This window comes from Sciurus carolinensis, chromosome 14 (assembly GCF_902686445.1).
Source record: "Sciurus carolinensis chromosome 14, mSciCar1.2, whole genome shotgun sequence".
Lineage (NCBI taxonomy): Eukaryota > Metazoa > Chordata > Mammalia > Rodentia > Sciuridae > Sciurus > Sciurus carolinensis.
In genome coordinates this window covers 2,411,021-2,479,004 of record NC_062226.1, presented here as the reverse complement: position 1 = coordinate 2,479,004, position 67,984 = coordinate 2,411,021, and the positions used below count along the sequence as shown (strand labels likewise).

General features: G+C 58.0%; 3 protein-coding genes across 7 annotated transcripts in view; 1 reads left to right on the top strand and 2 right to left on the bottom strand.

Annotated features, from left to right (window-relative positions):
• Positions 1–7,492, bottom strand: part of Wdr5 (WD repeat domain 5) — a 16,442-nt gene extending 8,950 nt beyond the window's left edge. Inside the window, exons 1-8 of one of the 3 annotated variants that reach the window (XM_047524927.1) lie at positions 7,409–7,492; positions 6,708–6,748; positions 5,007–5,173; positions 4,309–4,417; positions 3,899–3,972; positions 3,519–3,608; positions 3,293–3,382; positions 3,061–3,144 (exon numbers count right to left, since the gene is read on the bottom strand). In XM_047524927.1, coding sequence (XP_047380883.1) covers positions 3,061–3,144; positions 3,293–3,382; positions 3,519–3,608; positions 3,899–3,972; positions 4,309–4,417; positions 5,007–5,087 — 528 coding nt within the window. In that variant the 5' untranslated portion in view covers positions 5,088–5,173; positions 6,708–6,748; positions 7,409–7,492. Of the gene's footprint in view, positions 1–3,060; positions 3,145–3,292; positions 3,383–3,518; positions 3,609–3,898; positions 3,973–4,308; positions 4,418–5,006; positions 5,174–5,607; positions 5,781–6,707; positions 6,749–7,408 lie in introns of those variants that run through there. The other 2 variants (XM_047524928.1, XM_047524929.1) reach the window with 2 other exon arrangements.
• A 27,910-nt stretch (positions 7,493–35,402) lies between these two features.
• Positions 35,403–61,968, top strand: Brd3 (bromodomain containing 3). 3 transcript variants are annotated; one of them, XM_047524226.1, is made up of 12 exons: positions 35,403–35,553; positions 46,193–46,524; positions 47,432–47,569; positions 48,437–48,584; positions 49,170–49,384; positions 51,156–51,527; positions 53,279–53,407; positions 55,509–55,700; positions 56,810–57,045; positions 59,377–59,669; positions 60,038–60,163; positions 61,019–61,968. In XM_047524226.1, the coding sequence occupies exons 2-12, from the start codon at positions 46,312–46,314 to the stop codon at positions 61,132–61,134; spliced, it is 2,178 nt and encodes a 725-aa protein (XP_047380182.1). In that variant the 5' UTR covers positions 35,403–35,553; positions 46,193–46,311; the 3' UTR covers positions 61,135–61,968. The 3 variants fall into 3 exon arrangements, with proteins under 3 accessions (XP_047380182.1, XP_047380183.1, XP_047380184.1); XM_047524227.1 differs by lacking the exon at positions 35,403–35,553 and adding an exon at positions 36,127–36,267; XM_047524228.1 differs by lacking the exon at positions 35,403–35,553 and adding an exon at positions 46,056–46,073.
• Positions 61,965–67,167, bottom strand: Brd3os (BRD3 opposite strand). The gene has a single exon (XM_047524229.1). The coding sequence runs from the start codon at positions 66,402–66,404 to the stop codon at positions 66,150–66,152; it is 255 nt and encodes an 84-aa protein (XP_047380185.1). The 5' UTR covers positions 66,405–67,167; the 3' UTR covers positions 61,965–66,149.
• Positions 67,168–67,984: the final 817 nt, after the last annotated feature.

Below are 67,984 nucleotides of genomic sequence, written 5' to 3'. Positions count from 1 at the left end.
GTCACAGACACCTGACTAACTGCTGATTGCAGGCCCTGAAATGGAGGGCTCACCCAAGCTCTCAGCTGGACAGAGGGATCCAGACTGCTCCACACCTGTCTCAGGACAGGTGAGCTCCCCACATGCCACTGGTTCAATCCGACCTCCACTGACCCAACCACTCACTCCATCTAAAGGTCTGGCCTTGCTCACCAGAAAGGGAAGTGGGCTAATTTTTCTTTTTTTCTGGAGGGGTGCAGGGACTGAACCTCTGACCTTGAACTTGCTTTATAGGTGGTTCCACCATGGAGCAACACCCCAGCCAAGGCACTTTCTGATAGAAAGGACACTGTACCCAACAACAGTCCTCACTCATCAATGACTTATTTCAATTCTTTTTAAATTCTTTTTTCCAAGTGAATCTCAGCAGAAATACATGGAATCACAATGCCAGAAGTTAAGAATCCCACAAGTTTCTGTCACTGACCTGGTAGATATGACCCAGAACAAGTCTTTTTACAAGCATAACTGCCTTGCTCCCTGCTTCTTTTTCCTATGTAAGTCAAGCCACAGGGAGCCCCCCTGGTGCCACCACACAGGACGGGGCTCCAGCTCTGTGTGCTCCACCACCCGGGCACCGCAGAGTTCAGCAGACTCTGCCCTGGATAGCCGCAGCCTGGTCCCACACCTACCAGGGACCCGCAGCACCTGACTGTGACAACCAAGTCTCCAGACATGGTGAAGGCCACATCCAGAGGGGCTCCTGGAGAGCTGCTCCCGCACAGAGCAGCACCTCAACCTACTGCTGGGGCCATGGCAGGCCCAGGAACATGCTTGTCAAACAAGCTCAGGAGGGCTGCTGCTGGCCCAGGTGGCTCACCCAGGGACATCAGCTGGACTTCATGGGGCAGTGCAAGACTGTGGCAAGGTCCCTCACAGCTACAGTCCACAGCAAGAGGAACAGGCAAAACGGGCAGGCTTACTCAGCCTTAGATACTGTTCAGCAAGGACTACCGGAGACATGAGAGATATCTGACACTTCTCAGCTGTGCTGCCCCTGCTCGGGCCACATGAGACCCCTTGGTGCAGCTCCGAGCTTCCTGATGGTCATCACTGCTTCTACTGTCCACACAGGGGGCTGCTCCTGCAGCACCAGGTCCTTAGCCCACCACCTCAGGGCTGTCCCTAAAGGTCTCTCCAACTAACAGCCCCCCGCTGCCCACACTCAGCCTTTCCCGTTGAGGCTGCTCTGCGTCACAGCAATGAGCCAACAGGCCCCCAAGCTCACAAGCCTAGTTCCATGCTCCACTCAACTACCTGCCAGCAAAAGTGGTCCATTCGATGTGGCTTTTCCATCCAACTGACATTCAGATTCGAGGCAACACAGTCCACACCGGAGTAGGGGAAAGTCCAGCAGCAAGGCAGAGACCACAGGGGATGAACTGCCAGCAAGAGCTCTCTGAGGGCTGCCGGCAACACCCAGTGGAGTGGACACAAAAACACACAGGACGGAGAGCGAGTGGGCGTGTGGGTGGGGCTTGGCAGAGCAGTGGGGCTGACAACCCGTGTGGGGCCAGAGGAGTCGGCCAAGCACACGCAGCCCAGTCTCCTGCTCCAAGACACGCCTGCTCACTGTCCCCAAGTGCCAACACTGTGCAAGCCGAGTCATTGCACAAGTGAGGTGACCAAATGTATCCATCAAGGTAACGAGCGCACAGTGGGTCCCAAAGCCATTGACACACAACCAGAACGCCCAAGGGACCTTCTGAAGTGGCAGACAGCAGCAGACAGGACCACTACCCTCTAGAAACAGAATGGCAGCAAAGAAGGCCAAAGACATGCAGAGAACAGAAGCCCACGGTCGACAGTGCCAGCTCTCAGAACCTGCCTGGGGCAGAGCTCAGGAGACTCCTCCCCTCGCCTGCCTGCCTTTCCACTGAGTGCACACAGGTGAGCTTTGCAGGAAACCACGGGAAGACAGTCCTGCAGCCCTCACCACTGTGATGCTCCCAAGTTCTGGCATCCTGCTCAGGGACACCACTTTCCTGGCTCACTCATAATCCCATGTGAAAGTCAGCTCTACCCTGGGGCCTCACGTTCTGGAGGGCAGGGTCTGGCAATGGGTCAGGCCAAGCCAGCGCAAACTGCTGCCTGGGTGCCTCTCACAGCAGAACATCCCCTGCATTAGCAGCAGCTCTGGACCAGCAAGGACCAGACTGCACATCTGCTTGAAGTGTGGTCTCAACTGGGCAAAAGCTTTCCAAAGCCAAAAATGCTTAAAATCCTGCACCACCAGGACTTCAAAGAGAGCAGTTCACCAGGCACAGAGGCGACACCGATAGTCTCAGTTGCTCAGAAGGCTGCAGCAAGAGAGTCTCAAGTTTGAGGCCAGCCTGGGCAATGTAGTAAGACCCCATTCCAATCGTGAAAACTAAAGGACTGGGGCTGCAGCTAGTTAGCACTAGTGGTCCTGCACCAAGAAAATGACCAGCGAGCCACCTGTGCTGGCCAGCAACAACCACACACGGCCCTTGCAGGACCCTTCCACTCTCCAGCACAGCCGCGAGACTGCCTGGGGCTCTCACTAACACAGAGACCTTCAAGCCCCTGCCTGTGGGATGCTGGGATGGAACCCAGAGTCTCGTGAGTGCCCAGGAAGCACTCGGTCTGAGCTTCACCAAGTCTTGGGCCACTCTTTTAAATGGCAGCCTGTACTTTCCATGGAGTCTGACTCCTGTCAGTCTGTTCTGCACACTGAGACAGTGTGCGTGCAATGGAGGGACACAAACCCCTGCCCACAAGGGCTCCCAGGGTTCTCGCCATGACTGGGCCAGCCCTGCCACCCCATCTGTCAAAGCTCTCGCACACAGAACTCACCTAACTGTGGTCGCCCTGCCTGCCACGCAGCTCCCTCTTCTCCAAACACCCTTCCGGGAGTAGCCACCCCCATCCTGTGGGCATGTCCCCAGGCACCCCCCCCCCCTTCTCCACAGCACACAGGCCTGAGGTCTCTTGGCCCCAGAGGCAGCACACCATCACAAGTGTGCCGGGGAGGCCATGTGCGCCCATCAGGGGACTTACAGCTGAGACTGGATCCGAGTGAGCTGGCAGCGTCTTGAGACACTTCCCCGTTTTCACGTCCCATATCCTCACACTTTCATCAAACTGAAGACAAGAGGGGCGACTGAAGTGACTACAGGAAGGAGGTGCCATGCCAGAGGCCCCAGAGCCCAGAACTGCCCGTCCCGTGCTGGGCATGGCACAGGAACCACACACCCACCGCGCCTCCCAGAGGAGAGAGCAGCGCACTTACAGACCCTGAGACGATGAGGTTGGACTGCGGGTTGAAGTTGCAGCAGAAGACGTAGTTACTGTGCCCCTTCAATGTCTTCAGACACTTGCCCTGAAACATTGCGGCATGGGACCATGTGGCTCCAAACACCAGTACTGACCGCGAGTGGCCAGTCATTCCCATTCCACCTATCCTGGCCCCCTGCCCTCCTCCATACCTCTCCCCACAGAGGACCAGTATCACTCACCGAGCTCACATCCCAGATCTTCAAGGTTTTATCATCGGAGGCAGAAACAAGGAGATTGGAATCTGATGACCAGGCTACGTCCGATATTCCCTTGAGGAAGAAAACATGGTAACTGTTCTCCAGGACAAAACACGCTAGCCAGTAAGAGGCCAAAATCCCAAACACACATCACCCCCCTGGGGAACTCCTTTAGCTGGTGTGAGCCATGGGGATATACACACAGGACCCAGGAAGGTGGCCCTGCAGCCTCACAGACAGGCAGGCGCACACCTGTGGAAGTGAAGAGCTAGAGAACAGCAGCAGGCCAGTCACACCCTGAGAGCACTCAGCCGCACCTCCCAGCCCCATGAGCACCCCAGCCACCTGCTCCTGACACCTACCAGCTTGTGACCAGAGATGGTCTTCTCAAACTTCCCATCATATGCTCCCCAAATTTTAATGAGTTTATCAGCAGCTGAAAGAAATGAAAAGGAGCTGATGCTCAGAGCAGGAGTATCATTGTGCGGTTACCCAGAGGCAGGAGCCTGGGTTGTTCCCATACCCTGAGCCCCTGCTAATCAGCCCAGATCTCTCAGGGACTGGCAGGCACAGTCACAAGTAGGAGGGGCCAGTCCCCACTCTGCTGCTTCACTGCAGGGTGTAATGGGCACAATTTCAACAGGCTGTGATTCTTCAGTTTCAGAGAAAGGACGTGCCACTTACCACTAGCCCCTGGAAAGCAAGCCCACCCCACTCTGATCTGTAACTCAGACCACCCGTCCCAGTAGCTGAGGTGCTCCATGATACGCACATGAACTTGCCAACCACTCTCCATTGGGGCTGAACTTCACAGAGGACACAGCTTTCGTGTGGCCAGCCAGAGTGAATTTCAGAGCATAGTTTGGTTTAACAGGTGTGGGCTGTTGGAGAGAGTGCAGCTGAAGTGAGCCAAAGGAACCACCACTGCCACATCGACTGACTGGACCCCCAGTCAACTCCACATGCAGGTCTACCCTTTGAGCTCCAACCCATGAGACACCAAGTGCCTACAGACCGCATGACATCATTCTTCACATTGACCACATCTAAGTCTCAGTCCATGACCTCCCCCTCAAAGTCCTGTTTCTCTTGCAGTCCCCCCTCGGCACAGCAACTCCACCATTCCAGGTACATGTCTGAGGTTCCTTGGGGCCCTGCCCTGTCCCCGACACCTGCCCCAGTCACCAACTCCACAAAGCTCCAGCATGCCCAGGCCTCCCAGAGGGCATCTGAAGGCCTTGCTTCCTGTGCCTGGGGAGGGGGGTCTGCAGAACATATGGAATGATGGAGGTGATTGCTCAGAGATGTTTTCTGGGTACCACAGACCTACAATCAGAACCAACCTCCCCACCACTATTTCCTCTCAGGTGACAGATGTGGGAATCCTGCATGACAGTAGGCACTCATAATATTATGTGGCCAATGAATAAAACTGGCTTATGAGCTCCTGGCTTATGGCAAGGAGCATACCTTGCTCTGTGTGGCAGATGAGGAGGGGGTGGGCTGGGCTCTTGCAGCCTCCGTCTCAGGCTTCTTCTCCTCCGTGGCCATTGCTCTGAAACCCACTGGGCAGAGAACCTCAGATGAAGATTCACAATGGAAGAGCCTGTCTGCTAATCAAACCCTTTAATGGAGGCCTAAAAACAAATCATTTTTAAGAAAATTAATTTTCAGAACTGGGGGTGTAGCTCACTAGCATGCACAAGGCCCTGGGTTCTATCTACATTACCCCACCCCTGGATTCATTTCCAGGAGAAAGAATAAGAAAGAATCACTCAACCATATTGAGTCCTTCTGCAAAGAAACTGTTCCAACTGGAGAACATAACTATTACCCTAACTCCAGACCACACTTCTCAGACACCACCAAGATACTCCTGCTCTCACCCCTTCTGTGATCCTAAGAGACATCCCACCCACAGCAGGGCTTCCTATAGTGTTGTCCAAGCATCTGCAGAAATGCAGCACAGAGAATGCCAACAAAACTCAAGGGATTCCAGGAGCCTTTGACATATTTAAAAAAAAAAAAAGAAAGAAAGAAAGAAAAGAAAGGCTTCTTGACAGAAACCAACCTGTCAGATGTCAGGACACTAAGCTTCAGGGCGCACAGTTTGGGAGCACATCCAAACCATAAAATAAGTCCAGGGAATGCAGCCATGTTAACACCCTACATGAACACAGGAGCACGCAGCCAGCAGCCAGCACCTACAGGTGGGCTTCACTGTTGCCTGCACAGATTGCAAATGCAGTCTGCCTTCCAGAACACTAACATTCACAGGACTCCCAAGCCCATGCAGTACTACCAAAGAGCCGCAAGAGTACACCAGAATGGGCTCTGCCTCTTAGAGTTTCCACATCCTCCCCTCTGGAGAAGCAGCCCAGGGTTCTTAATGCAGGCATCCTGCATTAAGACTCACGCTGCAGAGGGAAAAAACTGCAGCTTAATCCAGCTTTGGCATAACAATGTCAGTCCAAAACCTGTTGTCAGCGACCATTTCCTCTAACAACAGATCCTGGTACGAGGAACACATCATAAAAACGGAAACCAAAGACATGCTTGCAAATACCACTGGTCTTCCCCGATACCCAAAGCTAGCTCTACCATTTGCCTAATGAGTCTGCATGCTGTAAATTCTAGCTTAGAGCTTTAGACTGAGGTCTTGCACAGGTCCCATGCAACACTTGGGCAAAACAGGCCATCAAAAGGAGCATGTCTCAAAGTCTTCAAAGGGAGAGAAAATACACCATTGCACACGACAAAGATGCAGCCACACTGTCACCTGCAATAGATTCCACCCAGAGATGGACAGTGCTGTGTGCCTAAAGCCCAGTTATCATGGGCATGGGGGTCCTGCAGACCTCTCAGGGGACAAAGCGCCGGTGCACAGTAAATGCCAGCTGCTTGCTACTTATCCTTAATGCAACCTGGCCACTCCAATGTAACCCCAAGGCCACCATCTCCTTTATAGACTGGACAAGTAGCAGGGAGACAGGAGTCAGGGAGACCGAAAGGAAGCAAAGAGCTGAGAAGTCCATTTCAAGAACCTGAGCCCTGCCCCTACCCAGGTGAAACACACCAGCACAACACAAGGGGCTGTGGGGCTGGACTTCTGAGGCCACTGGAAGGTGGGGGCTGTGGAAACAGCTCCTTCTAGCCTAAAGCAGGATTCACCTGGAGGTGGGCGGTGACTCCTGCAGACAACTGGATGTCCCCTGGTGAGAAACAACACAAGGATGGTCTTAGTGAGAAATCTCTGGACTCGTGGGACATTTAACATGTAAGAGAATCAAGCTCCTACTGCCCCAGTGGGGTCCAAGGCTGGGCATCTTTCCCGAACGCCCGGGGTTCTAGGAAACGCTGAGGCAGGCGGCCAGCGGGTCAGGGGCTGGGCCTTGGGGAAGGAGGGCGCAGGAAAGGCGATCTGGGGTGGCCTCGCCGCCGCGCCGGCAGCCCCAGCCCCAGCCCCGCCCGGTGGGCCTGACCGCAAACGGCCCGACGCCTCAGCGGGGCAGCCTCAGCCACTCCCGGGCCTCTTCCACATGCAGACCGAGGGCTCGGATCGGACCGGGCGCGCAGGTGAGCGAACGCAGGCGGCGGCGCGTCGAACCCTGCGTGCTGGTGGCCGCGACCGGCGCCTCTCGCTGCCGGGACCGCGGACGCCCGGGAGCGGGGCGCGCTCCGCCTCAGGCCGCGGCCGGGGTCCCTCCCCGCGACGCGGGCGGGCGCGGCGGGCGCACGCGGGGCACTGCGGATGGGCGGGCTCCCGGGGGCGGCGGCGAGAGCCACGCGGCGACGGTGGCGGGCCGAGGCCCCGGACACGTGCGGCGGCCCTGCGGCAGCCCGCCCGCCCCGCGGCTCGCGCCGCCTCTTACCTGCCGGCCGCGGCGGCGGGGTGGGCGGGCGGGCGTCGCGGCGGCCGCCGCCTGGCGCGAGCGCGGACGAACTGGACGCGGCGGAGCGCGGGCGGCGGGCGGCGGCGCGCGTGCGCGAGGGGCGGGTCGGCGGGGCGGAGCGACGGGCGGCGGCGAGGGCCACAAAGCCTCGGCGGGCGCACTGCCTTAAAGGGGCCGCGTACGACCCGCTTTCCTACCGGAAGCGTTTGCTCAGGCTTGGCGGATGTGGGCAGTTCTCCTGTACCTTCTGGGGTACGCAGGAACGTGCTGTTGTGCCCCTTCAGCCGTCACAGACCGGGCGGGCGCCCCAGGACGGGCACTTGCACTTGGACTCCGAGGGCCGAAGCCTGACCTCGCGGGCCAGCGCTCTCGCAGCGGCCCCAGCGCTAGTCCAGCTGACCGCAGGAGCCGCAGGAAGGCCTCCTCGTCCGCCCGCTCAAACTCAGACTTTAATTGGGATCTGGGAAATTGCAGTCGGGAGAGAGGATCCGTTCAGAGAGCTGTGCATCTGTGTTCCTGGGCAGGCGGAAAAGTGGCACCGGTTGAGGATAGGAGACAAAGACGAGAATGTGTAAACACAATGCAATGCCCGGAACCGGCACCCTCGCACCCTCGCACCCTCGATTACTCAGATGGGCCCGATGAGCGAGGTCGAAGTATGAAGGTGACCAGGGTTCCTGCTTCATGCGTGAACATAGCAGCGTTTCGCTAGTTTTCACTGCACTAATAGACGCGCGCCTGCAGGCTGCTCTGTTGGTGGACCATGCCACAGTCTTTTCTCCTGGGGTCCTCCCCTGCCTTCCTTCACAAATGAGGAAGGGGACACCCAGAGAGCCTGGAGCTGGTCTTCTGAAGCCCTGTGCATCTTAGAATCTTAGAGGTGGCATGACCCCACAGCCCCGAAGGCTCAAAACAGGCCTGGGTAAGGGTACTCAAGAGCCATCTTCTGTCTTCCAGTTAAAAGTGAGAATGTGCAGCGCACCTGTAATTCCAGCTGCTCAGGAGACTGAGGCTGGGGAATCCCAAGTTTAAAGCCAACCTCAGTAACTTAGCAAATCCCTGTCTCAAAATAAAACCTAAAATGGGGGGAGGGGGGATGCGGCTCAGTGGTTAAGTGCCCATGGGCTCAATTCCTAGTACCAAAAAAAAAAGTGAGACTGCCAAATATGACACAGGAACTGTTACCAAAAGCTCCGTCCTTGTCGCCAATACCAATCCAATAAGGAGGGCACAGTTTTGAGAAAAATAAGTTTTATTGGTTTGCTAGCAAAGCAGAAACAGAGAACTTCTGTCCCAGAGGCTGTGGTTCTGCTCCTCAAGGGGAGCAGGGGGTTTTAAGAAGGTGATTCAAAGGCTACATTCCACATGTTCTCTGTTGGGAGTTGTGATTCACTTGTTAACTTGAGAGATAGTAATTTCTGAGATCTGGTGCCATCCCCAAAGTCTGAATTTGTTCCTGTGGCGGGTGTGTGCCCAAGGACAGATAACTCAGCCTAGGATGGATTACTAATCCTGCTTCCCTCTGAGATTATGGAGGGGAGAGAAAGAGAAAGAAACATGTTCATTTTAAAGTAAGTTGCCGTGGCAGAGTAGCTAGGGCTATATTCAAAGCATAAAGTGGACCACTGAACAAAGGAACCCAGAGGGTGGGCAGTTGCCATAGCTACAGGAACCCAGAGAAGCAGTTAGTCTGAAATTCCTTCCCATGAAGGAGAGACAGCTCCCTGTGGATCTGTGTGCCCAAGAAGCCTAATCCCTGGGGCCAGGTGCCCTGGAGCACAAGGAAGTGACTATGGCCGGGTGAGGAAGCCAGTGCCCATAAAGAATGACTTCTCTGTCTCTCCACCCACCTGCCTGAACCAGAGCTCATCAGGGACTGGACAACCCTCCACCCCTCTCAGAAAGCTTTCAGATCCATCCACATGTGGCCCCACCCTAGCCCTCCTCGGGCCTGGTCTTTTCCAGACCACTCCAGAGGAACTTCTAAAACCCCAGCTCTGACTTGTCACACCCCAGATGAAGATTCAGAACGAGCGTCCCATTGTTCTCCAGTCCATATCCAAATTCAGACTCAACATCCACCTCCAGTCCGGCCTCACCTCTCCACAACGCACACCTCAGGTTCCACCCCAATCAAACTCAAAATACTTCCCGCCACACGCGCCTGTAATTCTAGCAACTCAGGAGGATCCCAAGTTCAAGGCCAGCCTCAGCAATTCAGCAAGGCCTTAAGCAACCTAGCAAGACCCTGTCTCAAAATAGAGATTAAAAAGGGCTGGGGACATGGCTCAGTGGTTAAGTGCCCCTGGGTTCCATCCCCAGTGCCAAAATACAAAAAGTTAGTGGCCCTTATGGAATGGATGGATGGGTGGGGTGGATGGGTTTGAGATAGGAATTTGGGGACACAAAAAAGGGAGAGAAACAGATCTCAAGGGAAACACCCATGAACCACTGAAATGCAGAAAGCACCCTTGACAGTTGCAATTCCTGAGCCACTCAGCCCGTGCCCTCATCTGCAAATAAGATACTTGAGGGCAATGGGCAAACCCAGGAAAAGGGCATGAGAGTGTATAGCTCTGCCCTGGCTCCAGCTGCAGTCCAGGTCCTAGCAACCACCCTTCTGTGAACATTAACACCCTGCACCAGTGGGCTGACTCTTCCTGTGGAGATGGCCCACATTGCCATTGAGTGTGTTTTCCCTGCTTACCCCAGAACTCACTCTGGAGACTGCCCACGTTCTCCTGGAATGTGCCTCCAATTTCCTAGATAAGCCTGTCCATGCCTTGGGCACATGCTGAAAGTCTTTGCCTCAAGTGTGCCATGCCAAGAATTCCACTAGTCCTGAGTCGAGTTCTCCCTTCTCTCCAGGAACTCCCAGACCCACCTTAGGAGACAACTCTTCTCTGATGACATGGGTGGGCCTTGGGATGAGATGGATGGATGAATGGGTGGCCGTTTGAATGGTGGATGGATGTGTTACTCAGCTTTTTCTTACTGTGACAAATACCTGAGAAAAACAACTTAGAGGAGGAAAGATTTAGTTTGGATTATGGTTTCAGACCATGGTGGGCTGGCTCCATTGCTTTGGGCCTGAGTCTGGGCAGAACATCCTGGTGGAAGGGTGTAGCAGAAGGCTTTCCAGTTCATGGCAGCTAGGAAGCAGAGACAGAGAGGAAAGGGACAGACAACAAGATACACATTCCCAGGGCACACCCAGTGACGTACTTCCTCCAACCATGCCCGGCTGTCTGCGGTTCCAGCCACCTTCCAGCTGTCCATTCAGTTATCAATGGATTAACCCACCATGAGGTACAGCCCTCATGATCCATCACTGCCCCAAAAGTGCCACCTCTGAATATTGCTGTTTTGGGGCTCAAACCCTAAATACGTGACCCTCAGGGGTATATTTCAGATTCAGGCCATCACTACGGATGATGGATGGCTGGTGGAAGGATCAACAGACGATGGACAGGTAGGTAGTATGCAGAGGGACGGCGAATGGGTGTGTGAAGGGATAAGTGCTAAGGTCTCAAAGAAGAGAGCACCCCATGAACAGGAGCCAGGCTGCGGGGGTCTCACAATAGGAAAGCTGAAATTTAAAACATTACCTTCTTTGGAACTTAAAGCTTTTGGAAAACCACATTTTGCCACCTGGTAATGAGCATCTCCTGGGCAGCAGTAGACTCCCCAACTCACATGTGTGGGCAGTGGAGGGTCAACCCCAGGTGGGAAGGCCATGGTACCCTGCAGCAGGGCAGGCACTGGCCCTTTAATGGCCAGCCCAGCCAGAGCCGGGGGTGGGAGGGTGGATTCTGATGGCAGTTGACCAGGGAGGGTCTGGAAGCCAAGGGACCTGGGGGGATGCCCAGGGTTCCAGGAACTGCTCACCAGGTTTCCAGCCTAGACAGCCTGCCTCCACTGGGCCACTGTTCCAGGCCCAGGATCTGCTGATGCTGCCAGAGACCCTGGGGCTCCCCTCCGCCCAGGTAGGTGGGGTTGGTGTGAATTCTTTCCCCTGGTAACTCCGCCAGGGCAGCCATTTGGGGGATTCATGCTATGTCTTCCGGCGCGTGGGCCCTCTCTCCTGTCCCCAGGACCTTCCTGGTGGTCATCAGGACAGGCGCTTTGCCCCACCCCGGATCCCAAGATGGGCCCCTCCGTGGTCTCCCTCTGCTGGCCTGTTTCCCAAGTGCAGAAGAGCAAGTTGGACAGGAGCACCTGTCCTGCTCCCCGCCTGATGGGTTGGCTGGCTTCTGCCTCTGCCGCCGGCCAGGTGGACTCCCCTGCCTTTCCGCGTCCCTCCGGCTCCCTCCCACCTCGCAGCCTGCTGCCGGAATCGGTCCCCGCTCGGGGCCTCTCTCTCAGGTGGCCCCTCCAGGTTGGCCCCGACAGTGACTACGATCCCGTGTGCCTGACGCCCTCCGGTCCCGTGCTGCCCCGGTGGCGTGACAACGCAGACAGTCGGTCACATAGACTGCCTCCCCTCGGGGCACCGCTGTCCTTGCTGGCATTCGGGGTCGCTCGCCGGTCCCCGGCCCTCGCTACCGACAGCAGGGGCAGCGCGACAGGGCGCCTGCGGAGGCGTGCGCAGTAGCCCACGGGACTGGCGGCCGGCGGGACGCTCGCGCTCGCCGGGGTCGGACTCACACCTGCGCCAACCCGCGGCGCTGCCCGGGGCTGCGTCCCTGCGCCCCGCCTTGGGCGGGCGCGGGCCGAGCGGCTCCGCGTGGTCCGGCTGCGCCTGCAGGTGGCGCTAGGGCTCAGCCACTGGCCCGGAAGCGGCCGGGCCCTCGCGGTCCCGGCGCGGCGGGCCGTCCCCAGCAGGAATGCCTGGAATGCAGCCCTCCAGCGCGGGGCCGCACCTGGCGCGGCCGGCCGCCCGCCCGCTCGGGTCTGGGCCCTGACCCCAGCGTGCAGAGGCGCCAACGTCCAGGCCGTTTTTCAAAAGCTTTCCATTTAGGCGGCATAATGGATTATGGGGCCATTTTTAAAGAAATACAAATTTGGCTACTAATATTTCACCTCTGCTTTCCCATCATGCCAAACGATTTCCATTTATCTGTGTTATTAAAATCCACCGCAGCTGTTCTTCTGAGTAAGTGCCTACCGAATGCCTTTCACTCGCCTGAGATGTTAAACAGCCTCCTCTTTCCCAAACATGGGCATTCTTCTGAATTTTATAAATGGTGAAGATGGGGTCAGAGAGCCTCCGTGACTTGCCCAACGTCACACAGCACGAAAGAACAGGCTGAGGCTGGACTGCTCTTCGGGCTGTCCTAGTGCCCACACACGTTCTGGAGCCACGCTGGCCCTTTCCTCCTGGGCATGATGGTGCCCACTGCGTTTGGCCATCTGCCCTTCAGACTGCTGTTTCCTCCTGAGCGTCCATAGCTGCCCGCCCCCTGCCTCGCTGCCTCTTGGCCCTGGGCTGCAGGATTATGTTCTTTCTGGAGTTTCTCAGTGATGCTTGTTTGTTTGGGATAAAATCCAGGACCGCCCTGACTGGGGCTGGAGGCAGGACCGTTCTCAAAGGGGTGGCCTGTGTTTGGGCGAGCGAGCGTGCCAGCTCCGTGTGCGCCTCACAGGAGGGGAAGCCCAAAGGGCTGAAGAAAGGAGTGCAGGCCCCCCGTCGGCCAGCGGGCCTGCCTCTGGGCTGCGTTCCCCACAGGCTCGCAGAGAATTCCCCCAGGGAGGAGCAATGGCTTAAAATAGAAAAGCTGACACAGGAAGGCCTGGGGGCAAAGCCAGAGGCCTTTCCTGGACTCGCCCCTGCAGCTGCAAGCCAGCTCCCTCCAACCCGGCTCCCCAGAGGCAGCCCCTCCATCTGCCCATCCTTCCCTCCAACTCCCCCACCACCAGAAAAAAGCCAGCTCTGGGTGGAAGAGGGCCGCAGTGTGGGGGCCTCTCTGAGCCCTGGGGTCTGGGGTCTGCAACTTCTTTGCAGCTGTCTCCCTGGGGCCAGCCCATCTTGGGCCAGCAGTGGAGCTGGGCGCTCGGCCTCTCTGACCAGCCCAGCAGCTAGTGCCTCCCCTGCAGATGGGGCAGGGCTCCCCACCGTAAGCCTGCTGTTGGAAGGGAAGGCTGACTTGAAATTGGGGCAGTGCAGGTGTGGTTCAGAGGGTGCGGAAAGTTCTGGGTGGTTCTGACCCCAGACATCAATTTCCTCATCAATCTTGGGGGCCTGAGGCCTGGGGACTATGAGGACGGCGAAGGTGGTTTAACTGACAGAAACCGTGGTCCCTGAAAGGGAAGTAAAAATGAATGCCAACCATTGGAACCCAGGAACCTGTCCCTCAGGAAGCCCTGTGAGAGGGCTCAGGCCACCCAGGATGCTCAGGGCAGCACTGTGGATAATGAGGACGTCACCCAGGTAGACAGGCCCTGGTACACCCACAGCCACCAAAGATGAAGGTAGCTGCAAAGTCTGCTGCAGGCAGAGTGGCCTGTGGGTCATTGATTGAACAGCACTGAAGCGTCCACACCTCAGGGCGCAGGGGCACACCGTTCACTCGAGACCGAGGCAGGAGGACCACAGGTTCCAGGCCACCTCAGCAATCTAGTGAGATCTTGTCTCAAGAATAAAAAGTCTGATTGGCACCAAAATAGACAGGCAGACCAGTCGTACAGGATAGAAGACACGGAGACATACCCACATAAGTACAGTAACCTCATACTAGACCAAGGTGCCAAAAACTTACAATGGAGAAAAATAGCCTCTTCAACAAAGGGTGCTGGGAAAACTGGAAATCCATATGCAGTAAAATGAAATTAAACCCCTATCTCTCACCCTGCACAAAACTCAGCTCAAAATGGATCAAGGATCTAGGAATTAGACCTGAGACCCTTCACCAAATAGAAGATAAAGTTGGCCCGAATCTCCATCACGTTGGCTTAGGACCAGACTTCCTTAACAAGAATAAGAAGGCTGAGGGGGTAGCTCAGTGGTAGAGCACATGTGGGTTCAATCCCCAGTACCAAAAAATTAAAATTAAAAAAAAGAAGCAGCATCTGTACCGAAGGATCCCCTCGCTGTCGACAGAGCCGCCCTGGGGCGGAGGGGCGAGGCGCGGTCTTGGGTGGGTGCAGTGGGGAGATCTGGCGGCATTGCTCCTGCTCTGTGAGTAAAGACGCAGGGCGCCCCCTTCACGTCCACAGCTGGGTGATCGGGAGGTCGCCAGCCGGCCCTCGTCACCAGCATCCCCGGAACTGTCTGGGTACCAGGTGCTGCCCCGGGGCCCCTCTCTGCCCTCAGGAAGCCCCTGAAGGGAGCAGACCCAGCCAATGGCCACACTGGTGCCAGGGTCTAGAACAGGCTTCTCCGCATGCCCGGGGACCCTGGAGGCTGGTGCGGGGAGAGTCCAGGGTGTCCAGAGGCTCCAGAGAAATAGGCATGAGCAGGGCACACAGCCACCTAGCGAGTACAGAGGGGTCTGAGGAGGCTGGTGGGGGAGGAGGCCCGGCCAGCCATGCCAGTGAGAGTGGCTCAGAACCCCTGCAGCCTGCAGCCACCCAGCCCTGGGCCTCCTGGTGGCCTCTGCACTGTGCCCCATCTGGGAAGGGCAGGAAGGCCCACAGAGGAGAGAAGTCGATACTTTGGGGCAGTAGGGGAGAAGGGGTTCAGAAAGGGACCCAAGACGGGTGTCTCAGGGTGATCTGGACACAACCTCTACAGGATCTGCTGCCTTTGAGGGCAGGTGGTGTGGGAAGGGCGCCTGCCTTTAGAGGAGCTCAGGCACCTGAGTCTGAACTCAGCCAGCTCTGGGTGGTGCGGTGAGCCCAGCCCCCTTGGGCCATGGACTGTGACCCTGGTTAGGAAATCCCGGGAGGAGGAGCAGGGATTGTCCCTGAGGTTGGGCAGCATGCAACAGGTTCCAGGCAAGGAGGCCAAGCTGGGCAATTTTCAGTCTTAAAGGCGTCAATATGGCTGTGTCCCTTAGAGTGCAAAGCGTCTGCCCTCCCCCAGGCATCCATCCCAGCAGGAAGTGTCAGCAGCTGTGTCCGCAATGAGCAGATGAGCAGGTTCCAGGCTCCTCACCGGCCGCCTGGGCTGCCTGGGCCAAGTGCCGCTCAGATGTGGGGATGCAGCAGAATCACACAGAAGACCAGGGTCAGGTTCCCAGGACCCCGTGGGTCAGGTGGAACCCAGGAATCTATGATCCAGCCACCTGCAGGGCCCTGGCCACACTCGGGGATCCCTGTCCCCATGACTTGGCCACAGTTCCTCTGCTCACGGGCCCCCTAATCCCCCACAGGCATGCACTTGACTCTCCCAGGTCGAGATCCACGGTTCCTAGATCTGCTCCGTCTCGCTCCCTCCCAGTCTCATCTATCCAGAGCTCTGGATCTCCTCCCAGTGGAGAGTCTTGTCATACTGGACCCTACCTGGGCATCTCAAGCCTGGGGAGGCCATCTTGGGCAGTGTCCTCCTCATCAGCCATGTCAATGGTGGCCAGGGGAGTTCAGGAGCAACTGTGAGTGGCCCAGCGACCAGAAAGGTATCCATCCAGCGACTGGGTGGGCCCTCCTCCTGTCCCTAAGACCCTGCATCCCTCCCTGTCGCCACCCGCGGCAACAATCCCGCGGATATTTGTTACCGCCTGCAGCAACAATCTCGCGGTAATTTATCGGAGGTGGACTGGAACTGAACTACTTCTATTACTGAGCTGCTTCCTTGCTTGTTTGCTTGTTCATTAGTTTACAGAGGAAGAAAGGCTTACTTGCTTTTAGAGGAAGTCTTAAGAGGAAGACAGGCTTTGCTTAGAGCTTAGAGGAAGAGACTTTGCTTATCAGGAAAGGAGACTTGCTACACTCTCAGAGAGGCTACTATTATCAGAGGAGCTATTTCTTAAAGGTCTGCTGTTTCTTCTTAGAGGTGCGTCCTGCATCCTGCGATCTTCATTCTGCGAGCTGCAACCTGCATTCTGCCATCATCAACCCGCAACCTAGAGGTGTCGGCTTAGTCCTCCGCCTAGCGATCTATCAGAGGTGCTGCTTATCCTTGGTGCTTCCTATAGGTGTGTGTCTTATATACCTAAGACAGCCAATCAGCTTAGGATTAGCATAATTGAAGCATGCCCCTCGGTACCAATCAAGAAAGAATGAGGAATATCTGTTGACCATTAGCGCAGAGGAGACATTAACTAATCAGGCAAAAGTAGATCACGCCGTGTTAACACTAACTATGCGCCACCTCTTGGCTCAACGCCAGCCACCATCTTAGGGTTACCCAAACATGTCTCTGCACCTCCCATTAGATGGTCCACTGCTGTAGGAGTTGGGATTTGCCCCTGCCGTGGGCAGCCTTGCTGCCTGCACTCAGCACTCAGCAGGGAAGCAGCCGGGCGTGGGCTTTACCCCACAAGGCTGGGAATTAGGCAGGGCTCAAAGGCACATAGAGTGTCACACACACTCTACGCTTCGGCTCCCTCATCTGTAAAATTAAGGATTTTTATGTAATCATGTGTCTAGAACACTGCGGCCACTCAAAGGCAAAGTTCACCACAAAACAATTTATTTTTCTTTTTTCTTCTTAAATTGATAAGTCATCGCTGGGCTCGGCGGCGCTCACCTGTAATCCCCGTGGCTCTGGAGGCTGAGACAGGAGGATCACAAGTTCAAAGCCAACCTCAGCAATGGCAAGGCACTAAGCAACTCAGTGAGACCCTGTCTCTAAATAAAATACAGAAGTAGAACTGGGGATGTGGCTCATGGTTGAGTGCCCCTGAGTCCAATCTCCTGTGCACCCCCCAAGTTGATAAGTCAAAAATTTGCATAGGAGGGCAATACAGCTCTGCATCTTTCACGGGTATAGCTCTTCATGCCATCAACTCCAGGAGCAGGACTGGAGATCAGTCCAGCCCCTGCTCCCCTCTGCACTTCTGATGTCAGACCCTCCTGCTTCCCACCCAGGGCAGGTAGGGATCTGCTCTGCATCTCTGCCAAGCTGTCTTTTTTGGGTTGATGTGTGAGTGGAGTTAGCATTCAAGCCCTTGAGATTCCCCAGTGCTGTGAGTCTCAGACAGCTTCTTCACAGCTAGGTAGTGTTCCACTGTATGGATGTCACACAGAGCTTAACCCTTTTACTCTTTCTGGGTGATCATGAATAGACATGCAGCAAACATTTCCAAAGAAATGTTTGTTTGCTTTGTTTTTTGCCCCTCTCCCCCAGCCTTTGGTCCTGGGGACCATTTACCACTGAACCACATCCCCAGCCCTTCTTATTCTACATTTGGAGAGAGTCTCACTAAGTTGCTGAGGTTGGTCTCTAACTTGTGATCCTCCTGCCTCTGCTTCCCGAGTCTCTGGGATTGCAGGTGTGCCAATTTTCACTTCTCTTGAGTCAATCCGTAGGATGGGGTGCTAGGTCTTTGGGGAAGTGTCTTTCTAACGTTGTAAGAAGCTTGCAGTTTGCATTCTGCATTCCTACCAGCAGCATATGCGCATTCTGTGTTCTGGGTCCATTCCAGCACTGGATATGGTCAGGTCTTTGGGCGGGGTTTTTTTTTTCCCTCCTTCTGTGCTGAGGATTGAACCCAGGGCCTTGGGCATGTAAGGCCAGTGCTCTGCCACTGAGCCACCTCCCCAGCCCTCTTTCCTTCCCATTGTAATAGGTACATAGCAGATTCATCACCAACTTTTTTCTTTTTGGTGCTAGGGATGAAACATGGGGCCTTGCACATGCTTGGCCAGGGCTCTTCTGAGCTGCATTTTTATTTTTGAGACAGGGTCTTGCAAAGTTGCCCAGGCTAGTTTCCAACTTGCAATCCTCCTGCTTCTGCCTCCCAAGTAACTGGGATTGTGCTCAATGACGTGCCCAATGATTTTTTATTGTGGTAAAATACATAAAGTTTACCTTGATTTCAACCACATTTGAGTGTATAATTTTGTGACATTAAACAGCCTTTGCCACCACCCACCTCCAGAACTTTCCATCATCTCAAACAAACTGTCCCCATTAAGCAGTAGCCTCTGTTGTCCCCATCTGGGCCCTGAGTCTCTGTTACACGTTCTGTCTATTTATTCGCCTGTTCTTGGCATTTTATACGAGTGGACTCACACGACACACGTCCTTTCTGTGCCTGCCTCATGTCACATGGCGTCACATCGTGAAGGTCTGACCATCTGTCAGGGTGGCCCGGATCAGATTTTCATTGCTTTTTATGGTTGGATAATACCACATAGTGTGCATGTGACACTTCACCTTTTGGTCCAATCCTCTATGGATGGACAGGCAGCCGTTTCTGCCTTGGTTCCTGGGGTGCAAGCGCAGGTCAGCAGCACCTGCTGGAGGTCCTGTTCCCGACTCCTTGGGGCCTCTTGCCATGACTTGGATTTGCATTTCCCTAGAGGCTGATGACGTTGTCCTTGTTTCCAGTTCTGTTTCCTCTTTGGTGACGTGTCTGCTTAATTTTTTTGCTTATTTTTTAATTTTAGTTTAATTTTTTTCAGTGCTGGGATGGAACCCAGGGCCTCGGGCACCCAAGGTAAGCTCTGCCACTCAGCCGCCTCCCTGGACCTCAATGTTTTCAACGGATACATTGAAAACATAAATATTGTGCATGGCACTTTGGATACCACGCGATGTTTCGATACATGCACGTGTTGTGTAATGTTTAAGTCAGGTTAACCTGTCCATCTCCTCAAACTTGCACCGTTTCTTTATGGTGAAAACATTCACATTTCTTTCTTCCAGTTTTTAAGGGCACAGGGCACCATGCTGACCCACAGGGGCCTCCGGTGCCAACAGCTCACAGGGCTTCTTACCGCTGCCTCTGCCTCTCTGCAGCTTGGCCCTCGTGGCTTCTGTACCCGCCTTCTGCCCTCAGCTCTGTGGAATCACACCCCCTTGAGATCCCAAGTGCTTGTCCTTGGGCGCCTGCCTGCTTCGTTTTGCTTTTGTGGCTCTGGGGATGGAGTGGGGCTGTGTCCCTGGGCTGCACCTGGCCCGAGTTCTCTGTCCTCACCAGGGTGTCTGCGTCTGTTGCTCCTCCTCACCTTGGTCTTTCCCTGCATTCCCTTTCCTAGCTCCTTAAGGAGGAACCTGGGCGACGGACCTGAGACCATGCTTCAGCTCAGGAAGCTCTGGGTGCTGCGTGGTCTCCCGGGAGCCGCCCGTCAGCTGCAGCACACAAAGCCTGATGTGCTAAGTCCCCATGTTAAATTGCTTTGGTTTTTCATTTTTGTTACATCTAGATATGTCCTGAGTTCCTCTGGGACTTCCCCTTTGACTCGTAGTTCCAGGGTGTCCTAGACTTGGGGGTCCCGTGGTTTAGATGAGGGGCCCCCAGGACCTGTGCAGTACAGGCTTGTTCCCCAGGGGGCGCTGTAGGGATGTGCTGGAAGCTTCCAAGGGCGGGGCCTGGCCAATGCCCTCAGGTCATTGGGGGTGTGCCCTGGAAGGAGTGGGAGACCCCAGCCCTGTCCTCTCTGTTCCTGGTTTGAAATGTGAGCAGGCTGTTCTGTTATGCGCTTCTGCCACCATCACCAGGGTCCAAAGTGAAGGGGCCACCTGGTCGTGGATGGGAGCACCATGAGCTGAGAGGACCTCTCTTTGCTCCTACGCTGCCCATGTCAAGCGTTGGTTATACCAGCACCAAACTGACCAGTGCAGGGCTTGGCCTTTCTGCTGTCATTTTTTTTCTTTATTTTCAGTGCTAGAGATGTCAACGACTTCTAATTCAATGTTGCTGTGATCAGAGAACACGCATTGAGTGATTTCAGGTTTTAATCATGTTTCAAGGTCTGGTTGTTGCAGGGTATAATCCACACTAGGGTGTGTGCTGTGAGCACTTAAAAGAATGTGCCTCCAGCTCTCAGGTGGAATGCCAACCAGGTCAGGTTGAATGAAGGTACTTTGAGTTGGCCTCTTTCTTTTTCTTTGTCCACCTGCCGTGGCAGTGGGGCTGTTGAAGAAGCCAGCTGTGATCGTGGTTTTCGTGTTTTCCTCTCGTGCACCATGTTTTGCTCCACGTGTTTTAAGGCTCAGTCATGAAGGGCCGGGACGTTCAAGATGGTCGTGTCCTCTCGATGAATTCACACTGCGATTGCTCCACAGTGTCTCTCTGCCCCTGGCACTTTTCTGAAGTCTGCTCAGTCTGATATTAACTTAGCAGCTCGAGTCCTCTTGATAAGTGCCATGCTTGAGATCTGAAATGTTCCTCGAAGGCCACATGTTGAAGGCTTGGATCCCTCCCCTGGTGCTACTGGGAGGCGGATGAGCCTCCAGGAGGTGGGGCCGGGTGAGAGGAAGTAAGGACACTGGGGTAAGCCCTTGAGGAGAGTCTGGGAACCCTGCCTCTCCCCTTTCTGGCTTGCTTCCCAGCCTCCTCTGCAACATGATGGACTGTGCCACACCATAGGCCCAGAGCAACAAGGCCAAGTGGCCATGGACTGCAGCCTCTGAAGCCATGAGCCAGAACTGATCTTTCCTCTTTTTGAGTTGATTATCTCAGGTGTTTTGTCACAGTAAGGGAAGCTAGCTAGCACATATAGTATATCATTTTCTATCCTTTTCCTTTTCCTCCTCCTCATCCTTTTTTTTTTGGTACTGGGACTTGGGGATTGAACCCAAGGGTGCTTAACCTCTGAGCTACATCCCCATATCTTCTTTTTTTAATATATTTTATTAGAGACAGGGTCTCGCTGGCTTGCTAAGTGCCTCACTAAGTTGCTGAGACGGCTTTGAACTCGAAATCATCCTACTTTAGCCTCCCAAGTGTCTGAGATTACAGGTGCACATTACCACACCCCCCACCCCATCCTTTTAACCTACCTTGCTATCCACTGGGTTATAGGCTTTAGTTCATTTTGACAATATATCTTTTTTTAATTTTTAATTTGTGTGTGTGTGTGTGGCAATGGGGATTAAACTGGGGACATTTGGCACTCAGCTGCATCCCCAACCTTTTTATTTTTAATATGGAGATGGGGTCTCACTAAGTTGCTCAGGCTGGCCTTGAACTTGCACCCTACTGCCTCAGCCTCCCAATGTAGCTGCAATGACACTATGTATGTTTTTACTGATGTATTTAGGCACACTTTTCAAAGGTTCCACAGCTTTCATATAGTGCCTCTCTTCCAGGGAACAAGCCCTTACCACATGGCCTTTGGTGGACACTTACCCAAAGCACAGCAATCCCCAAATGCTCAGAATACAAGCACCTTGTGTGCATCATCCCCCTGGAGGAGGAAGCTGAGGGGCAGAGAGACCAGAGCCCCCAGTGTGGACCAAAGGTGGCTGCACCGCTCTACCACTGAGCCTCATGGTAGTGGGGTGGCAGCTGGGAGCGGGTGGCCAAAGGCAGAGCCTCCTGGGCACCTGTCCAGCGAGCGCATGCTGGAATCAGCACACCGACCAGCGCTACTGGAGAACTAGCTTTGTGCGGAGGCTCATGCCATATGTCAGGGGTCAGTCTTGAGCAGACAGATGCCAGGGGGCGTGAATCACCCCTCCCTACCCTGACCTCAGGGAGGGGGCGCAGAGCCAGGCTTCTGTTGTTCACCGGATGTTCCACCCTACAGCCCACCCTGCACTCCACCTGGGTCCTCGAGATTCTGTAAGTAGTGACAGATAGCAGCAGTGGGCCACTGGCCACAGGAGGGGAAGAAAGCAGGGAGACGCCCAGGGTCTGCGAGGGGTGCCAGCTCTGGTCAGAGTCTCAGGTCGGGAGGGAGGAAGGGCTCGCCCACCTGTGCATTTGCAGGGTACAACCACTGTCTGCAGACTCAGCTGCCACCCAAGCGTCCAGGCGTCCAGTGGTCCTCAGGCCACCTGCAGCCCCTCTGCCCCATTTCCCCACTCAGCCAGAAGCGGGTGCCCGCCTTCCCACTCCCGCTTCCTGGGCTCCCCGCATGGTGAAGACAAGGCACACTGCTGTGGCCTGAGGCCCTGGACTCTTCCATTTGGAATGGGGACAAGGGGCGAACACATCTTACCCCGTGTGACCCAGACTCCCCACGTGTGCACACCAGGAGTCAGGGCTTGGTACCTGCCTGGCACAGACCACTCCCTCATGCCTGGTCTGCTGACCAGTCCCTGCTGTCACTCAGGCTCTGGAGGTTGGGCCACTTGCGGCCCAAGGCTGGCATGGAGGCTGGTTGCCATGGTTATGCCCATCTGGCCACTCAGTCTCCCATGCCTGGGAAGTTCACTGCAGCAGATGCGCACAGGGTCCTCTGCCTCAGTGTGCATGCAGCCTCACAGAGAGCACCCACTGAGCGCCTGCCGTGTACCAGAGGCCGGGCACCCCATGCCAGGCCCACCATCTCACTGGTCTCCAAGTCAGCCTGCCAGGCCGACCGTACTGGTTCAGGGAGGCTGCCCGACTCATGTCAACGGCAGAGGTGAGTCTGGGGTCAGGGTGATGCCTGCTCTGACCCCCATGGTCATCACCATTCCCTGCACCAGAGCTGCTGTCCCCACTGCCTTTCTTTCTGGAAACCTGGACGCAGGCCAGCTTAGAAGAAGGCCACAGGCTCTGGGCTCCTGACACAGCCTCTGTGATGGGAGAGATGCCAGGCTCCCACCCTGGCCACCACAGAAGGAGAGAACTTTCTGGGTAGGGGTATGCACACCATCGTGTGCCTTGCAGTCACCCAGAGGACCCGACACAGTTCCCTCCACAGGTTCAGGTAGAGCTGAAGCTTCCCGGCTCTGTGGACCTCAAAGGCTCAGAGCACCCCGCCCTCCTCCCTGGTGGCATTGTCACGATCCGACAGCCCAGCTCCTCTAGTCCAGGTCCCCTTGCCCCTTGAGCATGCCTCAGGTGAGGGCCAGCACATGACCACCACAGTCTCCAGAATCCCAAGCCTGGTACAACTCTGGGGACAGAGCCAGCACTTAGTGAACTGTTGGGGTTTCTTGCTTTTGTTTTTGCTTTTTGAAGAGATGGAATCTCACTATGCTGCCCAGGATGGGCGGTTCCCGGGCTCAGCCTCCTGCCTCAGCCTCCTGAGGGGCTGGGACTACAGGTGTACATCCCCCACTGCCTCGATGGACTGGACTGGGTGGAGAGCGGGTGACCACATGCCAGAGGACAGCTGGTGGTGAGCCCCATGGCATTACAGGAGCACTGCTGTGGTCGGCTGTGGTCCGTCCCCTCTGCAACTCTGTTGAAATTTGGTCCCTGATGGTCCCCAGAGGCAGTGGGAGCTTGAAGGGAGCAGGTATTAAGGCGTGAACTCGGCTCCCGTGCTGCTGGAGCAGCGGCTGTCTGTCAGCGCAGGTCGCTGGGGGGCAGGACCGACCCTGGCGTTGGCCCACGTGCCCCTGCTTGCCCTTCCTCTTTGCACTGCGAGTTGAATCGGCAGGAGGCCCTAGCCAGAGGCCACCACCTGAACCTGGACTTCCAGCCTCCAGAACCATGAGCCAGATGAACTTCAGACCTCTAGCCCTCTGTAGCACTCTCTCTGTCTCAATCCCTCTCTCTCTCTCTCTCTCTCTATATATATATATATATATATATATATATATATATTTTTTTTTTTTTTGTAGTGGGGGTTGAACCCAGGGGCACACTATCTCTGAGCTACACCCTCAGCCCTTAATATTTTTTATTTTGAGGCAGGGTCTCAGTTGCCGAAACTGACCTGGAATATGTGACCTTCCTGCCTCAGCCTCCTGGGTTGCTGGGGTCAGAGGTGTGTGCCCTGGTGCCTGGTTCCACATAGTCTTTTATAGATACAGCAAACCAACTGAGACTGCCCTGCAGCGATGCCCTGCAGAGATTACCACAGAGCCACACAGATGACCGGGGAGTTGGTGTGATGTGTTTGGTGGCAGCCTGGAGCATCGTGTAGTGCCGTGGAGCAAGGAATTGCCCGGAACCCCAGGAGGAGGGCAAGTCACAGGGACCCAGCAGCCAAAGCTGGACTATCTGAGGAAAGATGACATAAATAACACAATTGGCTAACAAATAAATTAGTCCATACTGGAGGAAAAATAAATGCTGAACATGTAAGTGGGGGAGAAAGGACAAATCTCCCTCACAGAGGGTCACAGGGAGCGTGTGTGGTCACTGTCCCCCCCCAGGTGACCCAAGCTCTCTTCCCTGGGAGTGGGAAGAGTTCAGCCAACCCCACTCTTCAGAACACCTCGCCAGCACCTCTTAAAGCTGTCAGTCCTGGATGACAAGACTGGTGAGCAGGGGGGCACTGGGTTCTGACCAGGGGAAGGACGCAGGGACAGCGGCAGAGACCTGATGCACTCCAAGTTTAGTTAATGGTCAGTCTCTTTTTAAAAACTATTGGATACACGCTGTTTAATATATACCTAGATTCATACTATTTAAGGTGTATGACTCGATTTTCAGAAATATTTTTAAGTTTCTTAATTGAAGCACAGTAACCGACATGTCTATGAGACATTCCAGTGCGTGTGTACAGTGGCCAGAGCAGGGGGCTGGCCTTCCACCCCCTCAAGTATTCATTATCTCTAAGTCTTGGGCACCTTCAAGTCCCCTCCCCTGCCTACTTTGAATGCACAGTAAACTGCTGCGGAGCGACCATGGCTCCCGCGTGCTACAAACCCGGCAAGCCGCCTCCTGCAGGAGGTGCACACCTGCACTGCCAGCGGCTCCAGAGGCTGAAGGTGGGGCCTGGGCTCCGTGGCGCAGCGCCCGGGTGCGATCCTGGTACCAAAGAAAAAGGAGTAAGGAGTGGCCTCTCCCCGCGCCACGCTGGGTGCACGCGTGGCAGCACCAGCCGTCGCACCAGGGCCCCCTTTCCCGGGCCGCGCCCTGGGTAGCTGCGGTCCTCGTGCCGCTCCGAGCCCTAGCCTCGCGCGCCACTCACCCACGGCTCCGCCCCTCGGCCCGCATCCCTCTGGTCCTGCCCCTGGCAACCGCGTCCTGCCCCTGGGTGGGTCCCGTGTATTTGATTTTTTTAAAGATCCCGCACACGAGCGAGGTCGCACAGCACCTGCCTTTCTGTGCCCGCGTCTTGCACCCGGCGACACTCCCCGGACTCTTCCAGGCTGTCATGAAAGGCCGGGCGGAGCGATAGATGCTCCAGGGCTATCACACCCTCGGGCTCCGCCGGGGTGCACACCTGGGCGGATTCCCCAGCGGGAGGGCAGGTGTCGCCCAGGGCTGGGTTCATTCCACCTGGATTTTTACCAGGAGGAGAGATGGCTGGATGGCAGAGCAGGTTTTATTTTGTTTTGTTGGTATTGGGGACTGAAACAGGGTGCTCCGCCAAAGAGCCACACCCCAGCTCTTTTTATTTTATTTTGGGACAGGGCCTCCTCAGTAACCTGGGCTGGCCTCGGACTTGCTATCCTACTACCTCAGCCTCCCGAGTCTCTAGGGTCACAGGCATGGCACCGACGCCCGGCTCCCTCGTCCTGTACAGGGCCGCGATCTCACTGGCGAGGATGGTTCTTCACTCTCAATCACCCTGGCAACCCCGCTTCTAACTCCGTCACCTCCGTCACCTCCGTCACCTCCGTCACCTCCGGGCGGGGTTTCAGCCTGTGCATCCCGGGAGCTCCAACATTCATTCGCAGCTGCTTTTCCTCCAGGTAAGTGAGAGGGGTGCCTCTCCGCCCACCTGTGGGCCATTCTTACATCTTCTCTGGAGAAATGCCATTCAGGTCCTCTGTACACTTTCTAACCCGATTTTTTTTTTTTTTTTTTTTGTAAATTTGCATTTATTTTGATTTTTGTGGTGCTGGGGAAGATTATTTTTGGTTTTGTTTGATACTGAGTTGTGTGAGTTCCTTCTGCACTTTGGGTATCACTCTTACCAAATAGTGGTTTGCAAATGCTTCCTCCTGGTCTGCAGGCTGGCTCTCTGCCTTGTTGATGGTTTCCTTCACTGTGGGGAAGCCTTTTAGTTGGACGCCTCTTCGCTAATTTCTACCTCTGTGGCCTGAGCATTTTCTCTCTGCTGGGACTGAACCAGGACCTCAGCTGGGCCGTGGCCCTGCCACCACCACCACCCTGGCCCTTGTGGCCTGAGCTTTCGGAGCAACATCCGGAAAGGCCAAGGTCAGGAGCCTTTCTTTCCCTTTTCTTCTAGGATTTTAATAGTCCCAGGTCTTAGGTCGGTCTTTAATCACTCAAGTGGAGTCATGTGTGTCAGGTGATGGTCCAGTCTCACCATTTGGATGTGGAACCCCCCTGCCGAAAACCAGTGGGCTTACATGCTCGACCTTGTTTCTGGTGTGGGGTTCTGCTCCCTTGCTCTGTGCATCTCATACTTTTTTGGGGGGTGGGGTACTGAGATTGAACTGAAAAGCGCTCCACCACTGAGCCACATCCCCAGCCCTATTTTATATTTTATTTAGAGACAGGGCCTCACTTTTGCTGAGACTGGCTTTGAACTTGAGATCCTTCTGCCTCAGCCTCCCAGGGTGCTGGGATTATAGGCATGGACCACTGCCCCGGCCTGTGTGCCACATTGTTCTGATGACTATAGTTTTATAATATAATTTGAAATCAGGTTGCACATCATGATCAAGGGAGATTTATCCCTAAAATGCAACGTTGGTCCAAATATCTGCAAATCAATCAATGTGACATACCACCCTAACATGAAAGATAAAACCATGATTACCCCATACATGCTGAAGTATTTGACAGTTTAACATCCATTCTTTTTTTCTTTCTTTCTTTTTTTATTTATTTATTTTTTTAATTTTTTGGTACTGGGGATTGAACTCAGGGGCACTCAACCACTGAGCCACATCCTCAGCCCTATTTTGTATTTTATTCAGAGACAGGGTCTCACAGAGTTGCTTAGTGTCTCATTTTTGCTAAGGCTAGCTTTGAACTTGTGATCCTCCTGCCTCAGCCTCCGGAGCTGCTGGAATTATAGGAGTGCGCCACCCTGCCTGGCTTAACACCCTTTCTTGATAAAAGGTCTGGGCGATTTAGACATAGAACACAATCTCCTAAACATGATAAAGGCCACTTATGGAAAGCCCATAGTCAGCATGGAAGAAAACTGAAACCTTTTTCTCTAAAATCAGGAATAAGAAAAGGATGTCCACTCTCATCATTTTTATCCAATATAGTTAGTTCTAGAACCATTAGCAAAAGCAATCAGATAAGAAAAAGAAATAGAGGGCATCCAATTGAACATCGAATCTTTCTTTCATCTGTGTGTGTGTGTGTGTGTGTATGTGTGTGTGTAGTGCTTGCGTGCCAGACAAGTGCACTACCACTGAGCCACATTCCCAGCCCAAGACATCCAAATCAGAAAGAAAGAAGTAAAGTCACTGTGTTGCATATACTATGATCATAGATATAGAAAACCTTAAAAACGCCAGGAAAAAAAACTATTAGAACTAGTAAGTGAATTCAGTAAATTTGCAGAATACAAACTAAAGATACAAAAATCAGTTGTGTTTCTTTATAATAATCCAAAAAAGGAATAAAAAATTTCATTTACAAAAGCATCAAAAACAATAAAAAGCTTAGGAGCAAATTTAACCAAGGACATGAAAGACCTGTACACAGAAACTAGAATGTTGTGGGGCGCAGCTTAAGGGCAGACCCATCACCACTGAGACCTCCAAATCTGAGAGCCGGCTGGCTGACTGTCTCACACAAAGTCCCACAAATCTCTATTGGGAGAACAGCCCCGACCATAGGGTCGCAGGGGTTTTTATACCATAAATCAGTACATCAATCACAAGTGTCCGTTGCTATGATTTAAAATTACAAACTAATATCATGGGATCTTAAATCATTAGCAGAGGGGGAAGTAGGTCAAAATGACCTTAATTAAGTACAAACTAAAGAATAGTTACTGACATCTAAACAATCACTGTTGACATCACCGCTAACATGGTACATTGTTTAGGAAACTAGGAATCAAAAAGAGAACAATTTTTCATTATACAAGAATTGCCATTTCGTCATTTTGTATTGCCAAACAAGTCTTGCAAAGCAGCTGTTGAAGGGTACAGAAGCGGGGTTCCCATGGGAGAAGCATTTCCTATGTAGCATGGAGTCTCAGGGTAAGATGGAGTCTGTTTAGTCGTTTCCCACATAGCCCGGCCTATAACATTTCCATGGAATCAAATATGTCAACCCGTCACAAAAAACACTCATGAAAGAAACTGAAGACACAAATAAACAGAATATATTCCATGTCCACTGGAAAACTTAATATTGTTCAAATATCCATACTATCCAAAGTAATCTACCAATTGAACACAATCCCTATAAAATGGTATTTTCCACAGAAATAGAAAAAAGTCCTGAAATCCACAGGAAGCACAAGAGACTCAGAAGTGCCAATGCAGTCTTGTGAAGGATGAGTGGAGACATGGCACCTCCTGGTTCCAGCACCGACCCTGGGGCGTGCTGCGGGTGCCCCATGAGAGGAGCCAAGGTCTAATCTGGAACCATGGAGGAAGCGGGGTGAGGAGGGTCTGCAGGAACTTCTCTAATACCTTTGGGACTTTTCTGTAAATATTAAATCATTCCAAAATTTAAAAAAATTTAAAGAATTGGGAGCAGGACTCTTGTCTGGTCAGGAGAGCGTCTTGTAGGACTTGCGCTCCAGCGCTCCCCTTGGAGCATCAATCCTCCGTCCTCTGTCACAGTTGACATCATTGCCTGGATGGCCTCGGGAGCAGGTGGGGACTGAGGGGGACAGGTGCCCAGGAAGACCAGCAGGGCTTCAGCCCCTTCTGCTGTCTTGTCCCAGCCCTGTAAAGTTCTGGGGTCACCACGGTCTCCACTCTGATCTGTTCCGTAACCTGGGCTCCAAGCACTTTTGTGGTCTCTGAATCTCCTGGTCTGTGGGCCCAAAGCAGAGGAACCTAATGGCAAAGCCACGGGTGTTGGTGCCAGCCTGTGGTCAGTCCCAGCTCTGACACGACTGCCACACCTCTCCTCCAGCTCCACTGCCCCGTGTAACGGTGGGATGGCGACCTCCCACCATGCTGAACGCACACATCCAGGTGGCCAGGGCCTGGAGCTCTGGTCCTGCCTGCAAGGTGGAAGCGGAATGGAGGCCCTGGGAAGGGGAGCTAGACGTGAGGCCTCACCCCCTCGGCCTCTCTCCCAACACATCTGCACAGGGGCACCCCTCTCTCACCACACACACAGTCTCGTCCTCCTACCTCAGAGACTCTTCAATTCATCGTCATCCCCTCCATCCCCCAAATAGAGACACGCCGAGGGGCTATACAGCAACGTGAGCCATGATGTCTTCTCCCACCTAAGAAAAGTACTGATAACTGCTTAACCAAGATTTAAAGTATCAATTCCAAGTGCTTTGAAGTCTCCTAAAATGGGCAGTTATCCCAGGGAAAGAATCATGCCTTCACACCACCCGTGGACTTCATTCGCTCCTGGGTCCGGCCTGGCCCTCACCCCTTTCAGTTGGAAAGCCATGCCCTGTTGCCCCTGAGCCTTGGTGCTGAGCTCCTCACCTGTGCCAAGCCTGGGAAGTGGGCGGGTCCTGCGGGGGGTGCAGCTGTGCTCTCGGGAGCCGCAGTGGGAGGGGCCGTAGTGGGAGGGGCCAGGTCCTGCTCCCTCAGCCCCAGGGAGAGTGAGCAGCAAAAAACAGCAAGAGCCCGTCATTTTCTGTGTCCTTTAATTACTTCAGAGTCACTCATTCGGTTGCTACCATATTCGCAGTTCCCTTAAAACTTTAAAAGTGTACTTCCTTGAAGTCGAAAATGACTCTCCCATTTTCCTGAGCGAATAGAGGACTTAGAAAGTTAAACTCTCATCTCCTCCCTACCCCCATCTTGTTAGACCAGTTGGGGTTAATGTCAGCTTCAGTAGAAAGCCAAAGTAACATGCCACAAACAAAACAGATCTTCATCTCACCCGTGGAAACAAAGTCCCAGAGGAAGGAGCTGGCCAGTGGGGCCCTCCTGTCCAGGTGATGAGCATTGTTCCAAGAAGGTGGCCCTCTCGCCCACCCGGCAGCACAGGGAGGAGAGAATGAAGGACCCTCCCCAGAAGGCACTGCGCCTCCTCCCACCCTCCTGGACACTTCCAGTTGCAAGGGAGGCTGAGAAATCTGATTGTCCTCTGGGGATGTCTCATGCCCAGTGCAGATAGATCAGGGGTTCAATGACCAAGATGGGGGACCATGAGTATTTGGGGTTGTATTAGTCAGTTTTCCATTACTGTAATGAAATACCTCAGATCATTGGCTTATAAACAGAAAAGGTCTATTTTGGTTCATGGTTTTGGAATTTCAGTCCATGATTGGTTGGCTCCATAGTTTTTGGGCTTTTGGGCCCATGACAAGGCAGAACATCACGACAAGAAGCAGATGGTGGAGCAAGTTGCTTGCCTCACAGAGGCTGGGAAGCAGAAGAGGAAAGAGCAGGGGCCGGGATCCCAGCATCCCTTCAAAGCATGTCCCAATGACCCACGACCTAACTCCTGCCCACCAGGCCCCAGGTGGTGAAGGTTCCACCACCGCCCAACAACACCAAGCCACAAAACCTTTAACACATGGGCCTCTGGGTACATTCAGACCAGACCCACCCCACTGCAGGGTCAGCCTGCAGTCCACCTGGCACGGGTGGCTTGGGTACTGGGCTGCAGATTCCCTGGCTCATCACACCTTCTTGGTCTAGGTCCTCTGTTCTCTGTGGTTCTGGGAATTGAGCTCAGGGGCACTGAACCCTGAGTCACGTCCCCAGCCCTTTTTATTTTGAGACAGGGTCTCACTAAGTTGCTGAGGCTGGCCTTGAACTTGTGCCCCTTCTGCCTCAGCCTCCCCAGTCTCTGGGATTACGGGTGTGGGCACCACGCCTGGCTGCCATGCACATTGATATGCCAGCATTTGAAGACCTGCCTCAGTTCTGAGTGTCTCCTGGAGCGGACTGCTGGGTCCACCTCATGGCACCTCCCTGGTGGACTCCTGAGAGCTGCCCCTTGCACTACTTTGCCACCCTCAGTCCACACTCCTGCTAGTGGCCCACAGGATCTCTAATCTTCCCCAAACTGCCAACAGTGGCTCTTTCCCTTTCCTTAAAGTTATGGCCACCTGGGACTGGGGTCGTGGCTCAGTGGTGGAGCGCTTGCCTAGCATGTGTGAGGCACTGGGTTCAAGTCTCAGCACCACATAAAAACAAATAAATGAAATAAAGGCCTATCAACATCTGGAATAAACATTTAAAAAAAAGTTACGACCACCCTGCTCAGGTGCAGTGGTGCCCCGTGTGGCTCCCTCTGCCCTGGTGCCCGATGGCATGGAACTTCTCCGGGCTTGTGGGCCAATTGCCTGCCATCTTTCTAGAAGTGTCTACCCAAGTCTGGCCCGTCCTTGAATCAGCTTGCTCATCTCCCCTGCCACTGAGTTGTGTGAGGTTTTCACATGTTCTGGATACTAAATCTTTATTCATTCACTTCTTCACTTTTCTGTGCTGGGGTTGAGCCCGGGCCCCAGGTGTGCCTGGCCAGCGATCTGCGCTGGCCTACCTTCCTGTCCTAGTTTTTCATTACTGTCCTTTGATGAAGCGGAATGTGCCATGTTTTCCCCTTTCTCCTTACTATTTAAGAATTCACCTTAAAACCATGGTCTTATAGGTTTACCCCTATGTTTTCTTATCTTTAGGTCTTCGATCCATTTTGAGTTGATTTTTGCATGAAGTTGGGGTGCACTCCGGCTGGGTTTGGACCCAGGGCCTTGCATGTGCCGCAAGTGCTCTCCCCTTGAGCTCCCCCAGCATCAGCATGTGCCTGAGGGCCCCCAACTCCTCTGGCCTCACAGAGGTCCTGAGAGGCAGGGCCTTACTGTTCTGGTCCCACAGGTTGGGCACCAAGACGCCTGGCTTCGGGCGATGAGCTTTTCACAGCGGTGGCATGGCTCACTCTGTGTTCACCCGAGCCCCAGGCTGAGCCAGAGACCTTCCCACTCGGGGCTTTTAGTGACTTCACTATTGCTTCTGCACCAACAGAGTGCACTGGGGGGCAAGACAGCTCATGGAGTTCCATCCCCACCATGACTCCCTCCCTGGTCTGTTTTGTTTTGCCCTTGCTGAGGCTGGAATCCAGGGCCTCATGCATGCGTGCAAGGCAAGCGCTGTGCCCCAGCTACCTCCACACCTGCCCTCTTCTCAGAGAGCCAGTTACAGGAGGCTCGGACATTGACAGAGCACTGCCTTCCTCACGCAGTGCATCTTCCCCAGTAGAAATGGGAGCCTGTGTCTGGCTCAAATCCCAGCCCAGGTTCACAAGGCCACCTCCATCCTCACCAGGCAGTGGGTGTAAGAACCCCTACCTTGGAGGACTGCTCAGGGATTCAGCAAACTGACAGTGCCTGGCACACAGCAGGAGTCTGTAATTATGTAAGTAGAAACCTCTGCTCCTATGCCCTCCAGAGTTCTCTGTAGCCCAGGCTTTGCTTGGTGGAGAAAACTTATTTCTGTTATCATTATTATCATTTTTAAGTTGTACTGAGAGCTGATCAGTTTCCTGGGACAAGACTCATTATAACTGAACCTTCAAGAAACTGATGTATAAACTGCAACGTTACTGCTGTGTGTCTCGAGGGGCACTGCGTGTCTGGAGGCACTGTGTGTCTGGAGGAGGCAGGTGAGGGCCTGGCCCTGTGCTGGCCACAGCATGGATCTGGGGCCTTCAAGATGGTCTTATGCAGGACAAAAGGGTGGTTTCTTAGCTGGTGGAGGTCTGGCCACAGTGAGGTCTACAGATGGAGGCCCGAGGCAAGAGAGGGTTGCAGAAGAGAAGGCTGTTCATTTAACAACTACTGAGCAACCACAGGGGGCTCTGCCCGCAGGGAGCTGTCATGCTGGAGGGGAGGCAGGGTGTGTGCCTGGAGTGAAGGCCCTGGGGCTCTCTGAACTGGGAAGGCAAAGCCCTGTTCATGCTCACAAGCCCTGCCTGGGTGCATGGCCCCATCCCTTCCCAGAGCTGCCCTCGGACAGAGGAAGAAACCGGCTGTGGAACTTAAGTGGCTTTGTCCCTTTAACATGGCCTGGAGGCCTGACTTAAAGAAGACTGTTTTGGTGAGACTCGAGAACTGGAGCCTGGGAAGGAAGGAGGATCATGGCTGCAGAGAGGCCACCACACGAGCCCAGGTATCAGCACTGGGCTGAAACGCTCAGATGAATTTCTGTCCCATCCCCCTACAGATGTGGCCTCCTGGGGACTGCTGGCCTCAGGAAAGGACCTGAGCCAACCAGGTCATATGTAAGTGGGTGCTATGGGACAGGAGAGCTAGACCTCAGGGAGGACAAGGGTCCTGACCTACTGCTGGGGTCTCCAGTCAGTGGGAGGCCAAGAATAGCTTCTGGGTTGTTGGTGTTTGGACAACAGCCTTGACAGCCTGGTGGTCAGAGTGGCCTGCCCCTTTACCCAAGCCCTCTGAGGGCAAAACCAGGTGCAGGAGGTATTTGTTTTTGGCCTTGGGGGAATGGCACTGGAGTCTCTTAAAGTGGTATGGTAGCCTTTCCTGGTGTCCAGAGAGCTCTGAGTGTCCCAAAGGATGAGACTTGTACAGCAGGAAGTGGGGTAGCCGCCAAGCAGGTTGGGACAGAGGCCTGTACTTCTGCAAGGCATTATGTCAAGGCTGGGGCACCGGGGACGGTGGTTCTAAGTGACTTGCTTAGCATTCCTCTTTCCTGACCTTCCTGCTCTCAGGATGTCCTCTGCAAACTAAAAAGGCAAAGCTCCCCTCCAGTGGAACCCACCCCCACCGACAGTGGAAACCCTGTCTCCCACCCCCTCTGAGAAGCTCCAGAGCTCCCAGCATAGTGAGAAAGGGCTGGGAGTTTTCTCGGCGAAATGGTTTCCAAGGGCTGGGGGCTTTCGGGTCTCAGGTCTCCTGCAGTTTGGCTCTGTGACCGAGGGAAGTCCCCTCACCAGCTTGAGCCTCCGTTTTCTGATCACGCCTGCCTTGCCTGCTTCTGGATGCGCGGAAGCGCACGGCTCAGCAAGCTGGCGTGTGTCAGTATCGTGAAGACGTATATCCGCGGCCAAGCTCCTGCTCAACCTGAACCAAACGCAGTGACCCGAGAGACATGGGCTCGGTCCAGCCCACACCAGGAAATGAGAACCTTGCAGATAGCAGGTTCAGAGAGCCCCGAGGGAAAACTTTTGTTTTTGACGTTTTTATTGGGGTCTGACATATGCAACGTGTACCCTAAGTTACAGCTGGAGAAAAACTGACTTACATATATTCGCGAGTAATCTTCACCTAGAACAAGTTTCGAAACACGTCCGTGAGCTGAGCCTTTCAAAACACGGAAAGGGGGCTAGCGGTCCTGGTTTTCACCTTGGTGGCCTTGTCCTGGAATCTCAGGCTGAGACTTCTCTCGCTGGACAGATGGGGAAACTGAGCCTCGGGAAAGAGAGGATCTCTGCATAGAGCTGGAACCTCCCCGGCTGCTCACCAGCCGTGAGGACTTGGCGCCCTTTCCTCCGCCAGTGAACTCTGGAGCCGGGGTCCCCGCCCCGCCGCCCCGCCGCCCCGCCGCCCCGCCGCCCCGCCGCCCAGCCGCCGGGACTTCACCCGCGCAGTGCGCCGGGTGGAGGCGAGGGCGCGGCCGAGCGGGGCTCCTCCCCCGCAGGCCCGCATGCGCGCCCCCGCCAGGCTAATTAGGCGCGCGGTTTGTTTACAAACACGGGCTGCCGGCAAGTGCGCGCCGGCTGCCCGTGCGCGGCCGGGGTTCGAGGGCTGCTCTCGCGGTCCCTGAGTGCGGGGCGGGGCCGCGGGTGCTGGCTGCGCTCCCGCCTTTTCCACGCCTCCCTGGGGCGCCTGGAAATTCGCCCACGGGCACAAGTTCCCCGCGTGCGGGCGGAAAGGCGGCGCGGGCCTGCGCGGGGGAGGCCGCAGGGGGTCCCCGCGTCGCCTCTGGGTTGGGGCGGGCGGGCGCCGAGCCCCGCCCCCGCGCGCCCCCCGGGCCGGGCCCGCTCGCGGCCGGGTCGGCGGGGCGGGCGGGGGCGCGCGGGGCGGGGCGGCGCCGGCAGGGCCGGGACATGTAGTCCGCGCGCCTCGGCCTCCCCTGGGCGGCCCCGGCGCGGGCCCGGGCGCGGACTACGACTCCCGCCAGGCGCCGCGGCGCAGCGCATGAGCCCTGCTCGGCTCCGGCGCGTCTATTATGCTGCCGGGGCCGGCGAGCCAAAGAGGAGCCGGCCGCGCGGGCCCGGAGGGGACGGCTCCGGAGCCGCTGAGGCCAAGTACGCCTTTCTCTTGATTCCTTGCGCGCGCGGGGCGGCGGGCGGCGCGGGCGGCGGCTGCGGGCCAGGCCGGGTAGCGCGGCCCGGAGCGCCCCGCGCAGGCTGTCGGGCGGCCCGGGATCCCGGCGCCCCGGGCCGCCGCCGCCGCCTTTGTGCGCGGCCACGATGCAACAAAGCGCGGCGGCCGCCCGGGGTCGCGGCGGCGGCGGCGGCGGCGCGGGTCCTGCTCCCCTCCGCCCTGCGCCGAGCCGCCCGGCCGCCTCCGTCCGGGGCTTGGGGGCGTCGCCGCGGCCGGGGCGCGCAGCCCGGACTTGGCACGGCCCGCGCGCCCCGCGCCAGCCCGGCCTCCGCGCGCCCTCCCTCACGGAAGGGATTTTTTTCCCTTTCCTCTGCCCGCCATCTTCGGAAGGGGGGAACCCGGGCGGACGCGGCGGGGGAAGGTGTGCGCGGCTGCTCTGGTCGCGGCAGTGCGCTTCGGCGCCAGTTGCCCGCGCCCGCCTGGGGACCTTCGCGGCCAGGGCGGGGGGCCTGGCCTGGTCTCTGCGCGGCCGCCCGGAGGAGCAGCGGCGTGGCCTTGGGGGCGGCCTCCTCCCAGAGTTGTGGGCCCGGAGTCGACTTTGCGCTCATACCAGTTGCTGGATTACTTTAGCCAGGCCAGGAGAAGACCGAGTTCCCGGTTTGAAATCAGCCTGAAGAGTGCTTAATCCGGCCCAGGTCGAGTTGGAGCGGGAAGGGTGGGGGCGCTTCCCTCCTTCTCACTTGGGGTGGGCACCGGCGTGGCAACACGGTGCAAGCCCATCTGCGGCGGAGCGCGCACCAAACCACCTCCTGTGTGGGCTTCGGAGGCTCCTTGTGAATAAAGCTGGGGGCCTGGGGACGTCCTCTCTGTCTCCACTGCTTGTTGTGACCGGGGCAGCGCGCTTGGTTCGCCAATACCCACCCGGAGCGGTCCAGTGGTCCACCGTGAGTTCCCACTGTTGTGCCCAATCCCGAAGTGTCTGCGGTCCAGAATTTTGGTTTAGAGATTCTGCTCAGAAATGCACAGCTGGTGTCCCCCGCCCAAGTTAAACTTGGTTATTTTCTGCAGAAGTTAGGGGGGGGGGGGCTTGCATAACTAGGCCCGCCAACAGGGCTGGAAGCCTGGAGAAACCTAAGCGAGGGAGTCACCCGGGTTCTCTTTGTGCCCTCCTCTCCTCCAGGGAGGAGGTAAGTTTTGGGCTCCTGTTTCAGACCTTCCTTACTCTTTCCTTTAAAATGGAAATTCTTCCTGGGTCCACGGAGTGCCCTTGGGGAGATCCTGAAGTCTATGCAGTGTTAGCGGTTTGGGTGAGTTTCTCATTGGCAATGCAGGGGGTCTAGGAAAGCACAGGCCTCAGGTTAGGGACCTTGCTTGGTGTGGGGGCAGGCTGCCTTTCTTCCCTGGGGACCCTGAATGAGGCTTCTCATTTGCAAATAAAGGTCTGTTTGCCTTGTCTGGCCCTTGATGTGTGCTGGTGGTTACAGATCAGTAGAGATAAGGCACAGCCCAGACGGTGTCAGGATGTGGGGGCATTTCTTTCTGACCTTCCTCTTAGTGGCAGGGCACTGGGTGCCTGCAGAGCCAGTCCAAGCAGCTGCAGAGATCTGGGCCTTGCCCTGCCACTGAAAAGTCCAGGGAGGAGGGATTTAAAAAGCTTTCTTGGGGTGGACAGTAAGCACCGTTTCAACTGCTTTCCTTCGACAGTGCTGTGCTTGCTTTGGAAGTGAGATCTGAATAGAGGACGGATTTGTATAACTTCTCCCTTCCTAGACTCCAGGCAGTCGTCCACAGAAAGTGAAAGTGGGGGAGTGTCCCAAGGGAAGGCCAAGGCCCCTTGGCAGGGTCTCTTCCTGCCTGTCCTGAAGCCCTGGGTCCTGGGCCTCCCAGGGTTGCCTGGTCCGCTTCCTGGTTTACTGTGGCAGAGCTCTCCCTGGGGGCTGTGGCCCAGGCCCTCCCAAGCAGAGTGTTTGGTACAAGGTGGTCAGCCCCATCAGATGCATCTGCCCTGGAGACATGTCAGGAACAGTTTGCCCTCCCCAAGTCCCTGTAGCCGGCAGAGCGTGCCTTGAGCTACTCCGCAGGTCTTCTTTTGGAAACCATTAAGGCATTTGGCTCAGTGGCGAGGCTGGTTGGCAGTGGGACCCTCATGCCCTCTGGACTGGTCATTGGTGCAGGCAGGCTCCTCATACCTGCACAGAAACCAGTATCTAGTTGAGGCTGATCCTTGCTTCAAATGAGAAATTGTGGAAGCCAGCAGCATTCTCTCCCCGAAGAATGTCTGTGGGCTTGTGGGGTCCTGCCAACCTGGGTCAGCCTGAGGCCTTCCTGCTGCCGGAGGCTCTGCACCTTGCTGGAGTATAGGAGATCAGGTCACTGCTACCACACGTAGGTCCCTGTGACTGGGGCGTGTGTTTTCAGCATCCTCTTCTGTGAAACCCAAGTGGCCAAGTCGTTGAGCTCCAGCTGCCTGGGATGCTCTGGGGCTCTCATCAAGGGGAGGCATCCCATTTGGGTCGTGCAGAAGTTAGTGGCTTCAAGTGTGAGCCTTCCAGCCCATTCAGATCTGAATTCACAGGTCTGTGTGAGTAGCTGGAGCTGCAGGCTGTCCTCTGGCCAGCATCCGTCTTGTGAGGGAATCAGTTCTCAGTGTACCTCATCTGCACCTTGATAGCCTTGAATTGGAGGTGCATTTTGGAGAAAGCTCTCCCTCCCTCCAGAAGCCCCCAAATCCTACAGAATTGATCGAAGCTGACGAGCTGTTGGGAGGGCACTTCACTTCTTGGGATGTGTCCTGTGAGTGCAGTAACATCCAGGTGTCCCTGGTCAGCTGTCTCCCAGTGTGGTTGGAAGTTGGGCTTGATAGGCAATGTGTTGGGCATCTCCACAAGTGACACTGGATTCCTGGCGTGTGGGATTGGAGTCTGGTTTAGAGGGGACCTCTGTGCCACAGGTATTACACCTGTGTCACAAGGAGCTTGGAGTCTGTTGTCGAGAGCTGCGTGTTCTGAGGCCACGACGTCTCGGCTTCCTCGTGAGGTCCCAGAGGTCTCGCACGTCCATTTCTACCTGCAGTGCCAACCTGCACAGGAAGGCTGTGGCCCTTGGGGTGGTCACTGTGTGTCTCTGGTGCCCATGGTGCAGCCAAAGGAAGAGGGGTGAGCTGGGCGGTGCAGGGGGCACCCTTCCTGCCTGGTGATCTGGGTCGGGGCTTGGTGTGTCTGCCAGACAGCAGCTGGGTACCTCCTGGCCCCAAGCTGCCCGCCATCTACTTGCACCACCTAACAGAGCCCTCTGGGGCCAGCCCTGTGCCAGGGTGGGTGTGGAAGACTGTGACTGAGCCGTGGACTCAGAGATGAGGCTCGTGCCTTTGCTGAGCTCCAGGTCCTTGACTCTGTCTCAGTTTGGCCTGCAGCCTGTCTTGAAGGGTGACTAGCTGAGGTCTGGGCAGGCCAGCAGCCCCTGGACAGCAGGACAGGGCGAGTGGCAGCCCTGAACTCTGGACCATCTTAACTGCTGCTGTGCATCTTGTTCCCAAGTCCTCCCAGCCTGTGACTTGACTCTCAGCCTCACTTTCCATCTGTTAAATGGGATGGTGGAGCTGGCTGCTTCTCAGCACCATTGCCCAGGGCCTGCAGGAGGGCTCAGCGCCTGGCAGGAGGGGAGGGATGGGGGTGGGCGGCTGGCGGTGGAGCACACAGCTGATGTGCGTCCCCCTGCTCTGGCTAGCGCCTGCATCCTGCTGGTGGGAAGGTGCTCGGGTCAGTGGTTCTGAGGCCAGGGCATGGCATCTCCCGGCAGTCCTGGTCCCTGATCTTGCTGGAGGCGGTTGAGGGCAGGGCCCCTTCCCAACTTTGCTTTACCTGTCCATAAAGTGGGGTGTGAGTTGGACTCTTCAGGCCACCCAGAGGGGAGTTATTGTCCTGTGATCCCACAGACCAGGGTGCTAGGCGAACCCCCGGCTTGTTCCAGAAAGCACTGAGCATGGGGGAGTGTCGGGCCACCTGAGCCTTGGTGCTCACCAAGCCGGCCTGCTGACTCTGGGGGACAGGGCTCCCTTCCCTCTCCAGGGCGAGTGCCTTCCTTTGTCTGCCCTTCTGAGCTGTGGCTCTATGGCCACCCCTACCCATGGAGGGGGCTTGAGTGCAGCAGGTGGCCGGGTGCATGGTCACTGAGCTCTCCAGAGGGATGGCCCTGGGCCTGGCCTGCTGGGCCCCCAGCCAGGAGCCCTGGTTTCCCAGCACGAGTGCGAAGAGCCTCAGTGTGAGGCGTCTGTTTTTGCCATCGTGCTGTGGCCAGAGGTCAAGGTCTCTGTTGAGGTGGACGTTCCTGCAGGAAGGGAGCCTTCACAGGCTGACTCCCAGTGGGCTGCCAGGGCCGGAGAGGCCTGAGGACACCTGGATTCAGGAAGTGTGGGGTGTGGCCTAAGGAAGAACAGGGATGGCAGCTGCTGCCAGGGGAGCGCCTGTGTGCCTGGCCATGGGACAGCCCCGTGGGCCAGGGGGCCAGGGCGCACAGGGCGGGGCCAGGCTGCCAGAGCTGGCCTTGCCAGACAGGGCTGGGCAGCTGTCGCAGGGCAGGTGTGCTATAGCCCCGGCGAGCGTGGGGCGCCGGCCGGGGGCGCCCGGGCAGCAAGGGCCCTGCGCCACTTGCACGGGAGAGTCCCTGGTGGACAGGGCAGCCCCACCCATGCCGACTGCCTGCCCTGGGGCCGCCTGGAGGCCCCTGGCCCCAGTTCCTCCCCTGGCTCGTGGAAGCAGTTGGCTCCGTCTGTCACTGAAGCTGGCCCTGCCCTTACAGATCCAGTTTCCTGCAGCCTGGGGGGCTGGCCCCAGGGTGGCCGCTTCAGGGGCGCTCGCTCTGTCTGCCAGGGCAGAGGGCAGCAGTGCCTGCAGCACAGCTGTGGGGATGGTGACCAGCTGGCCTCCTGGCCCTTTGGGTCTCTGTACCCTGAGCCTCCCCTTCCTCACTTGGAAGGGACTGGTGCGAAACCCATGGCCACCTCGCTGGAACGGAGGAGCAAGGGCACTGGCCACTCGGGGAATAGGAAGCCATCAGTGTGGGGTCCCCAGGAGTTCTCGGGGGACCAGTGACCCCCAGGTGGACAGAGCAGGGTGCCCTCCTCTTGGAGGAGCTGATCTCCTCAAAGTCTGTTTTGTGGCCAGTGGGAACAGTGGATCTGAGCAATAGGGGAGACTGGGACCACTGAGATCTGGGGACCTGCGAGCTTCCTGCCCACCTCTGACTGCCCACGCAGCCTGCCTTTCTGGAGCTCTGCCTGCTGCCCTCTGGGGCGACTGGGGACATGTCCCCTCTCCTGCACCCATAGTCACCTCCCCAGGGCTGCATTGTGCAGATCCTGCAGTGCCCCGGCTGGGAGCCCGGGAGCATGCCTCCTGCCTGCCCTTCCTCTCCCTGTCCAGGCCTGTAAGCCCCCTGCATCCTTTGCATCCACCTGCTGCAGGCGGGACTCCTTTATCCCAGGGCCCCCTAAAAGGGTTCCCCACTCTGGGGACAGGCTAGGCTGGAGTCAGGGAAGCGCCCTCCCTCTTGGGTTAGTGAATATTGTCCTCGCCCTAAAGCTGGGCTGGGGTGCTGACCCTCAGTCCCTGCTGCCCAGCAGGGAGGCCTGAGCTCCTGGTTCATGGTGTGGCAGGAGGGGACGGTGGGTCTGCTGCTAAGTTTTCCAGGTGTTTTCCGCTGTGGTGCCAGCACAGGTCCCTGCTCCGCCCGTCTGTCCAGGCCCTGAAATAGCGCTGCCCCGTAGCTTTACCACAGCGCCTCTGCACTGGGCGAGCCCAGCGGGCTGAATTTCTGCTTGTGGGGAAGGGAGGGTAGGTGACCTGCAGGCTGGGGCATGGGCCCTGTCCTCCCCTCTGGCCCCTGTGGTGTCTGGCCCTGGGCCTCAGCAGCACCCCCTGACCTGGGCCTTCTCATGTTGGAGGACGTGGCTTTTGTCTGTTTCCGCGCTGTGGTTTCAGACCCTCGGTCAGCTCTGCCTCTCCGCAGACTTTTCACCCACACTCGCACAATCCCGGCCCCGCCCTGGGTGGGGGCACTGGGGGCCCTTGCTGTGGGCTGCATGGGAGGCCTGGGAGAGGCGGGCCTCAGGAAGGGCCCAGAGCCTCAGTTTCCCACTGTGAGACAGGATCCACCTGCCTTCGTGCCTGGCCAGAGCTGGTGTACCTCAGTGCTCCCCGGCCCAGAGTCAGGGCTGCACGCCCCAGTCCCTCTACCAGGGCGTTTCGCCTGCTCCGTGTGCGCCCAGCCCCTTCAGGCCCCGTCAGGAAGTCTGGCATCCAGCGCTGCTGCCGCTGTGCATGAGTTCAGGCTGGATCCTCTGCCCCTCAAGAAAAGGGCGTCGATCAGAAGACCAGGCTTCCCGCCTGCTGCCCATTCCCCTGGGGGCAGGTGGAGTGCTGGGGACAGGGCACCTCAGGTGTCTGCTCCTGTCTGGGGTTCCGTTGGCGCCCTCTCCAGCAGGCTCCTGGCCCAGGCTCAGCTGCTTGCAGGGAGTGAGGTTGTCCCCCAGTCTCCCAGCTCACCCAGTGTGGCTGCAGGATACTGAGCCTGTACGTGGGGCAGGGGAAGGAGAAGGCATGTCTTCTTCCATAGAGTGCAGGGCAGCTCAGGGTCGTCCTGCTTTGCCATCCATGTGGCACATTCCGGACACATTCCATTCGCACAGCTTTCACCATGCATCTCTAAAAGAGCTTTTTGAAATTACAACCTCACAGGTGGCTGTGGCCCACGCCTGTAATCCCAGCAACTCAGAAGGCTGAGGCAGGAGGATCAAGTTCTAGGCCAACCTCAGCAACTAAGCGAGGCCCTAAGCAACTTGGTGAGATCCTATCTCAAAATAAAATAATAAAAAGCGCTGGGGATATATAGCTCAGTGGTCAAGCCCTCCTGGGTTGTCCTTGGTATTAAAAAGAAATATGACCTTGATCAGTACCATCAGCGAATCTATTAGCACCAGTTCCAAAAGATGATCAGATATTTGGTCAGCAGTGAGGTTACTTCCTCGGCTTGCTCTCCAGCAAGCATTTCTAGCAAATTGGCACCAAACTCAGGCTCTGGAGGCTCACGTGCATCCACCCTGGGCGCCACTCCTCAGCCCTGGGCTCCAGGCTGCCTCCTGGTCACACCGGGCCTGGTTTCTAGACTGTGGAATGGAGCCCGCCAACCACCTGCCCTCACTCGCTCCCAGGGCCTGGGGACCCCGGGGTTCTACATATCACGGTGGCCTTCCCTGCCCCCAGGTCACTACTCTGCAGGTCCCAAAACCCTGGGATGAAGATTTTTTCCTTAATTGTTCTGCAGTAAAACCTCGACCCCCTAGGCAGAATAAAGGCTGTCCTTAGAGCATTTGTGTTCTTGCAGACAACCCGGGGTGTGACCTCAGAGCCCTGGGGAGGGGCATGTACAGGAGGGACACCCCTGCCCCATGGAATGCAGTGCTGGTTGGTCAGGCCCAGCAGAGGCAGGCCAGCCAGGGCTGGGCTGGGGCCTGGGGAGGGACCTGGGGGAGAGCCATCTTTGTCCACTGGATGCAATTCTGACCTTCCTGTTTCCTGAACTGGTTTGGGGCCAACATGCCAAAGTCTGTGGGTACCAGATAGGACCCCATATGTTGCTCAGTTGTCCTCACAGCACCCCTGGGGTGACTGGGGACATCCCCCTCCCCCACGGTCACATCTGGCTCTAGCATTCACTAGGTTACCCCCTGTCCCCAAATGTCATGTCCCTGTAGGTGGGGAGCCATGGCCCTGGGACTCCCCGCCCGTCAGGAGAGTGCTTGGGGTGCAGTGGGGGCTGCGCTCTGACCCTGTGTCTGCACAGCTGGTTTGCACAGCAAGGCCAGCTGGGCTCTGGGGCCTGTGCGGCGGACCAGGCTCTGTCGGAGGGGTGCTGCTCACTGGACCTGCAGCCCACCCTGTCCACCCAGCCTGAGGTTTGGCGTGGCCTACTCATCACCTTGCTATGGCTCTCTACCTCTGCGGTCACCTCCTTCTGGGAGAGACACAGGCCTGGGCTCAACACCCACCCTGTGTGCTCCATGTCCCCGAATGCCCAGGAAATCAGGGGAAGGGGCTTTGACTCTGTGGTCTGCTCTGCACCTGTGTTGTGGACATCACGTGGGTACACGTGGCCCGGGCAAGGGGCTGCTGGCACACCCCTCAGGGTTCCGGCGTTTTCCTCAGCCCTGCCCCGGGCCTGTCTGAACGTGCAGTCCTCAGGGCAGGGGTGACAGAGAGCCAGGAAAGCACCACCAGCAGGGGCTGATGGTCCTGCCCGTGCACCGCGTGCCCGCCTCAGGTGGCCCTGGCCCGGCTGCATGCGTGGGTTCCCGGGTCTGTTTCCGTTCGTTTCTTTCTGGAGGCTCCAAGCCTCCTGAGCGCCTGGCCTGAGGAGGAGCGGTGTGGGCCCTGGGCAAGGCGACCCTCAGGACCTGCTGCCTGCCGGCTTGTCCTGGCAGTTGCTGGGCCTCCCTCACTCTTTGAGGTGCGGTGCCGGCGTGGCATGGCGTGGTGCAGCGCAGCAGGCACAGAGTGGTTTACACAGCTCCCCGGTCTGGTGGAGGGTGGCGAGGTGGCAGGCGGTTGGTGGCTCCCACTTTCCCCAGACCCGCCAGTCTGCCTGGCTCAGCCCCAGGTCCCTGAGGGGTGTGGCCTGGAAGGGCAGGGCCCAGAGCCCCTTCCCGCCTCCCTGAGCTCTCTGGGTGGGATGTCCCCATGCACATGTCCTGCTGTCCCTTGTCCGTTTCCACCAGGCACCTAGGAGTGGAAGGGACCTCACCCTGGCCATGGGCAGGGGAGGCCAGCCTATACCTTGGCCTGCAGCCTCAGACACCTTCCAGGTGCCACATGGCCCCAGGTTGGCCTCATCCCTGTGACCCGGCTCCCTGGTCAGTGTCGCAGCAGGGTCAGCCTCCAGTCCTGGAGTCCACATGCCGGCTGGAGCGGAGAGCCCACCTGCCGGTACTGGGAGGTGTCTGGGGCTGGGCCCCCGTGGCAATCCTGGCTGCCCGAGTGCTGCGTTCTTGACCCACCTTGGAGCCCGGGGGAGATGGAGGTCAAGCTCTGGGGCTGGCCTCAGCCTCTGCTCCATAACCACATGCTGCTCAGGGGCCCAGTGGGAAGGGGATTCCAGAAGATTCCAGGAGGACTCGGGAAGGTGAGAACTGGCATGGCCGCAGCAACCATGCAGCCCAAAGCCCTGTCGTTTGGGGCCCTGCTGGTCAGTGTGGAGTCGGGAGGCCTGGAGTGTTTTGAGCCAGCGAGTACCTGGACCTGGCTTCAGGTCAGCAGGATCCTGACCAGGGTGCTGCTGCCGAGCAGCCTGGGGGCTGGGGTGGGAAGAGGCCAGTCGTCTTGGTCTGGAGGTGAGGACCCAGCCTTGTGGTGGTCGGCCCACTGGAGGGACCGCCCTCCCCACCAAACCACTGCCTGTGACCTGTGCCCAGTTGACCAGATGCAGGACCTTGAGGTGCCCCGGAATGGGCCCTGGGGAGCTGCTGTGCAGCACAGCCTTGAGGGCAGGGGCCGGGAGGGTGAGGTGGGGCTGGGCTAGGTGGGGAGGGGGCAGACTTGCTGAGAGTAGGTGCTGGCAAGTCCTCGGCAGCCAGCCTTCTGGGGACAGAGCCCTGGCTTGTGGCCCTTGCCACCTGTGGTGCACATACGCCCACTGTGGCATTGGAGGGGTGGCAGGGTGGCAGCCAGCTCCCGGCCCACCTGGCCCTGGGGTGGCTTTCCAGTGGCGTCTGGCAGGAGCGCATGTGACCCTGACACTGAACACGGGCATTACCTGGGGAGCCCCACGCAGGGCGAGGGCGGGTTGAAGTGCAGACCCTGACCTAAAGTGAAGCAGGGCTGTGGCACGCAGGTGGTGCTGCCCGGCTCCCGCCTTGGGAGAGCCAGGCCGGGGTGCCGGCGTGCCGCTGCACAGGCTCTTGCCGTCACGGGGGTCTGCCGAGCTGCCAGGGCCTCAGCTCCGACGTGGCCAGCATTCAGCAGCTCCAGCCAGCCCTGGTGAAGTCTCCTGGAGCCACTTGTTGGCCCTGGCATGCAGAGGCGGGGTTGGAGCCGCCTCTATCACCGTCCTGATTGGCCGAGGGCCAGTCCGGGTCACAGCCACCCGCCGTCACAGACCGGAACCGTTCTGGTTACGATAGAAATCTCACTGCCCATGCCTGTGGTGGGCACGTGTCGGTCACTGCTGGTTCCGCCCACCCTGGCTCTGTTGGGTCTGCTTGCAGTTCTCTGTCCACGGATTGCCCTTCCAACCTTGCCACAGCCAAGAGAGTGCAGGGTCTGGGGGAAGCAAATCAACCGCCAGCAAGTGGGTGGTTTGGTGGCAGTGAGGCAAGAGTGGCCACGTCCTCCGCACACCTGCCTTTAGCCGTGCCCCACCCTTGCGCTGGAGACTTGTGCCATCTGACCCCACCGTCCGGCACTCTCCTCCGCCAGCTTGACAGACAGCGGTGGGAGAGGCCCTCTGACAGGTGACAGCACGTCTGGGCAGGGGAAGACCATGGCCTTGCTGGGGCCAGGTGGTGTCCTCACGGAGGTGGGAGGGGTTGGGACTCTGGGGTGATAGGTCTCTGTCCTTGGTCGTCTGCAGGTGTTGCCTGGTTGGGCCTAGAAATGGGATGCCGAGCCTCCTCAGGGAGCACAGACGGTGCAGGGGCCTCCCGGAGCAGCGGCCGTGACGGCCAGTGAGCGCGAGCGAGCTGCTGGAGGATGTCCACCACCACTGCGGCCGCCCCCGCGGGGATCCCGGCGGCCCCGGGCCCTGCGAACCCGCCCCCGCCGGAGGTCTCCAACCCCAGCAAGCCTGGCCGCAAGACCAACCAGCTGCAGTACATGCAGAACGTGGTGGTGAAGACGCTCTGGAAGCACCAGTTTGCCTGGCCCTTCTACCAGCCCGTGGATGCGATCAAGCTCAACCTGCCTGTGCGTAGCCCCTGCGCCCCGGGCCCCTCCCACCCCGGGCCCCTCCCCTGGAGACTGCCCGCGCTGTGGCACAGGTGGCGCTAAGCCAGGGCAGCCTGTGCCTCAGGAAGCCCATAACCCAGAGGTTGACAACCTGTGGGCAGCGGACCCCAGGTGTGGGCAGTGAGAAGCCCCACCTCCTGGAGGGGCGGAGAAGGCAGGCCCAGGTAGATGGGGCTCCTGAGCAGCTCTGTGCAGCTGAGGCCTGACTGGGCCGCTTGTGTGTCCTGCCACCGTCCTCAGACACCAGCCGCGCACTGAGGCCTGGATTCCAGGGATGGTGCCCCTGGTACAGGCTCAGTATTGATCTAGACCAAAGAGAGGAACCCTAAGAGTTGCGAGGTGAAGCCCCTGGCCTGTACTTGGTGGTCTGCATTCCAGCCCAGCTTGACCCCGGCCACCCGTGGGTTTAGAATACCTAGAAAGGGCCAGGTGCCGGGGCCACACCTACAACCCCAGAAGTTCAGGAGGCAGAGGCAGGAGGATCCCAATTTCAAAACCTGCCTCAGCAACGTAGTGACGCCCTAAGCAACTTCGCAAGGCCATGTCTATACATAAAATATAGAAAGGACTGGGGATGTGGCTCAGTGGTAGAGCACCCCTGGTTCAATCCCTGGTGCCAAAAAAAAACAAAAAAAAGATGACGTGGATGGGCTTGGCCCCTTCTCTAGCACACAGATCAGCTCAGGGTCTGCAGCAGCTCCGCAGCCTCCTGGCAGGAGTTTGGGACTCCAGACCAGTGCTCACCAGACCTTAGGTGGCCCAGGCTCCAGCTGGAGGACTCATTGAGACCCCTTGGTGCACTTGGGAAGTGGGAAAATAATATTGTAGAATCTCCTGGTGATATCTCTGAAAATCTCTTTTCTAGGATTATCATAAAATAATAAAAAACCCAATGGATATGGGGACTATTAAGAAGAGACTAGAAAACAATTATTATTGGAGTGCAAGTGAATGTATGCAGGACTTCAACACCATGTTTACAAACTGTTACATTTACAACAAGGTAAGAAGACACCAGCATGGCCAGACGCTGGTGGGCCCAGGAAGGCCTGGTCCCCGGCTGGCCGTGGCTGGGGTGGCCCCCCAGATCAGGGGACCTGGAGGCTCTCAGGCTCAGGGCAGAGCACACTCTGGGCTTGGCCCTGCTCCCTGTCCTGGTCCACACTTCCTCATGGTGCTGGCTTGGCCACAGCCTTGACAGCCTCACCTGGGCCTCGAAATCTCATCCCCAGAAGTCCTCGTGCAGAGTCTGGAGCTGACCTGCCTGGACAGTAGAGGACACTTCTGAGCAGAGCTACCTGCAGGTGGTCTCAGTGAGGGAGCGACTTAGGGAAGTTGCCCAGGATCCTGGTTTTGTGATAGTGACGTGACTTAAGTAGAGATGAAGGAACGCCGGGCTGGGCTGTTCTGGCTCTGGTCCTCACGGGGTGGGATGAAGGCCGGTGTGCTGGGGTGGAGTGCGGGTCCCCAGGCGTGCTGGGCAAGTGCTCGGCCACTGAGACACCCCACGAAGGCTGAGGCTTAGTCATTTATGTTTTTGAGGTGCTGGGGATTGAACCCAGGGCTGCTCTACCTCGGGACTACAACCCCAGCCCTTTTGACTTTTTTATCCTGAGGCAGGTCTAAGTTGTTGAGCCTGGCCTCGAGCTTGCGACCTTCCCGCCTTAGCCTCCCTGAGCCACTGGGGCTGTGGGTGTGCCACCACACCTGGGTGGTTCTAGGAGTGTCCACACTGAGGCTTGTCTTGCCCCCTCCCCACCAGATCTCTTAACAGATTTTACATAAAGGCTTTCTCGAGCCACAGCCCACGTGTTTTTCGCAAGTTCACACTCCTTTCCCAACAAGTGACCCGGGCTCTCTGTGTCTTCAGCCCACAGATGACATAGTGCTAATGGCCCAAGCCTTAGAGAAAATTTTTCTGCAGAAAGTGGCCCAGATGCCCCAAGAGGAAGTTGAGTTATTACCCCCTGCTCCAAAAGGCAAAGGCCGGAAGCCGGCTGCGGGGACCCAGAGTGCAGGTAAAGGGGCGGGGGTGTTCTGCCCATGGCCCACAGGTAGAAGGGCTGGGGTGCCAGGCCTGTGGCCCTCCGGGCCGTCTCCCTGTCCACTGGGCGGGGTGGGTGGGGTGAGCCTGCAGGCACCAGCTTGTGCTAGAGGCGGCTGGCCTGGGGGCAGGAGGGTGTCGACATGGTTGCTGCACAGGTCCCTGTTCCCCTCCTCCAAATCTCGCTCTGCTGCTACTTGGTGACCTGAGCGTCACCGTCACCGGTGTTGCTCCCTGTTGGAGAGCGTGGTGGTGGAGAAGCATGAGGCAGGTTGTGGAGGAGGCGAGCTGGTTCTCAGCGCCAGGCCATGGGGCGTCTCTCGGTCTCCTCCCCCAGCCTCCTCTGGCCTCTGACCAGTGGGGCCATCCAGCGAGTACTAGGCCAAGGTGCGCCAGCCAGCTTCTGCCCCTAGCTGCAGAGCGGGGGGCGGTCTTGGCCAGGACGGCGTCTTCTCTCACAGTTGACCCCGGTCTACTCGGACTGTAGGGGACGGTCCCAGCTGCTTCTGGAAATAGAGCAAAAGCCCTCTGTGCTGAGCTTTCTGTCCTTGTCTTGAAGGTACGCAGCAAGTGGCGGCCGTGTCCTCAGTCTCCCCAGCGACCCCCTTCCAGAACGTGCCCCCCACTGTCTCCCAGACGCCCGTCATTGCTGCCACCCCCGTACCAACCATCACTGCAAACGTCACATCAGTCCCTGTTCCCCCGGCTGCTGCACCACCTCCTCCCTCGACACCCATCGTCCCCGTGGTCCCTCCCACGCCGCCTGTTGTCAAGGTGAGCATCTCAGGGCCTGAGGTGGCCATTGTGAAGTGGCTGGGGCGGACCTGCCGGGCTCCTGCAGTGGGCAGGTCCAGGGAGGGAGGGAGCTCTGCGCCTCCCAGGGCTGCTGGCTATTTGGAGGTGTTCTCTCTGCACAGATGAGGAGACCGAGGCTCAGGGGCTGGAGGTCACACTGCTGGTGGGGGCGGGCTAGACTCGGACCCCAGCTTCTCTGGCCTGGCAGCCCTGGCCTCACAGCCCACTGGTCAAGGCGGGGAAGGTGTGGGAGAGCAGTGGGGGGCAGGCCCTCCCCTGCTTATGCCTGGGGAGAGCAGTGGCCAGTGAGTGGCACCGCCGGGCGTTGAGGACCTCCGTCCACCCCGCTTGCTGGGAGCTCTGCCGTGGGCGCCGCCCCGTCCTGGCTCGGCCTGGCTCTCCCGCAGGACGCGGCTCACGAGGCCTGTGCAGCCACTGACACGTGTTGTCTTCTTCGATTTGATCCTCACAGCTACCCTCTGGGGCAGACAGTAGTCCCCCCTCTTACAGATGAGGAAGCGGGCGTCAGGGTTTAATGGCTCTCCCAAGGTAAAACGCCACCTCCGTCGCTTTCCCCTCCCTGTGGCCTTCACTGCCTGCACTTGCGGGTGGTGCCTGGCCAGGCCACTGCCCATGGCGCGGGGCTGTTTTGGAGCATGTCCCGTTTGCCAGAGCCACATGAGCCTGCCTTCCCTCCCCCGGGCCCTCTGGGGCACGCGCTTTGTGCTTGGCATCCCGTGGTGCCTGTTAAGTGTCTGTGGGAGCCGGCTCGTGCCCCTGTCAGCCTGAGGGCAGCAGCTTAGTCGGGGCAGTAATGTGGGCGGCTCTGAGCAGCAGACCCTGGGCAGCTGGCAGCCCAGCTGGGGAGCCATGGTTCCTGTTGGCTTCTCTTTCCGCCCAAGCTGAGATGACAGACCCACCCAGCTGGTCTCGGGAGCACGCCGAGTCCTGGCCCCTGACTCACGGGTGATGCCCAAGGGCCCTCCACCCCTGCAGGCTGTGGGAGAGACCCACACACCCAGGCTGCCTGGGTATCAGCTGCTCACTGGACAGAGGCCCTGTGTCTGTCTGCTACCCACTGGCTCTGCTCTAGGCCCAGCCACACAGCACTCTGGAGCATCACGCTCCTGGCCTAGAACAGCCTGTGGTGGCTGCCCATGCCTCTGGACTGTCCAGACGGGCCCACCCCTACAGCCCCTGGAGTCCCTTGGCCTCAAACCTGCTGTGGCTGCTTCACATCCCCTGGTCGGGCTGCCCCCACCTGTCTAGCCCAGAATGCTCCTGCTGCCTCCCCTCTTCCTGCACCACTGTGTCTGTCCTTGAAGCACCAGCTCGGGGTCCCCATCTGGCACTTTTGTTGTCTTTAAAAGCAGGGAGTCCCACCATTTCTGCAGCCCCTGGTGCCAGGCCTGGGCTGAGGTGTGCCTCATGTGTTGGGTGGGTGGCGTGTGACTCCTCACGCCGCCCGGAGTGGTAGTGAGTGAGCCCACCTGGATGGCGGGGCTTTTGGGGCTCAGGGAGAGAGGTGTGGCCCTCACGTCTGGCGAGGGCAGGCTTCAGAGTCCCAGCCTCACCACTGCCAGCTGTGTGACCATGGCCAGCAGCCCGGCCCCTCTGAGCCTCGGTGTCCTCAGTAGGGAGGACGCAGCGAGACTGCATGAGGTCTGCGCTCCAGAAGCGTGTGCCTTGAGACGCGTGCCCACCACCAGGGCCTTGTTCTTGGTGTTCACTGGTCGTTTTACTCTCGCAGAAAAAGGGTGTGAAGCGGAAAGCAGACACGACCACGCCCACCACGTCGGCCATCACCGCCAGCCGCAGCGAGTCGCCCCCGCCACTGTCCGACCCCAAGCAGGCCAAGGTGGTCGCCCGGCGTGAGAGCGGGGGCCGTCCCATCAAGCCACCCAAGAAGGACCTGGAGGACGGTGAGGTGCCCCAGCACGCGGGCAAGAAGGGCAAGCTGTCGGAGCAGCTGCGGCACTGCGACAGCATCCTCCGGGAGATGCTGTCCAAGAAGCACGCCGCCTACGCCTGGCCCTTCTACAAGCCGGTGGACGCCGAGGCGCTGGAGCTGCATGACTACCACGATATCATCAAGCACCCCATGGACCTCAGCACCGTCAAGGTGGGCCGGCGTGGGGCCACCACGGGCAGGCACGCACCGAGACCAAGTGCCCACGCTCCCGTCCCCACACAGGCCCCCTCGGCGTGCCTCTCCCGGGCTCGCCCGGCGGGTCTCAGCAGAACGCGCTCCAGTGAGCCGTTGTGCAGAAGGCGGGTGAGGTCTGGGCTGGGCGAGCTCCCACCCAGCACCCTGCCCTCCTGGGGCGACTGGCCCCTTGCAGTTGGGCAGGCATGGCCTGCCTCTTGGGCCCTGGAAAGATGCCCACACAGGGGGAGCTGGGCATGTCCACTGATGGTGTTGGGTCTGCAAAGGCTGGTCCAGCCCTCTGCCTCCGTCCCCAGTACCGACAGCCCAGGGCAGATCTGGCGAACACCGTCCGCCCTCGTTGGCTGTGGACGTCAGGCTGAGGGGCCTGTGCTCCCTGCACGTGACGCTGAGGGCAGAGCCTCGGCCGAAGGTGCCAGGAGCCCCTTCTCGCCTGCGGCTGGGTCCCTGTGTCTTCATGCGCAGTGGCAGTTCTGGAGTGTGGCCCGGAGTCCGGCCTGTGGACCACGCGCGTTCAGAGGGCCGATTTACCCTTTCAGAATAAAACCACTTTGCAAGCTGGGTTCACTGAGGTCACAGCGTGCTTGTCTGGGCCTCCTGGCCCTCGTGCCTGGTGGAAGCAGGGTGTTCCTAGGCGGTGCTCGTGCACGGCTGAGCCCAGCCTCGCCACCGCGGCCGCCTCTGTGGCAAGCAGGCCCACGTGGAAAGGAGCCCAGGCTCTTAAGCTGTGAACGGAGGAGACGCGCCCCCTCCATAGGCCCGCGAGGCAGGGCTTCGGGCGCACTTGTCCAGGCTCTGCTGGAGTGGACACGAACTTCCCTGGGGTCGGAAGCTTCTCTGCTTTCCCCACATTTGCAGCGCAGGTGGCCCTCTGTAGAGGGGGCTGCTGTCTGCTGACGGCCCCTGGGGTTGGTGCCCAGCCACTCCATCTCGTTGGCACTGAACCAACCGCCTCCTTGACCACCCTTGTCTGCCTTCCCTCAAGGCCCCTGAGTCCTGGCCTCTTGTAGCTGTCCCGGGCTGGGGCACTCAGTCCCTCAGGAGTGCTGGATCCTCCACTGACCTTGACTGTCCATGTGCCCTCAGCGGCCGCCTTGGGATGTCCCCTGGTGGCCGCACTCCTGGCTTCCCCTGCCCAGCTCTGGGCCCTCCGGACCTCAGCCACAGTGGAGCTGTGGCCTGGCTTTGTAACTTGGCTTCGTGGCTCCAGGCTGGCTGCACGCTCCCAGCAAGAGTCAGGAGCTGCCTCTGGCCTGAGATGCCGTGTTTCCTGTAGCCACAGCTTGGGTGATGGTCGCCAGATCCTCATGGGAACGACGTGATGTTTCATTCTGTAGCTGAGCAGGCTCCCTGTGGTTGGCAGGGCGGGGCTTTTCACCAGGACACTTGCTCCCTAGGGTCCCCGACACAAGAACCTTCTGTGTAGGACGCTGACTGCTGCGTGGGATTGGGAACTCTGGACGAGGGAGGGTGGGTGGTGGCCGTAGGCAGTGGGGTTCCTGGCCGAGCCCTTCTTTCTTCCAGCCAAGGACTCTTATCTCCACCTTCCACTGGCCCTTCTAAACAATCACGTTGCCTCCTGTCCCCTGCCTGTGGGCCCCCACACCTGAAGTTCCAGGGAAGTGGAGTGTCCTGGCAGGGTCTGCCTGGGAACACATTGGTCACTAGGCCCTGCCCACTTATGTCCTCTTGCTTGTATGTTACAGAGGAAGATGGACAGCCGGGAGTACCCCGATGCACAGGGTTTCGCTGCTGACATCCGGTTAATGTTCTCCAATTGTTATAAGTACAATCCGCCAGACCATGAGGTGGTGGCCATGGCCAGGAAGCTCCAGGTAACCTGAGGCTGGGCACAGGTGCAGTTAGAGCTGAGTTTGGCCTGTGGGTATCCAGACCCCAGGTACAGGGTGGGCATGCAGGAGGGACACAGGTGTCTCAGAGACACCAACTAGGGAGGGGTACCTCATTCACAACCCATTCTCCATGGTGGTGGCTTGAGCCAAGCTTAGGACCCGGTGTCCAGATGCTGTGGTGGACAGGCTGGTCTCTGCCTCCAGGAACCATGAGCTGATGGGAACGTGGCCATTGAGCAGGCAGTGCCTTGTGCCCACCTGCAGTGCTCTGCATGGTATGGTTGCAGGAGGGTCTGTGTCTCCAGGGCTGGTTGGGGTGCAACTTCCTGTACCTGAGGCTCGACTCTGTGAGGCCGGGGCCGCCTTAGCTGACCTCACTGTGGAGCCTCTGCTGGCTGACAGCAGCACAAACTTGGAGCTGTAGGCCACCTTCAGGGAGTGGGGGGCCTTGGCCTCGCCCTGAGGCCTGGCAGTCTGTGTTCCTGGGGCCGGTGTGCCAGAATCTGCCCTGATTTACCTCCTGGAGTCGACTGCAGGCTTTTATAAAGAGCAGTCCCAATTACGTGCGGGTGGACCTGTGACCGTGAAGCCCTTTATGCATAATCATAATGTAGCAGTAAGAATATGAAAAAAATAAAGAACAGTCCCCGTGTCTTAAAGGTCATGTGATCAACAGTCCTTTTGGTGGAAAAAAAGCGAGAACCATGGGTATCATTCGTATAGAACTTCCTGAGAGTTGTTCTCACTTCCTGGCTTAGGCCTGTCCTGGGGTCCCTGTGATGTAGCTCATGGGGTCATCCTGGGCTGTGCAGGACTGAAAGGCTGGCTGGTGAGCTCTTCTGCCTGGGCCCTGCTGTGCAGCAGGCCTGGGTGAGGCCCTTCCCCACCCGGTGGCTGTGCCTGCTGGAGCCCAGGGCAGAGCGGCCCCAGAGGTCCCTGCAGACCCAGTCCTAGCTGAGCCCTTGCTCTCCGTGCGTGGACCCCAAGGCTCTGCCTGACACGGTGCCTCTTGCCAGGGAAGCTACTGTGCTGTAGCGGGTCATGCTTCTGGTCTGCAGGCTGCGGCTCTGACCCTGTTCCCTGAGAAGCTGGCTGTCAGCAGCACGGCCACAGAGACCGAGGGGTCTTCACTATTGGCACCTGCTTAGTGGTCGCTGGGGTTAGTTGTAAAATCAGGCCAGGGTTTGGAGCCCCAGTGCCTTCAACAAGGTTGCCCGCCGGGAATGGCCTCGGGTGGTTGTCTTCCTAGGTCAGGGCTTGGAGGGCCAGCCTACGTCTGGGGACAACTTCTCCCCACGAGGAAGATCTCTTGGAGGCAGAACTCAGAGTGGGCGGTTGTGGAAGCTGGCCCAGCTTAGTGGTGGGGCCATCGTGTGAGCCAGTACAGGCAGTGTCCGCACAGCAGAGGACTTTCTCTCATGTCCTTGTCACTGTGGGACACCAACCTGGGCTGCCCCTGCATGGTGACCTTCACTTATAGGGACTTGGCGGGCCTAGGTCCTCCTGTGGGAGCTAGTGAGGAGCTTTCCAAAGCCCCCCTTTTCTTTTGCAGTACTGGGGGTGGACCCAGGCCTGGCACATGCTAGGCAAGCACTGTACCACTGAGCCACAGCCTGGCCCTCAGCCAAGTTTGAAAGGACAAGACTCACTCTTGAGCCAAGTTTTGGAGCTAATTGTCGGGAGACAGGCCCTGTGCTGACACCGAGGGAAGAGGTCCGGAGGCTGGGGGGCCCTCAGGGTTCGAGGAAGGCACTCTTCCTGTTCCTCGGCGGCCAGCCAGGGGGCCTGGGGGCTGCAGGACACCACATCTGCCACAGGCTTGCAGACGTAACTGAGGGAGCTGGGTGCCAGGCTCTGGAAGCCTGGCTCTGTGCCCCTGCTCCCAGGCCTGCATTCGGAAACTGCCTGGGCCGGGAGGGCAGCGAGCCGGGGGCTCACGCAGCACCCCGGGCAGGCCGGCCCAGGCCCCCATCCCGAGCAGCCCAGTAGCTGTGGGTGCTGCTCGGGGGCCTCCGGAACAGTGGCCGTGGCGGGGGCTGCCCCTGGGTGCCAGGTCCTCAGAGTGGCCCCTGTTCTTCCCCAGGACGTGTTTGAGATGAGGTTTGCCAAGATGCCAGACGAGCCTGTGGAGGCACCAGCGCTGCCCACCCCCACAGCCCCTGTGGTCAGCAAGGGCACGGAGAGCAGCCGCAGCAGCGAGGAGAGCTCTTCTGACTCGGGCAGCTCGGATTCGGAGGAGGAGCGAGCCACGAGGCTGGCCGAGCTCCAGGAGCAGGTGAGGTCCGCCCTGTGCCCTTTGGGCTCAGGCCTGTCACTAGGATCTGCTGCAGCCATGGCTCTCCCTTCCGCCTGTGTGCGTCTGTCAGCGCGGCCTGGTGGGCCCTCACTGGGCTTCGCTGGAAGACTTGTGGGGGAACCAGGCACCCTCCCAGGTGTGCACCGTGCTGTGGACACAGGTGCCCTGGACGTTCTCAGAGACCTGATGGACTTTGGGGTTGGGGGCTCTGGTTCTGAGCAGAAAGGGGCTGCCTGGGGGGCCTGGCAGATCTGCCCTCACCCCTCCCCAGCACAGCCAGCCCTGCGGGGAGTGGGCGCAGCACGAGTCAGGAAGGGGGCTCCAGAGGGAGCACTGGCCACATGCAGGGCTGGTCACCAGAACTGGGCTGGACATTGGGTTGGGACGAAAAGAGGCCATGGGTTGACGAAGTCCCTCTGGTTGCTTGCTGGTGGGGACGGCCATCTGCTCCCTGCAGGGTGTGGCTCTCGGTGCCCCTCTGTCCTGGCTGGGCAACGAGCACACGGCTCCCAGCTCTGCTGGCTGCGGGGCGGGTGCTGGCAAGGGCTGCGGCCCCAGGTCCTGCCCGTTCTGTGCCTGTGGCGCGGTTGCTGTGTGCAGGCACTGTGCCTCCAGAGCCTCCCGCACCTCAGAGACAGCAGTCCGTGGGCATGGTGGCACACACCAGTGACCCCAGCCACTCACGAGGCCGAGGCAGGAGGGCGGTGGTTCTAGGCCAGCCTGGGCAATAGACCCTGCCTCAAAATAGAAGACAGACAAGGAGGGCCGTGGGTGTAGCCCAGTGGCAGGGCACCCTGGACTCAATCCCTAGTGCCACACACACACAGAATGATAATAGTCATCGTATTAGCTGTGGGCCGTCGTGTGTGGCCACCTCTTCTGTGCATACTGTGACCGGCCCCCTGGGGAGTGGGAACTTGTGCTCTATAGGTGAGGAAACAGGTAGAGGTGGAGTGGCCGCCAGCAGCCTCCGGAGTCAGGGCAGATGGTCAGGATTGCTCCCTGCCCTGCCCAGCTGTCCCCGCTGCACAGCTGGGCCTGTGCCCTGGGCCTGCCTGAACCCCACTCAGCTGCCCACTCTCTTCCAGCTGAAGGCTGTGCATGAGCAACTGGCCGCCCTGTCTCAGGCCCCGGTGAATAAACCAAAGAAGAAGAAGGAGAAGAAGGAGAAGGAGAAGAAGAAGAAGGACAAGGACAGGGAGAAGGAGAAGCACAAGGCCAAGCCTGAGGACGAGAGGAAGGCCAAGGGCGCCCCGCCCGCCAAGCAGGCCCCGCAGAAGAAGGCCCCAGCCAAGAAGGCCAGCAGCACCACTGCGGCCAGCAGGTGGGCCCCCATCACGGCTGCCCTGGAGAGCGGGCGGGCGTGGGGCTGAGGCTCAGCTGCATGGAAATGGGTGGAGGTCACAGGGACACGGAGTGCACAGCCAGACCTCTGCTGGGAGAGTCTCTGGCTTGCCTTGATCTCTGTCCATCAAAATACTCGAAGCCTTTTCCTGACCTGGGCCGAGGGTCTTTTCTGGGGGCCTTGTGTGCTGTCTCTGGCCCACTGTAGGCAGGGGTCAGCGTGGTGGGGTGGTGCCTCGGCACCCAGCCTTCTGACTTGGCTCTTGCCATGGTCACCTGGAGGATCGGCAGGGCGGGCAGGATGGTAGGGCAGGATGCTCTCCCTATGGATGAGTGGACAGCCTCTGCTGGGCAGCTTGGTGGCAGAGGCTGGGACAGCAGATGTGTTCCTTTGGGAGATGGGGCAGAACTGGCTGGCTGAAATCGGAAAGAGGTGAGCTGAGGCTGCGAGCTTGGCCTGCCTGAGAGCAGCCAGGGCTGAGCCGGACCCTGACCGTTGTGGGGGCGGGTTCATGGGAGGTGGTCGTGGTGAGCGGCAGCGGGTGGTGTGGCAGTTGGCAGCCGTTTGGAGGCCGAGGGGCAGGCCTTGGTGTGGATGCAGGACTGTGGAGTCCCAGGGTTCGGGCTGTGGCGGCTGGGCGGCCATTGATTGAGGTGGTGAGTGGAAGAGTCGGGGTTTCCGTCCTGTCTCCGCTCTTCCCCTGTCTCCTTCCCTCTCTTCTCATGGAGGGAGATGCAGATACTAGCTTTCTTTATACTGTCTGGGTTTGGTATCAGTATAATGCTGGCCTCAAAAATGGTGGCATATAAAAGCCGGGAAGTCGAGGCATCCCCTCTTCCAGGGCAGCAATAGCAACTTAGTGAGGCCCTGTCTCAAGATTTAAAAAATAATCATAAAAAGGGCTGGGGATGTGGCTCGGTGGTTAAGTGCTCGTGGGTTAAATCCCCAATACCAAAAAAAAAAAAGATGGATTGCAATACTCCGGAGTGATGAGGGACTATTAAGATGTGAGCGTCCTCCTCTCTGTGTTCTGGGGTAGATTTGTAGGACTGGTATAAATTCTTAAATGTTTGGTAGAATTCACCAGCAAAACTGTCTGGACCCGAGGCTTTGATTGTTGGAAAGTCCGTGAGCATGAACTTGGGCCTTTTCATGATCTGGGTTATGGGTTGCTTGAGCTGACCGGGCGGTCTCTTCCCGCCTCTCCACGGCTGTCTGCACACAGGCGTGCGTGGTTTCCTCTGTCGTGCTGCGTCGGCGGGCCGGGAGATGCTGACTCTCCTTTGAACTGTGTTGGGAGAGTCTGGGAGGGGGTGTGTCCGTGCTGCTGACCACACCAGTCTCGGGGCTGCCTGCTTTCCTCCCGAAGCTCGCTCGGGCTTGCTCTTCGCTCTGGCTTTCCTTGCAGACCTGGTCTGCTCCCCTCTGCTGCCTCTCGGCACAGGCGGAGCTCGCCTGGGCGTCACACTGCCCGGCCGCTGGCTGCGGAAGTGCTCTCGGTACGTCCTTCAGTCCAGATTCTGCGGCTCCTCCTCAGGCTTCTTCTCTGGCCAACAGGTCGTCTGGAATCGTCCTGGCAACTTCTGCATGCGTGGCCATCTTTCCAGCTGTGATTGGTTCTTCTTTCTTGTCTGATTCCATCAGGGCTTGGGCGCCTGCTCTGTGATCCTGACACTTTAAGTTAGTGAGGGTTTACTTCACGTGGCCTGTCCTGGGGAGCAGAGGTCCCCCCGAGGACAGTCCCCGAGCTCTAGGCCAGCTCGGGTGCTGGTGGCTGGGCCCGCTCCTTGCCTGGAGGAATGGTCCAGGTCTCTGAGGCGTGTGGGCTCTGCCCTGCCTGTCACGCCAGCCTTGCTCCGGGCCTGAGGCCTGGCCCTCAGCTGCCTCTCGGTCAGCTGACCTTGGTCCCCGAGCACGCCCTCGCTCTGAAGCCGACTTTGTCCGAGGCAGACATGGCCGTCGTCTTCCTCTGCCTTCCCTCATTGCACGTGGGGCAGGCTTGCCCTCGTCCTCCTCCCTGACAGGGGCTGTGCCTGGGCCGCGCACCGTCATGCAGCCGGTGGTGGATCTGGAGGCCCCAGCCCTCTTGTCCCCGCCTGCCACCTTTTGGGTGGTTCAGTAATGGCACCTACTGCGACTGTTGGGTCAGGAGTGCTTGTGGGGTGCTGCGAGGACCAGCCTGCAGCCCAGGGCAACGGTCCTGACCTGACCCTGAAGCAGGACTGGGCCAGCCCAGCCGCTCTGCCCCGGGTGTCATCCAGCCTGTGGTGGCAGGGAACTGGAGGCCATGCTCTCTGTCTTGTGCCTCAGACAGCCGAAGAAGGGCGGCAAGCAGGCGTCCGCGTCCTACGACTCGGAGGAGGAGGAAGAGGGCCTGCCCATGAGCTACGATGAGAAGCGCCAGCTCAGCCTGGACATCAACCGGCTGCCAGGCGAGAAGCTGGGCCGCGTGGTGCACATCATCCAGTCGCGGGAGCCCTCGCTCAGGGACTCCAACCCCGATGAGATCGAGATCGACTTTGAGACTCTGAAACCCACCACCTTGCGGGAGCTGGAGAGATACGTCAAGTCTTGCTTACAGAAGAAGCAGAGGAAGCCCTTCTGTGAGTCACCCGGCGGGGTTGCACCCTCCCCTCTGCCCTCCTCCCTGTCTTCTAGGCCCTTGGGCGGGGCCCTGGGTGGCCTGGCTTCCCACCCTGTGCCCTGAGGGCACCTGGCAGGGGCTGAGCCTCGGCCTGCACTCCCAGCCTGTGCAGCCTCTTCCCCTCGGGAGCGGTAAAAACAAGGCTTTGCACACGGCGAGAGCTCAGAGTGCGGTTCCCTGTTATCTGGTCCTTTCTGCTACTTGGGGTCTGGGCGCAGCTGGGCCCTGGGAATGCGCTGGCCCTGGGGGTCAGGCGGTGGTGCACAGCAGTGGAGGTCTGGGCTACCGCCCCTAGACAGGTCTCAGTGCTCGTCTGTCCCTACACAGCAACAAGCGGGAAGAAGCAGGCGGCCAAATCGAAGGAGGAGCTGGCACAGGAGAAGAAGAAGGAGCTGGAGAAGCGGCTGCAGGATGTCAGCGGGCAACTGAACAGCAAGAAGCCCGCCAAGAAAGGTACCCACACCGTGGCCCTGCACCCACTGTCTGCAGGACAGTGGTCAGGAGGGGCGTGAGCGTCCAGCAGAGCCCACTTGCGGTTGGGTCCGCCACTGAGCTGTGCTGAGATGAGGCCCTTGGCCCCTGAAGCCTCGACTTGTCCAAGTGACTTGTGTGGCCCCAGCCCAGGCCACACGGGTGCTCCAGGTGTGAAGTACGCGTACCAGCCCTGGTCCCAGAGGCCGGGGCAGATGGCCCTGTTGGCAGGGAGGGCCTGGAGTCTGCCTGGGCAGCCTCCCAGGCCTCTGCAATGAGCTCCCTGACCACCCCAGCCAGGCGAAGGCCGGGAGGCTGCCCAGTCTGGTCTCTCTGGTTGGTGCATGTTGAAACTCAGGGTTGGGCGAGCGGGTATTTGATTCCTCACCTCCCTTCTCTGACCTGTAAGGAAGAGCAATGATCTTTTCTCCCCAGACACCTCAGCGGGGTAGGGGGGCGTGGTCAGAGGAACCCAGATCTGTGGCTGGTCAGGCCCGCCTGGACTTGTGCATATGCCCACTGAGAGCCGCAGCCTGGCAGGGCCCCTCTGCCCAGTGTTAGGTCAGGCCAGTGGCCCTGCGCACACCGAGGAAAGCGGCAGAGGCTCTCCAGGCACCGCTGTCCGTCAGCCGGTGGCAGCGACCCACCGAGAGGCTCTCCAGGCACCCTCCCAGGGTCCCCGTTCCTCTTAGCAGGCGGTGTTGCTCTTCTGGAGCACCTAAGTGGTCTCGCCGACCTCCTGAACTCACTTCAGCAGTGTTCGCTAACCACTGGGTCAAGAAGTGGGTGGACGGTGGCCTGGCGGTGTGCAGCATCCCTGCCCTGTGTCTCCCGCAGAGAAGGCCGGCTCCGCGCCCTCCGGGGGACCGTCCCGGCTCAGCAGCAGCAGCTCCTCAGAGTCGGGGAGCAGCAGCTCCAGCGGGTCCAGCTCCGACAGCAGCGACTCCGAGTGAGCGGGCAGGCAGAGAGCAGGCCGGAGGCCGCGCGCCAGGGCCGCCGCGCCAGGCCACACCGACTTTGGTTCCATGGTGTGCAGGTCTTCACTCAGCGTGAGGACCTCTCCAGTCTGCTCCAGTGGGTCAGAGGTCCTTCCTGTGCGTGCGACGGACTCGGAGGCGGCATCAGCCCAGTCTTTCTTCGCCACTCAGTTCAGTTGCTCGGAGACGACAGCCTCAGTTGCTAACCTGGTAACAACCCCTGCGAGGTGGGACCTCGCAGAGCCCCTCTCAGCCCAAGCTGGGCTGTCACTGGAGGGAGACTTCTCAGAGGGACTTTCTCTGACATGGGTACTGTATTGAAAGCTTTGCCGGCATGTGGCGTCTCTGCCATTGGGCTCCAGCCCTCGTGCCTGCTGCGGTCATCTCTGCAGGGGCTGAGGACAGGTGTGCCCACCGGCGAGGCCCAGTGGGTACAGCTCAGAGCAGAGCATCGAGCGGGGTGGGCGTGTGGGGCAGCCCTCGGGTCTGGCCGTGGCGGCAGCAGCTCCAGGACGGAACCCAGCCGCTGTGTGGGCGGCGGACAGGTTTCCAACACTGAAACTTTTACCTCAGCTTAAAAAAAAAAAAAAGAAAAGAAAAAAAACAGAGATACTTTTTTGTAAGGTTCAGTGGTTTTCTATAAAAGTCCAGCCCGTGTGTCCCCACCTGATCAGTGCTGCCCTGGCTGCCCCCGCACACTCTGGAACCACTTCCCTAGTTTATGTATATATAAATACTTTATTTATTAACATCATTGGTCATTTTTTAAAAAAGAAAAAAAAAAAAAGAAAAAGAAAAAAGAAAAAACCGTGAAAGCAGTGCATTAGGAGGGCGGCGGCGAGACGAGGGCCTCGAGACGCGGGCCTCGGCTGCCTCCGCGCTCCCTGCTGCGGGCTGGTGCTCATCACCTCTGCGCTCCTGGGCCGGGTGGCCGTCCTGGTCCTTCTCATGGGTTGCTCCGTGTTTGCTTTTGTTTTGATAAGACTGGAGCCTTCACGAGGTGGACGCTGCTCAGCTACAGCATCCTTAGGTTTCTATGTTGGTTCACGTCTCTCTATTCACTCACGATCTCTTTTAAGACGTTTAAAATCAACTTAGGGAACCCCAGTTCTATAACATAAGCTTTGTAATCTGAGAGAAAAGAAATGTATAGTAAATCAAAGTCTCGATTTTTAACTTTCTATTGTAAAAAGTAATGATATACAGAGTTTAACGCAAGGTTCTGTTTTTTTGGAAGCTGCCTCCCAGCTTGGCCCAGCTCTGCCCAGCCGGGCTCCGAGCACTGTGGCTTTGTCCCTGGCCACCCACATCTCCAGAGGCCACCCTGGAGACCACACAGTGCTACCTGCTCGAGTTTTTAGGCCAGAAAGGGCTGCATCAAGGTGTCCTCACAGACCCCAGACGGGCCCCCGGGGCTGCGGTGGGGGCCGAGGCCGGGCGTCCCTGGCTGGTGTCTGTGGTTCCCACAGGCACGCCTGGGTGAACATAGCACGAGTCGCTAGCACCCCCAGGTGGGTGCTGTTTCAGCCCGGGGTCTCAGATGGAGCCCTCGGCGGGTGCGGGAGTGTGATCAGCTGCCACGATTCCAGTGCTGGCGATTCTGCCACTTGGCTTGTTAAACTTTTAAGTCAGTTTTGTTTATAGTAAAAATATAAATGGATTTTAAAATTCCATTTTTTAAAGTTACCCTTGTTTTTCAAAGGTATTTTCTAAATAGATCTTTAATAGAATATTTAAACTGTGACTTCAAGGAATTAACACAACGAAATTGACAGGTCTTCGCACAGGATCTGAGTGCCGGAAGTGCAGTCCTGGGCGAGGCACCGGCCCCGAGCCCAGGGCCCCTGGGGAGCTGCAGGTGGCAAGCTGTCGCCTGTGAGCCGTCCAGGGAGAGACATCTGGAGTTGGTGCAGCGGCCCGCTGTCCACCGCGCTGGAGGTGTCCACCACCCACCCTTCCTGTGGGGTCCCTGCGGTGGTCATACTGAGCGCGCAGCTCATGGTGCTGTAACTTAAGGCCTTCTGTCCAGACTCAACACTGTTTCTCTTCAGTTTCGGAGGGTCCGCGACGCCCTCAGGCCCTTCATGTGAGGCTGTGGGCGCCTGGCGCCCCATCCTCCTGTGTTGGGGAGACTGCAGTTGCTCCATTAGATTGTCCTGTGCGGAGAGCCGTAGGGCAGCTCTCAGCAGGCTTCCCTGGGAAGGCGCAGGAGGTGCGTGGCCCCGCGGGGGAGCCCTGGAGGCCGGCCCAGGCCCTCCTGCTGGCCCCGCTGGCTCGCTTGCAGACCGTAAGACACGTTTTCTTGTGTTCGTTTGGTTTTGTTCTTTTCAGCGTCACGCCTTTTACTGTCACTGGGAGAGCAGTGCCGCATCGAGCTGTCACCCGCGTACCGCTGTCCCTGATGACGCTAAACACTTGCAGGACGTTTTCCTTTTTATATCTGAAATGTTACTTTTCTGTATGATGTGCATGCAAGTTTACCGTAACTTTTCTTAACTTTTTAGTGCCGTTTCTAGTATATTCCTGTAAATGTCAGTTACTGAAAACGAGTCCGGTGTAAGTAGTTTTAGCTTGTTTATTGCAATGCTGGCCTCAACACCACAGAATAAAAATGGTAGAGAGTACTCTGATGTTTCTGGTAATCATGGACCCTTCTCCTGGGGCATTTGTTTTGTTTTCATAATAAAAAGAAGAAAAAAGTCCAGTGTGCACTGTCCTGTGCTTTCCGTGGTGGCTCCCTCTCAGCCATGTGGTGGGCTCCGAGCTCTTGGCAGAGGTGCCCAGAGCACCCACAGCTCCCGTCCTCACTGTGGAATAGGTACGAGGTTTAAGGAGGGTCACCTGGCCTCCCTGAGAGCTCCCGCCCTTCTCCCAGTACTGTCCTTTCTGGAGTAGGCTGCAGTATGTATGCCTGTGGGTCGGGGAGAACCTGGGGCCCCCAGCAAACCAGGCTTGTGCACTCCCCGCCCTGCCCGTGCCCCCCCCCTACCTTCAGAACCTAGGCACTTCCCTCGCTGGGCCTCCCCTGCACGTGTCCCTTGTGCCTCAGCTACACTGAGGCCATTTCCTGTGGTGCAAGCATCCAGCCCTCTTTCCGAGTCCAGTAGGCCAGACGGAATCTGAGTGCACCAAGGGCAGGTCTGGATGGGGTTGAGGCTGTGCAGGAGGAATGAGGGATCGGGCCGTCCCAGGTCCCAGCACCGCTCTCAAGATGGCCATGAACACTGGTCCCAGATCTTCCTGGGAAGGAGGTGCTCATGCGATGGGTCCCAGCACAGGCCAGAGGGCACGTCCACCCCCACCCAGCTGGTCAGGCAGCACCGTCACTCCTGCCGACACTGATCCTTCCCATTCAGACCAGCCTTCTCTAGCAGAGGACTGGCCTGTCCACTTCGGGCAGATGGCACCTTCCTGCAGCCTAAGCGGCTTAGCGCCAGTTGTCCCATGCATGAGTGGGGGCCTCTTTGTCACCTGCATCCACTGACCCCTCCAGAGACTGGCCCAGTGAGTGCTTATCCTCCCTGTGCTGCATGTGTCCTCAGACCCCATCTCCGTGTAAGTGCCGCGTCCTATGCTGACCTGACCTTGAACTGTCCTTGGGATGGTCTGAGGTGCAGTGAGCAGGTGGCATTCAGGTATTCCAGATAAGTCTAGGCTTGCTTTCTCCCCAAGTGGGAATTAAACTGAAGAACTGAAAACATGTTGACAGAAACTGCCTAGTAGACTTGGCGCAGTGCCCACATGCTGGTCCCCTTGGTAGGTGAGCCCTTGCTGCCTAAGTCTTCCTTTAGCAGATGGGATACTCCACCAGCCCCGAGCATCCCCCTGCAGCACTGTGGCACTGCAGGAAGTCTGACTCTGCAGAAAGGCCAGGGCTGCAGCTGACGTCTGGTGTTTGCAGTGCACCTGCACAGCTGTGTGCAAGGGTGACAAGCTGGACGCTATTGCTGCCCCCCCCCCCAGAATCCCCAGAGGGCCACCTGCCTGGTATCGTAGGCAGGGACACAGGTCCAGTCTGTACAGCTGGGCAGAGGGAGATGCATGTGCAGAAGGACACATTAGAGTGGCCCGAGGGTGGAGACTGGCACCACACTGCCAGGGTCGGCGGTGCTCTGGGGCACTTGAGCTTTGCTCTGTGCCTCTGTCCTGGGGCTTTTAGCAGTCCTCAGGTACCACTAAGAAACTAAAGCCAAGCAAGATCGTGAACACGTTAAAAATAAGAGAGGGAAGGAGAATGCTTAAGGAAGTTTATTTAGCTCTGAGGACAGTCTGACAAAGCATTCCTGACATCTGCACCGCCACACAGCAGAGGGCAAGCCTTTCAAAGTGACTTGAGGAGACTGCCCACAGGGATGGGCACTGTCACTCATGTGCAGTAATGACAAGTCAGACTGCAGGCAGCTGCAGCCTCAGAGTGATGGCGTCATCAGCCACTGCAGCCAGCTTGTGTGAAGCCTAGAATCTGGGAGTGTTAAGGTGTTCAAGGTGTACTTGCCTGTGAGCCAGTGTTTGGGCCAGTGAGGATTGTGCTGGTGGCAGACTCGAAGGGCAGTTGCCACGGAGCTGTTACTAGGCCTACCTCTGCTGTGCCGGCCCCTGGTAACGCGCATGTGGATGGATCTGACTCGTTCTTCACTAGGCAGAAGCTACTCCTCAAGCACCCGTAAGAACTTGAGGGCTGAGGACATAGCTCAGTAGTAGAGCGCTTGCTTATAACATGAGACGCAGGTTCTATTCCCAGCAATGGGAACCAACAAACAAGATCCTTGAAGTAGGGGTTGCAGGGTCAGAACCACGCTTGCCAGACTTTGGAAACAAACAGTGTCTAGCAGTGCCCAGGCTCGGGAGCTCCCTCTGGGTTTCGTGGGTTTATACCACAGCTCAATCTTCATGGTCTTTAAGATCTCCAACAAAAACAAACAGGACAACTGAAAGCAACAGTCCCCTTCCCCTCAAAGCTTGGCGCCTGAGTGCAGGTTTCCACGCTGGAATTACATAATTGTGCAAAACTTGGATTGACCTGTGTCTCTCGAGACCTCAAGCTTGTTTTTGTCTCGGACTAAGATGGCCTCGTTTCCATACTGTGAGTACCACATGCTTCGGCTCCTGCTCAGGTACGTCCTGGGTGGCAAAAATTCCAACTTCTGCTGCTGCTGTTGCCAGATGAGCAAGGAAGTGTCCCGGTACCTGAGGCGGGCGTAGCCTTCCGACAGGGCCTTCTCTGCCAGCGGGACTCGTCCGCTCATCCCAGCCCCGGCTCCTGCGCACCCGGCTGCCCTCGCGTGCGGAGGGCTGCCAGCTGCTCCGCACTGTATCAGTTGACAGCTCTTCTGGCAGCTGGGTTTGAGGATGCCTTGTTCAATTCACTGGGAGGAGTTAGGGATTCGGACTGTTTGCAGGCGACATCCTTAGGAGGGCGGCATGGCGAGGGGATGAGATGTGCCTCTGAGCGTTCCGAAGCCACCCTGAGAGCCATTCGGGGCAGCCGACAGGTCAGCGCTCGCCGGGCGCAGCTGTGTGGCACGGACAGGAACTGGTACCACTCCTGTTCCCTGCCTGGCCAGCTGCGCTCGAAGAGGCACATCCAGCATCCAGCGCAAGCGCGCGGTGCAACCAGGCCCGCGGAGAGGCGGCGTGGCAGGCCGCGCACTGACCTGTCCTGCCGGCCCAGGGCTAGGCCGCCGCGCGCCCTCACGCTGGGCTCCGGACCCCGCGCCGCGCCGCCCCCTCCGTGGCTAGGCTAGGGGCCAGGGGCCGCGGGCGCCGGCTGCACGGCCGCGCATCCAGGCCGGGCGGGCCGGGAGGGCCGGACCCGCGACCACACTCCGAAGCACCGCGGGTCTCTCCGGAGGTGCGGCGGCCTGAGCCAGGGTCGCGGGGGCCGTGGCCGCCGGCGGGCGGGCGGCCAGCGGGACCACCGCGCGGCCCGGCAGGCGCGCGGCCAGGCTGCGCCCCCGACGCCTCGGCGCCTCGCGTGCGCTGGGGCAGCGGCCTGACGCGGGGGCGGGGCCGCGACCGTGTCGCCAAGGCAACGCCGCAGGCACGGCGAGCCGAGCGCCGAGGCCGAGCAGGAGCGCACGAGCTCGGCCCCTGGATCGCCCCGCGGGGCGGGAACCGGCCGGCCCTGCACGTTGCGCGTGCGCCTCAGCGTGCGGAGGAGGCGGCCGGCGGGAGGAGGAGCTGGGAGGAGGGGTGACCAGGAAGGAGGAGGAGCTGAGGAGGAGCTGGGGAGGATCAGGGGGTTGGAGAGGGCGGTCCAGGGGAGGAGGAGGACATGGGGAAGATGGAGGGGAGTGGAAGCCAGGAAAAAGGAGGAGCTGGGAAGGATGAAGGGGTGGGGAGGAGGAGCAGGGGGAGGGAGGAGAGGAACCAGAAGAGGAACAGCTGGGGAGGAGGAGGAGGTGTCAGGAGGAGCAGCTGGAGGGAAGAGGAGGAGCTGGGAAGGATGGGGAGGGGAGGAGGAGCTGGGGAAGAGGAGGAGAGCAGAAAGCCCGGGAAGAGGCGCTGGAGGGAGCCCCGTGCCCCCGCTCTCCCAGGCCTGTCCTCTGGCTGATGGTATTTCCGAATCGCTGCTGCTGTCGTTATTTTGTCAGATACTGCTGTTCCTGTCATCCTCCCACCCCTAACAAGGATTCGGTATTTTAAATTTATTAAATGTGTGAGGCATACCGCCCCAAAAAAGGGTGTCAGCAGGGCGCGGTGGCACTTGCCTGTGATCTAAGCCGCATGGGAGGCTGAGGCAGGAGGATCGCAAGTTCAAAGCCAGCCTCAGCAACTCAGAGAGGTCCTTAGCAACTTGGAGAGACCCTGTCTCTAAATAAATAAA

Bases quoted from the DNA above. Each gene is read 5' to 3' on its own strand.
- Brd3 (XM_047524226.1), top strand. From the start codon at position 46,312: ATGTCCACCACCACTGCGGCCGCCCCCGCGGGGATCCCGGCGGCCCCG. The intron at 49,385-51,155 runs GTGAGCATCTCA...TTACTCTCGCAG, and splicing joins CCACGCCGCCTGTTGTCAAG to AAAAAGGGTGTGAAGCGGAA. The intron at 55,701-56,809 runs GTGAGGTCCGCC...ACTCTCTTCCAG, and splicing joins TGGCCGAGCTCCAGGAGCAG to CTGAAGGCTGTGCATGAGCA.
- Brd3os (XM_047524229.1), bottom strand. From the start codon at position 66,404: ATGAGCGGACGAGTCCCGCTGGCAGAGAAGGCCCTGTCGGAAGGCTAC.